Below are 72,089 nucleotides of genomic sequence, written 5' to 3' on the forward strand. Positions count from 1 at the left end.
TGATTCTGATGGACAGCATCACCACAAGACAGTTTTGATTTTAGCCTAAGTCCGGCAGGGAAGAAATATATTCAGGCAGAGAATGTAAATACCATTCTTGCCTGAAATTCTTACTGTGTGTCAAACTGTTACATTTCTGCAGGTTAAGCCAAGCAGTTAGCAGGAATTCTCTGTCTATCAAAACCAAAATAAACAAAGGCCACCACGGAGCCATTCTACTCATTTGCCTTCAACAAAGGAGTGGTTGGACAGATAAATGCAGCTCAGGTGTAAATCTTGGCAATGAGACTCTTCTTTATCCGCATGGAACTCTAGATAAAGAATCACTTAGGGCTTTGCAAACTTTCAGTAGTCACTGACATAGATTCAGTGGCTCAACTCAAGCAGAAAAGGGCAAACTGGTGTCATTTGTGATGAGAACTCAGGATATACAGAAAACGTAACAAATCTCACTGTGGGAAATATTTTCTACATCTGAATTAGTGGAAATTCAAAAGACAGCAGAAAAAAAATAGCACAGGAAAAAAAGTCAAACCAAATCGTTAGCTTCTCTTCTAAAAGCAGAATTTTAAACATACTGGACTTTGTTTCTAACCTAGGATATTATATACATTTCAAGTTGGCTAAACATCCATCAAATGGTAACACCTGGGACTTAGGGAGTCAAAAATCAATTTTCTATTTCTCCCTAGAATTCTTCTCAGTAGTTCTGTCACTCTGTGCCTCTCCCTGACATATGTATCAGTCCCTCTTTCACATATATATATAAAAGCAATGACTTAGACTTTTCTGATGAGCGACTTCAAGAAAACAGTTTTCAAGCTGAACAAAAGGAAAAAATCCTCCCCCCCCCACACCCCCCATTTCTCAAGAGAAGAACCAACCAACCAAACAGGATCTTCTTCCACACCTCAGCTTCATGCTCTCACCATATGCAGTGGCCCATCAGTTTTCAATGACTGTGGATCAGCACAGAATAAAGATTTCATTGTAGGGCCATAAGAAACATTTCTGTTTGTCAGAACTGAAACAGGTAAACTAAAGCCTAGCCAACAAAATGGCTGCTGGATTAGGTGCTTAATGCTTTATCGTATTAGACAGAAATAATAAGCAAAGTTTGGAGGAAAAAAAATATCTGTTATCTATCTCACTTGTATTAATTCAATTTTCAGGGATATATTTTATTGATGGGTAAGTTTACCTCAAAAAATATCAACAGGTTTTCCTACCAGCATCAAAACGAGTATCCTGTATTTTATGAATTCATCAGGATATTGCCGTGCTGCCACTCAGATCACACAGCAGCTGTGCATTACATATGCAGGACTACTGGCACCAGGCAGCTCTTTTTCTAATTAATACAAGTCAGAATTGTTAGGAGGGGGGAAATAGAGTAAAAATGAGAGAAAAGGGGATTTCCGCACAATTGCCCACTGCAACATGAATACTCAGCTCATCTACATAATATTAATGATACCAAATATGCAAACAGATGTTTCTCTCATTAAATGCTGTATGCAAATAACACTAGGAGGAGTGGTAATGTTGTTTCAGGGTTGAGAGATCACAGGGGGTAATTAAAGGTTAATCCAGTTTTCAGTTCACAGACTGTAAGACATGAGGGGTTATAAAGAAAAATTGTCACTTAACCTTCAATTCATTACTCACAGCACATGGATTTTTCTTCTAAAATTACAAAAACATATATGTATTTATCCATGTTGCGTTGTAGTACTGAGGTGCAGTTGCATATCATTAGGGGAGAACAGGATTATTTGTTGGTATGAATGCCATTAAGTGCAGGAATGCATTAATTAGGGAAGGTGGAAGACGATCAGGAGTTCCTAGATACGAACGCTGCAATCTCACTAAGCGTACTTCAAACTCTGAGATGTCATCAGATGTTAATAGACAATCATCTAGATGGCTTGTGGAACAGCCCCCCTAAAATAATTAGAAGCCTGAAGTTCAAACACCATGCAAGTTTTGCTGTGAGCCTCTCTGACTTGGATGGTACCAATGGCAGCAGGCTGCCAACCATCACTTTTACTCAGAGCCTCCTGCTGGGCGGACTGAAAGCAGTAAACATTTTAGCACTTAGATCCGAGTTCAACACACCAGATGAGACATTTCCACTCCTTGCTCATAGGAGAAAATAAAGTGATAAGTGTCTGCGCTGCAGTCTAGCCGTGTTCTTCAGCAGCAAGATTTTGTGCTGAGAGAAAGGCAAGGTCGGTGTGAACCACAGCAGCCACAGGTGGGAAGAAGTAGAAAGAAGTAAGAAATATATTCATCTGGGCAACCTTCTCTATATAATATCTGGGTGAAAATTGATGTGGATCTGGGATAGCCAGAGTAGAAAAAGCAGAGAGCAGATTACAGCCAACTCTGTTTGGCCTTAGATCCTGCAACAAGAGCACTCTCTCCTTCGGAGACTGTACAGCAAGTTTGAATGTTTTGGCATTTCAATTAAAGATCTGCTTCCATATGTCTTGAAGTTTATTTTCTTTAAATATGGTTCCCTAGGAAAAAAAAGGGCTCACTGCCTTCCACATGTATCCCACCCTGTCTCCATTGTCTCTCACTGCTCCCCCAGCAGCGCTCAGTACTGGACCTTCCATCTGAGCCTCATCCATTTTCTTTGGGTCTGTGAAGCGGCTTCCTTCCCTTCTGGGCTCTCAAGCTCCCACTTACACAGCTTTTGAGCTTTTGAGCTTTTGAGAACCATGGCCATATCCCCCATCCCATGGCCATTTCACCTATCCTCACACCTCACCTTGGTTTTCAGGGAAGAGATCTCAGGTCTGGCTCAGCAGCACTGAATATGATACACCCTTAACTCAAGCTGCCATGACTATTTATTCTCTTCATTGCAAATCTTCCTGCTGAAAACAATCCTAATGCTCCATGGCATTAATTATCATTTATTTTAAAATTGCATTGCTTTCCTCCTTGCCTGAACTGCTCTTTTCCTCTTTGTTCTTTCTAGTAATTCTGGAAATTGCTTTATGGAATTCAATTGAAAAACTTCTTACTAATTGTGGGTATGAAAAAAAAGTCACTGAAAGTGTATCATATGAGATAAAAATAATCAAATCCATACATCTTTGTATGCATTCATTCAGCATTCTGTGGCACACACTCTGTTTCATAGAAATTCCCCCTCTCAATGATTTTTACTGCTATTTACAGCTTGGTTCTATTTGAAAAAGGTCTGATATCCAAGAGAAAAAGCATGTGAAAGCATCATTTTTTCTGAAGTTGAGCACAGCGAAGGGATTTTATTACACTATATTTTGTCCTGCCTGAAGTGAAATAGAAGCATTATCTTCCTTACCTTAAGTGTGCAAGAGACCTGTATGTTCCCTTGGAAAGCATATTTTGTTACGTTATCATATTCAGCTAGCCACAAATTCTGGGACCGTGCAACGGTTGGGATGAGTTTTAGACATCAGAGTCTCCAGTTACTCCATATATCTTGTCCTGCAGTGGGTGCATTGCATGAGGCCCATGGCAGGGACAGTGTGTGGGGGAAAACCACCTTCTAACCCCATCCGACCTGAACGTGGCTGCCTGCAGCTGTACACCTTTTATCCACACTGGGCCAGCAGCTGCTGTTCCCTCTGAGCTGCTGGAACAAACAGCTAAGGATTACCCTGCTTTAAGCACACACCCGCTGGTGAGGTCGGCTCGGCATCACCCCAGGGTAAGAGAAGCACACGGCGGGATGTGGCACAGCCATAAAGGAGAATGGAAGGCAGGTGCAGCGGTCCCGTGGGGGTCTGTCATGGGCTGATAGCATTTAAACAGCCGTCAGTGCTCTGCTTTGATCACTTGAGCACAAAGGTGGCTTCCACGCCTTCCCCGTCGCACTCATTCCTAGCCCAGCGCTGGGACCTGGAGAGTAATTCAGGCTGGAAATCTCCCTGTCACTTATCTCAGGATCCCATTGGAAAAGGCATCTGTCAAAATCTCATCTCTGGCTTATCGCCTCAGCATCGCTCATGCTTTCTAGCTAAAGCAAATGGGGGAAGATTTAAAGTTGTGCCCTTGAAGTTGGCATCGTTCTCATAAATGCCACCTGATCCCTATTAAAACAGATTACAAGCATCCCCTTGAAATGTTATGATGCATTTACAAGGAGAACCACATGAAAAAAAACACTGAGCCATAAGATTTTCCCTTATCATCCTCCAAATATCGTTTCAGGGAAGCTGGGCCATGCTAACAAACAAGCAAACCATCGAGGGCTTCATCCAGAGCTCACAAGAACATAAGAGAAAAAAAACAAATGGATGCAGCAGGTCAGGGAGGCACAGAGCTCCAAGGCAGATATCTCACGGTGTGTGACATCCCAGTCAGGTGCCAGCCGAAGTACATTCCTCAGCCTTCGTTAGCTGGGGAAGGTCTGGCTCTGGGAGGAGAGCCCCTGGGCCCAGGGGTACACAAGGAAATAAGGAGCTGTTACATCTGTTTATCACGAGAGGAGTTTTGATCGTTTAACGGCTGCAGTCGGTTTGAGGAACAAACAGATCTTTCCTGGCTTCAGCCACATCCAAAGGGATTAATTTGTCCCTCTTCAAAAACAAGTCATTGGAGGAATACCCTCTTTGATTCTTTATTCTCACACTAATTAGGAGTACACTAGATACACTTGGTATTTAAAAATTAGTAGAAATAAATCTGCCACAGATCTCAAGAGGGCACGAAGATCTGGCTGAGCGGGGTGAGACCCTTCAAAAGACTCCTGCAGTGGGACAGCTCTGCCCTGCAGGGCCGGAGCGCGGCTCCAGGACGGGCACCAGCACAGCTCCGCTCCGCGCAGAGCCCGAGCGGTGCCCGTAGGCAGCGCTGTATTACCCACAGCGCCGCGGGGAGCGCGCCCCCTGCTGGCCGAATGCGGGCATCGCAATCTGAGTGCTGGGGACGGCCGCCCTCTGTTCCATCCCGTCAGAGCACCATCCCACCTCACCTGCACCATCCCACCTCACCTGCACCATCCCACCTCAACTGTACCATCCCACCTCACCTGCACCATCCCACCTCAACTGTACCATCCCACCTCACCTGCACCATCCCACCTCAACTGTACCAACCCACCTCACCTGCACCATCCCACCTCACCTGCACCATCCCACCTCAACTGTACCAACCCAGCTCACCTGCACCATCCCACCTCATCTGCACCATCCCACCTCAACTGTACCATCCCACCTCACCTGCACCATCCCACCTCAACTGTACCAACCCACCTCACCTGCACCATCCCACCTCAACTGTACCAACCCATCTCACCTGCACCAACCCACCTCACCTGCACCATCCCACCTCACCTGCACCATCCCTCCTCACCTGCACCATCCCACCTCAACTGTACCATCCCACCTCACCTGCACCATCCCACCTCACCTGCACCATCCCACCTCAACTGTACCATCCCACCTCACCTGCACCATCCCACCTCACCTGCACCATCCCACCTCAACTGTACCATCCCACCTCACCTGCACCATCCCACCTCACCTGCACCATCCCACCTCACCTGCACCATCCCACCTCAACTGTACCATCCCACCTCACCTGCACCATCCCACCTCAACTGTACCATCCCACCTCACCTGCACCATCCCACCTCAACTGTACCATCCCACCTCACCTGCACCATCCCACCTCACCTGCACCATCCCACCTCAACTGTACCATCCCACCTCAACTGTACCAACCCACCTCACCTGCACCATCCCACCTCACCTGCACCATCCCACCTCAACTGTACCAACCCAGCTCACCTGCACCATCCCACCTCAACTGTACCAACCCACCTCACCTGCACCATCCCACCTCACCTGCACCATCCCATGCGCAGCTTGCCTGCAGCTCCTCAACGCCCTCCGCTGTGAGGCTGGCTGGTTTCCTCGCTCTCTTTCAGCTCATAGAGTGGTGTCCTGCTGGAGACCCACGAGCGCCTCATCCTCTGATCTGTACCTCATTCAGAAAGAAAGAAAGAAAAAAAGATGACTGACCGAGCAGTTCTCCTCCAGACGACAATTCCAACAGCCTTGAACAAAAACCCAGTTTTCCTGCCATGAGTTTTCAAATGAGAAACCTCCTTGATGCTTCTCATGTCCATAAACCCCTCCCATAAGCAATTCCTCTCACTGAGGGCACCTGTTTCACAAAAAAAAAAAAAAAAAAAAAAAAAAAAAAAAAAAAAAAGAGTGTAAAAAGCAGATTTAATTTCAGAGTAGGTGTGGAATTTTTGACTTTCTAAAGAAATTCAGTGTTAGTTAAAATGCATGCTACCCAAAAAGATATATAGGGTGCTGTTTATCAGGGAGGGATGATTAGCAGCATTAAAACATGCCTTTTCGTTCTTTAAAATCAGTGCTTCATACTGATGGGAAATAATTGTGCTACCCAGAGTAATGTGTTCAAATGAGTGTAAAAATTATACATGTAATATATTATATACATATATATAAGCACAACATGCTGTACTAAAAAAATACACATCTATATGTTTTAATGGGAAATTTTCAAAACAAGACTTTTTAAGAAGCAAACCATAAAGGAAAACACACAATATGGAAACTCCATTTAAAATCCACCTAGCAGCCAGCAGTGCGTTGATTTGAAATGCTTTGCCTTTCTAACCGTTCCCCTCCTCCTAATAAGCGCTGCATCCAATTTGTATGTTATTCGGATGAAATGGTTTAAGCAAGAGAAAATGAGTAGTTTGAAAAATAAAGGAAAGGTCTACAGAAGAAATGAAGTGCTATCATTGAAATCTTTATTTATATGAAAAGAAAGGGCTAAAACATTACCTCAGAATTCAAGATTACAACATCAGTGGGATATAAAGTAAATCCATTCTAGTAGTGAAACATCAGAAACCATAATCCTTTTTCAAAGAGCTTTTGTTATTTTAATGTCTGACAAATTATGCTTTTTTAAAAGGAGCAAAACACTTAGATTTAAGAGGTTTCTTTTACTTCAGTAAAAGTAGTTTCACTATTTAAAAGTTTTAATTTTCTGTAACCAACAGTATTTACTATGCTGGCTAAGTATTAACACAAGAGTAAGGTTATTTTAGCCTCAATAGCACCGAGCACAAAGTTGCTGCCAAAGACTTTTGCATCAAGTTGTTATGGCAACTCCGTGTTCCAAATAGTATTAAGTTTAGTTTTTTGTTTTGTTAATTTGGTTACTTTTCCTTCCACTTTGTATGGTGTTACAAAGTTGCACCAGTTGGGCTCGATGCCATGGCAGAATGTCTCAAAATGTGTTTAGAGCTTGTTTATGAAGCAGCCAAAAATTCCAAGGTGATGTCCAAGGATCCTCATCACTGCCTTTGAGAGGAACCTCCTGACCTCAATAGGAGCCCAGCAGTCATACCATGGTGCTCTTGGCACTAAGAAATAAGGGCAGATGAAACAAACTGTAGTTCATGATGTATAATCACCACAGTTTAGTAAAGGAGAGAGAGGATGGATCAAAGGATGGAAAAAGAGACCTTCCAGTTCTGCATTCAGCATCTCTTTTTCATAAGTTCCTATGGAAAAGCAACAAGAATAAGATCCTGATTTGTATTCTGGACTCTTCACATCGCATGAAGTACTGGAAAAGTAAAATGGACACATGACAGCTTGGCAAACATAGGGCAGGTTTGTCAGATTCAGGAAATTCTTACAAGAAGTCCATTTTAGATGCTACGACATGGGTAGGGAAGAGAACTGTGAGTTTAAAAAGAGCTGGACAAGAGCACAGGATCACAGATTGTCACGTGCCATTCACAACAGAAACAGCCCAGTGACATCAGTTCCAGCTCTGAAGGCCCTTGCTTCCTTAACCTAAGCCTATACCAAAGGTATAGGTAAAAGGCAAAGGCAAAGCCTCTGCCATCTCTAGATGCACCCTGAGCTATGGCTCCATCCTGACTCCAGCACCTCTTGTCAGCACAGGCAGGGGAGCACTGGAGCTCAGCCCAGAGGTGGCAGAGGGTTGGCCATGAACAGAGCAGTACATCCTGGGCTGACTGTCACATGCAGCCTCATCACAGTTCTGTTCCCCACTCGATATCTCAGCTCTTTCCTCTCCTAGCTTTCCTGCTAACCTGTTTTTACATAGAAATATAGATGGAAATAAGCTGAAAAGAAAAACAATATGCCAAGAAAACCCAACAACTGGCACATGCACATGGCTGTAACAGATTTAAAGGTGATTTAAAATGATTTAAAAATCATTTCTTTTTACAGCCTGATGTTATTTTGGCATTTTAAAGTGTTCTCTTCAATAGCTAAATGATAGACATCTCCCTACAAGACAAACAGAATACAAACCTTTATTTACCACATTCTGCCAAAGATTTCTTGCATGAGCTTGGGCAAATAACCTAATTTTCCAGTTTCTCATTTCGCTGTTTGGAAAAGGAGAACAATACTACTTCCTTGTTCTCATCCTTTGTCTTGTTCATTGAGATAGACGCCACTCCAGGGAGTACACAATCACTAATTACCAACAACCAGCATAATAGCACCCTGATCTCTGGGACCTACCACGACACAAAGAACTCATAATCATCACAAGTCTTTCGTATGCATGCTAACATATGCTGAAAGTTAATTTAGAGTCTTTAAAAGAAAATAAAAGCCTGTTTTACCATTGCCGTCCTTTATACAGGCTTACACTTTCCAGGAAGCTTTGAGTTTACATTTCTTCTTTTCTCAAAAGAGAAGCAAAAGTGGTAAAAGTCTCACTAAATAAAAGAAAGATTTAGAATGGCCTGTCTTTTCCTTCTTACCAGTTACTGTCACCCAGGAACATGCAGCAAAGGATGTCTACATTATCATTTGGTTTCATAGAGATCTGCAGAGTTCTACCAGCTGCTGGCCATATGCTTCATCCAAAAAGGACTTATCTGTGTCCTGTGTTGTCTGCACATCTCTGATCCCCTATTTATGTCTTTTTCCTTGATTATGCTGTAGTATAAATGCAGCTAGCTTAACTGTTATGATTAGGATCCAAATCCTTCAGTTTATCATTATTATTATTATCATTACTATTATTTTGTTGTTGTCCAAACGAAATTCAACTGCGCTATGGGAAATTCATACAGCAAGAAACAGGATGAAAATGGTAAGACAATGTGCACATCTATGGAATTTCATTTACAATTACATTTCTTATTTAGAGTGTTTTGTTTCTGTTTTAATGAGCTGCTGGTATTTCAGAGCAGACAGAATTTCCTGTTCGATTCCATGGTCCTGTCCAGAATCTCTGTCCACTGAGGGACTCGTGTGGTTTGCACCATGGAACCTCTGGCCATCACAAGGGTGGGATTGTGCTCCTTCACTCCTCTCACCATCCCTCATGAGAGGGAACTGTGGAGCAGAGAACGACGAGTGAATTGCTCACAGTAAGAGGAAATCGCTGACCTGGGAACTGAGTTCCAATTGCTCAACTCTCTGGCAGCAGCCAAACCGCAGGCTATTGTTTGCTATTGAAGCCTGTGGACATCCCCAGATACTTGAAGTCAGATTTTACGAGCAGACTTGCTACGCACATACCCATGTTAAAATGATACAACTGTGTTTGACACCAAGGCGAGCTTTTATATTTCTAGGACGTGGTAAATCTTGACCACAAAAGCATTCTGAAGTGCCTTTTACATGCCAGGTTTATTTTTCAGCACGCAGGAACATCTCTCAGAGGCACAGATTTTTTCCACAGCATTCAACTTAAACGTTCCCGCGTGGTAAAATGAAAGAGGAGGATCCATTGAAAGCAGCTCTCACTCCTCGTTTAATTTACTACCTAATACTCAGCAGCCCAAGATTTATAACTCGGTACAGAACTGTCTACATGTTTCCCCTCATGGGAGATAGCAGATAACTATTAATAGACTTCCTTAGAAAGTTTATTTGAAGGAAGAACTTAACTATTATTTTTCTTGGAGGTGTGAACAATGCTTAAGGAGCTTAACTCTCCGTGTAAAAGTATTATCAGATAGGTTCATGAGGATGCTAACTGCATTAATATGAACCTCCAGAAAGGGCCTTCACTGCTATACATAAATAAGAGCCAGTTAGTAAATCATGCACTCTCTGATATTGCAGAATATGTTGCTGTTTCCAAGTACAGCAACATTAACACATAATATACACCTCTTCTATCCTTCCTGCAACTCCTGTAAAATCAACAACAAAACAAGTCTGGAAGAATCAGACCTCTACATCTGTTATTTTTTGAGAGTTTTTTTGTTTGTTTGTTTTTGGAGGGGGTTGGTTTCTGTTTTGTTTTTTTTGTTTGTTTGTTTGTTTTTTATATATAAGCATCATCTCCTGCTATTTACAACCTCAAGTCCTTCAGCACTGGGTTAGTTAATAGGATCCAGACAATGAAGCTGGGGCAATAGCTTGTTTCAGTTTCACCAGCCAAAGAGAAGAAAAGAGTTGGTTTGATAAATGGTGAGAAGTATATTAGATATTATTAAAAAAAATATAACATTTTTAATAAACCTAGGTGTTACTGACAACCCAGGTAAAAAACAAAGTTCATTTCTTCAAAATATGTTTAATCTGACAGTATCCCATTAATTAAGTAGCAATTAGATTTTCCTCTTCCCCACATACAAAGCTTTAATGAAACATGGAAGACACAAAAGAAATTTGTGTGTGTTTCACGGCAAGACATGAGGAAGGATTCTCTTTAAATTCACAGGCAGTATCTATACAAATAACATTTAATATTTGTCGGATGTATTATCTGCCTTTTTCCCTCACAGCATTACATTACTAAGGTAATAAGTACATGAGAATATATGATTTCCTGGCTACTGTATTGAATATGCACCTTTAAACAAAGTTAGACTTGTGAATTTATCCATATCTTTAAATGCTAATCTAACACTAATTAAAAGGCTAGTGAATATGCTTTGATGAATTCCAGCTCACAGAATATGACAAATGAATTCAAATGGCACGCTCGACTGTAGCAGAATTACAATATCAGAGCTGCAATGAGCTGGGGGAAGCCAGGCAAGGCGCTCTGCACCGGCACTGGGGGCAGCTGGAGCTTCGTGGCTCATGGGGTGCTGCTGTCTTCATACAGTGTGGCCAGCCACAGCAGTTGTTTTTAATTGCATAGCTGCTTTCCAGGCTATGCTGAAAGAAAAAATTTGGCTGTTTCTCCATCCCAGCCTCCCTCTAGCATATACAGCCTCCCTGCTATTTGCTGTGAGGTGTCTCTTTCTACAGAAAACACAACAGCTACCTTGCAGAAGAAAAGCCAAATCGTAGCGTTTCCTTCCTTTCACAACAGCAAGTCATCCCAAAGTCTTCTTCATCTTCTTAAACTGTGTGTATACCTTTTGTTAGAGAAGTATACTGAGATCAGGTGAATACTTCTGAGTGAGACTGTGTCCAACATCTCCTGTAAACAATTATCTTGTTGGTTTTTCACTTAGAATCGGTGCAAACTTCACATGCAGTTCGTAACACCGTTTGGAAGTATTCCCTATGAATATACGCATGCTCCTTTGAACCCATTGCAGAGGTATTCCTTGTACAATGATATGTGAGAGGTTAACAAAATTCATCTTTCTCACATGACGAAAGAAAAAAAATTGGGATAAATTTACAAGTTAAAGAAGCTGGGTTTTGGAAGAAGCCTTCTTAGATTTCATTCAAAAAGAAATCCAAAATAGAGCTTTCCATCTACCTTTAATTACCTGCCCATATAAAACTACTGCGTATCCCCAGTTCTATGTAACTTGTGGCCAATTCCCCATGTATCTTCATCTCTTTTGGCCTTTTGGAATCACAAAATCACTCATGTTAGAAAAGACCTTAAAGATCACTGAGCTCAACCACAACCTAACCAAACTACCCTAAAAGCCCTCTGTTAAATCATATCTCTGAGCAAAAAATCCCTTGTGGCTGTTTTCAGTATACTAAACACAAGTGAGGCTGCTGCCCACCATTTGAGAAACCTGGAAGAAAGAAGATGAAGTCTACTTACTGTCTAGGGAAAAGTAATCAGTAGCAGGCACCAACAAACGATATTTGCCAAAGGAACTGGGCTGCTTGGTTTGGCCAGACTTAAAGAGCCAGGTTCAGAGAGCTAGTCTGGAAAAATAAAACAAAAGAAACAAATCTCTAAGAGGAGAATTGTCCAGTGGGAGGAGGTAGAAGCAGCTACAATTGCTCTCACTGTAGTGAAAGCCTTTATTCTTCTAACAGCTCAGGGCTCTGTCCACAAGTACTTTGAAACAGAAAGAGTTGAGAGCTTAGGTGTTGGTTGAAGCCATATTCAAAGATATATTGCAGCCAGGGGAGGCTCCTGCATTGAACACTCTTTTGGAAAGGAGGACACCTTTCCCACTGCTGGGGAAGAATCCCAGCCACTGAGACACTGAGTATCCTTAGCTTGATTCATCCTCCCTAATTGTGTCATGTCCGTTTGTATAAATAATTACATTTCCACTGGATCAGAAAGAGCATGCCTGTACTTTAGGGTTAATGAACAAATACATTCACAGCCTCCCCGAGAGGCAGTGTCAAAGTTTGAGTGGCTTTATATATATCCTCTGGCAAAAACATAGATTGCAATTGAGCAGCGCCTTTTAAAAGATCAGTAGCATTTCAGCAGTAGGTTCCGGGACGTCTCCCTGTGTTTAAAAATCTGGCTCAAGGCATTTTTTCCAGGGTCTCACAGTGAAATGGTGCCAGTGCTGCATACTGAACTACTATCTTCTGAGGAACGTCCATCCAGACATTTGCAAACAAGGCTTAGGGACTCTCAAGGCTTAATAGAGTGGACTCAGCTCTGCACTAATAGACCTGCACAGATTTGGGATTGGAGCTAGCTGGTTGCTAGCCAGCACAGATTGTGAATAGTGTGATTACTTAGACTGGTCCAAAAAGATCATGTAAAATTATCCAGAGTCCCATCCCACACCTTTAAACCAGCATCAGGCTGCCCTTCTGGGAAGAAGAGAGATTTTCCAGGTTGCTCTTTTCCCTTTGTGAGGGTGGATCTTATAATGAGAGCAGCCAAATTTCTAGATGAAGAAAATTCTCATTCTCACAAGTTCTGCTTGATCTTACTATCACAAACAGTATGTACACCCCTAATATGCTCCTTGACTGCTGCTTCTGTGTTCCCCTGCTCTTCGATCAGAGATAAATAAAGCAAAGACAGCATGATGCCTGTTATCTAAAAAGATTCAGGTACAGTAAGTATCATAGCTCAGTCACAGTGCTTGAAAATTGTATTTTCCTGGAAAGGACTTTTACTAGCCTACTTGGATCATACACAGAGGAAGTCCTAGGTCTAGGGGGAGAAAATAACTCTTAGTAACAGAATGTTTGAACATTCATACAGGATTAATTACTTGTTTTAATTTTTCTTTAATTTTAAATGACTGTACTGCTAGCAAAAGTGAGAAATAAAGACTCTGATCTATGCCAGGCACTTAGTACATGCAAATACCATGCAAGTTTTTCCTATCTTAAAGAATTTCAGTGTAGAAAACAAAGGCAAAGTAGACTGAAGTGATCCCTGGAGAAAACATGTGCAGCTCCACTTATATGAAAAGACCACTTGCTTCAATAGAGCTGTACACACTTATCCTCAGGATAAAATCACTTTTTAAAGTGTGTTATTAGATGGACATCTTTTTTTTTCAGTTGGCACGTATGTGATCTAAGCACTTACACTCCTTCTCTTCTAGTAAAAATCTGTGCTTACATGATGAATTGCACTGCTGAACAGTGCTGTAAAATATCGAGTGAGGTACATTGACATTGGTAGTGTCATTTAGCTAAATCTGAAATACTACTGAAATACTGAAACAAATAAATTAAACAAATGGAAATAAAAAATAAATAAAACAAAGCTTCTGTTCAGATTTGTACAGAAGATCTATAGTCTACGGCACATCACACTAGTAAATCAGCACCCTGAAGAGACAGCCCTTGAAATATCAACAACACGGATAAATTTCACAACAAATAATACAGAAGATGTCAATTATCTAACAATTATTTCTAAAATCCTGCATGGGTACAACTGTCACATCTAAATTTCCAGTTAATATTTACTTGTGACAGTAACTGAGTTGAAAGTACTTAGTCTGGAACAAACTCGAAACATGGAAGGCCTGAAGGTTATGAACAGCAGAAAGCAGTGACTTACAACAGATTACTTGTGAATCACAAAGGTTGCTGCCAGGTTTACTGCATAAAAGTCAAGTGTCAGGTTGCCTGTTCTTGTTACGATTCACGTGAGATCAGATCTCTGTATTTTGTGAGTCATACTCTCCATAGCCTCGGCCAATACTAACTTGCTTATCCTTTTACTGGGGCAGGGGGAAAAGTGTGTTTATGCTCATGCTTGGGCCCTTACAAGTCAGCACTGCTAACTGAGGGCATTGCAAACAGCCGGCGCAATAGGAATGAACATTTGACCAAGTGGCAGTGAAAGTAAAATTGCTGCCCGAGCCATATTTTGTTCACATCTCAGCAAGCAGTACATGTTCAATCTACACCAGAGGGAGCTCAGATATGACAAGAAGAAATTACAGTGTGGCTTTAATTTCCCCATTGCATGACCAGAGAGAGATACTTTGAAAAGCCATTCAGTATTACAGAAATATTCTCCCTAAAATATACTTGCTGATGTCTCTGCTCCTATTGTCCAGGAGCTTCCTCTTCCCTTTTAAGCTAAGAAACTAATGATGAAGGTGCGTGTCCTTCCAAATGGCACTGAAAATTTGTCTTATGTGGTCTTCTTGTTTCTTATGTTGGTTCTTACCAGTCTGCCTACAGTGCTAGTGATGGTGACCTGGTACACATACTCCAGTGCGAGGGTGATGAAAGGGAAACGCCAGCTGCAATTAAACAACATAAAAACATTTCTGGAAAGGTCTTTTTCATTGCTACAAGTAGTAGGCGTGATGAATTTTACAGATCTCATGTGCTGAAGGACAAATAGTATCTAGATAGCCTTGAGTATTCAACATATCCCTGCACCTAGCTTAAGAATGTGTCACTTGGTATGTAAGGCATCTGTATTTGTTTGTTTGTTAATACACAGAAACTATCTCAACATTGACAGCAGTGGATCTGGAAGCATTTCCACCACCCCTGCTGTATCTCTGTTCCTTCAGCCTAATTTGCTCTCTGTTACTTTTGTAATGATTCAGTGTACCCTTTTCCTTGCAAAGAAATCAGGTCTGGACATTAATGGCATTTTCTTATAGCCGTTAGTTAAAAATTCCATCATCTTTTCCACTTCACCTTACTTAAGAGAATATTCCAAACACTCTCAGACCAAGATGCAGAGATTTTATGGAGCCCTTTAATTCCAATGGGAATTACATTCTGAGATTCTGAAAATACCCGATAGAACTCTGGCAACACGCACATGCTAGAATCAATGATGTTAATGCTGGAATGGAGCTCAGATAAATGCAAGGCAGCTAACATGTTGGAGGGCTGTTTCAGTGCTACAGTAGGTTTAGCAGCACCAAATGTTGCAGTGCCTGCTTCATTTCCTCCGCCTAACAGTTTCCCTCAGAGATTAAAGATTTATAAACCCTTCTCCACTCGGCCTAGAAATAGGAGCTAATATCTGTTCCCCTTAACAAATGCAGGCACTCACTCCCAGCCTAGTGTGCTTTCATTCAAATTTTGTCATCTTTATTTGTTCCAGTGTGACAAGTTTTGAAGTAAGGGCACTGCTCTTTTTGACTGAGGGCAGCATAATGCTGGGAATACAATCCCTGGTGATTTTACACAGCCCTGTCCGTGGCTAAGCTGTGCCACTTGCACAATGAAAGATCCTAGAGCATGAATGAACCAGAAAACAAAAAATTAAATATACCAAATCATTCCACCCTCCAGCCCACAATCAGATTTGACAATATCCAGCATTATCAACAGCTATCAAAACCCATGAAGGTTGATTCCATGAGAGCACTGTCAGACTAAGCACGGGGCTCCTGAGTGCAGCACACTTGGAGGTAACATCAGGACAAGACATGTATCCCTCTCTCTTTCCTCTTCTAGAAAGATTACCATTCTAGTCTGACATTCCATTTGTGCTGTCACTCTTTTTTGGAGTCACACTCTGAACAGAAAGGGAAAAAGATTTAAAACCAAGACACCTTTTCCTTTAAAATGAGATTGAAAAGGCAGCAGCAACTGCTAAGCACACCAGAGACAGGGAACATGAAGTCCCAACCCAAATGGCCAGCAGCCTGCTGTAGGCTGTGATCTGACTCAGAAGCAGGTGAGCAAAGCCAGAGTGGCATCAAGGTGTGCGTTGAGGTGGGAAGTGAGAATTTTTAGAAAGACTGCTTAAGGTATGGGATGAAACAGCAGTCCCATGGAGCTCAGAAAAACGTGCTTTTCTGCAGTAGAGTGCACCCAAATCCCTTCCTTGAGTTTTCTTTAAAAATCAAAGCAATCTGAAGCAAAGCTTATTTTAAAATGATGTCTGTTTGAATGAACAAAGAGCAGAGCCAGAGAAGCAAAGGAAATAATTCTTAGCAACAAACCAACCCGTGATGTACATATCTCCACAAGAAAGGCCCTTTGCACTGCTATGGACATTTTCGAAATCTATTTCTACAAAGAGCGAAGTATTCAAATTGGAAATGTCCATTTGGCTGACTCACTTGTTTGCAGCTCGCGTTCTCCATCAGCAGACAACAGAGGACAGCTCTTGCTAGCAGGCTGCTCTCAGTGTTCTCTTCATTAACTCAAGGAAAAATAAAAGCTCCTTCCTCAATTCTTTGCGAGCTGAATCATGCACTGCACCAACATGCCAATGTTCTTTGGATGTTTGGTTTATACTGGCATATCATATGTGGTTTTATTTAGAGCTCTCTTGGAAACCTATAGTATTCTAAGAGAGAGAAGCCTAGGGAGTTGATGACATGCTCAGAATGTAACTGTGGAGTAGGTATTTTAATAAATTATATAGAAGAGGAATATATTTTAAAAAATCTGAATCACTCCAGTTACGCTGATTTATCACAAAATCACCACATTTACCTTAGAAGACACAGGCATCTTTTCCTCATCTAATGGAACAGGTCTCATTAATTCAAAGGACTATTAGTTTGGAGTTAACTGGCCTCCACTGGTAAAAGCTAACTAGTATTTCAGCATTAAGCACGATCCCACATGGTCATCAGTCAACTCTCTAAACAGAAGGACTTAAAATATACATTCCTTCTGGCTAAGTGACTCTACAGACAGCACTATGTTTTAGTCAATATTCCTCAAGCAGCACATCTAGATATATCGGTTATTTTAAGTAGCTCATCAAAAAGGATGAGCAAAACTTCCTTTTAAAGACTGCACATGGTTCTCATTTGAGTAGCAATCCTTATTTTCCTGCCTAACTTTTCTCTTGCATCACGTGAAACTGCAAAAAATTAAGTTGTGAGAGGCCAGTTCATTCTGAAACATAAAAGAGAAATAAAACTGCTCAATTCATTCTGGAGTCACTTAATATTGATCTGAAGTCACTTCATCTGCTGTCAAGAGCAGTGAACACTGTATGTAAGTTAGGCGATTATTCAATAACTGACACATTTCTCTGTGAGTCAGAACTCAACCACCATCATGGCTTGAGGCTCTTTTCAGACAGCTTTCTTCTACTCAAGCAGTGTCCGTATTATCAATTATAATCCAAGAATGAACTTGGTAAGAGCCATCACGTGCAGAACCCATACAGCTCATTTCATAATGACAGTTAGAAGCTGATAAATGCAAACAGCCAATTTCTATGCTTTTTAAGAATAAAGTGTTATATTCCAAATCTGATCGTAAGCAAGGAAATAAACTTTCAACTTTGTTACCCATTTCTAAGGAAGCCAGAAATACAAGATCTGTTGGTGAAATAAACACAGCTGTAGACAGATACAAAGCAATGCAGTCATTTTCAGACAATGATGACAAGTTTCCTTGAAGGAAATTGTTGCTTCCTTTAGTTCTTGGGACATCTGGAACATTCACATCCAGTGTTCCAGTTTCTTGCCCTCTCTGTAGCTCAGATGGCAATGAGGTACCTAATTCCCATCAACTTTCAAAGAGATTTAGGCACCCTCCTCATTTACGGAAGACTTCTTTCACGTTATCTCCAGCTATGACAAACTGGACAAAAGATGGAAGAGTGTCCATTTGCCCCTTTCCTACCAGCTGCAGTTTGTCTTTGAATAAATTAAGATTTTCATTCCTCTTTTTTAGAAATCCCTTTTGTAAAGTAAAAAACCCCACTACAATATTTAATTATTTTTAAAATGTTCTGATCTTGCAGATCAGATTGATCTCTGAATCAATTGATCTCAGAATCAGATTGATTCTCTGACCTTGTGGAGGTACATTAAAAATAGATGCCTATTTCTGAACAACATTCAGAAATAACTGGGAAAAAGAGTCTGTTGGATTAACTTCATATGATCAATACCGAATAAAAACCTGCCCTGGTCTTGCTGAGGGTGTTCAGCTCTGTGCAATTCTCATAAAGTTGTTTTTTTTTTTTTTTAAATGGGAAATGCTCCGAGATTAAGCAATAATTACATTTTTTGACCAAATGCCAGAACCATAGGTGTATAGGAAACAGACATCAGTAATTACAGTTTGTACTTCAGCTATTTCAAAACCCCTTGCTTCAATGAACAAGTATTAACTGGACAGACACTCCTTCACAAATTAGAGGTTGCAAAGGCTTATTACACACGATATTTATCTTTGAAACTTGTCCAGCAGAATTAAACTGAAAAATAATGATACAGATTATGGTTGCAGGCAAAAAAACTATTAAAACTAACAACTATATATATGTTTTTATCTGTCAAACTGTCCCTGCAGCCACTCTTTGGTTTAGGAGCTTAGGAATGTGGTATTTAGAGATATTAATTATTTTATTAACATGCTGTTGTCAAATTTTAGGCTGTATTTTCTCATAGGAGTTGATAAAGAATTTCTTAATTGTTCAGGCCTTTGAACACAATAGAGTTGTAAGAACATGACTGTGGACGAGTGAGAAACTTACAGTGAAGAACATCTGACACTGCTGAGAGAAAGTGTGGGGAGTCATTAAGTTGGCATTGACCAAATGTACTGTAAAACTCAAACTACCTCACAGTATTATGGCATCTGCAATAGTAAGTTAGTTAAGAAGCCTTGCTGGTAAAGTTGGACAGCTAATACAGCTCTGATCAGGTCAGGTAGCTCACAATAAAATTGCACTTGTGAAGCTACAAGCTTTTCCCTTTAAAGGATGCAAGCCACTAGAGGATATCAAGACTGTAGTTTGAAGAAAGACAAAATTAGTGGGTAAGGAATTGGTGCATAGATTTAGGTTTCCCTGAGGCTTCTGATATAGGAAGAAGTATAGACAAGTCTCCTTATCTACTGCCCATCCCAAGATATCATCAACTGATGTAAGCAATATTTGGCTTTGTCAACACAACATGCTTGCACAGAAATTAATAATTTAAGTACATACCTATGCATATATAATTTCAGTCAGGCTGGGAGATAGCGCCAAAGCTTTTCATTTACTGAAAGAATCTCCAATTTCGTTCAGTAGATTATATAGTTAAGCTGATTAGAAGGGTTTCAGTTAACTGAAACAAGCATTTGGACTGCTTTAACAGCTCAAAACCAGGAAAAGTTAGATCTCAGATGGAAGTTTTACTTGGTCAAAATTCACAGCACAGAGCAAGAGTACTCTGCAAAAAGAAGTCAGGAATGTAAAACGTCTTAGATGAGTAATTTAGAGCATTTATAAAAGGTATAATTATGTGTTCATTTATTATGCATTTAGATTATCTCTATACAGCTGCATTAGGCTTTTATGTTTTCCCTAGTAATCAGCTTTCTTTTGAACACAGTATATATCTGGGAATTAAGTAACATTCTAAGAGAGCAGTTTAGGTATACCAAAACGCTTGGAATGCAATCATTCTCAATTAATCACCTAAGTAATTCAAAGCAAATGTTTTGCATACTTCCTAATAATTACATTATTAATAGTCTAACATAAAACTAATTAGTTAACTGAAAGTGAAAACCATTACATAGGGGTTTGCAATGCTGTGACAAATACGAAGTGTTGAATTCCCAGACAGTGGGAGTTTCCTGTGGATTTGGATTTCTTTCATGTTTTCAAATGAAACAGTGCTGATCCTTATGATTAGATAAGCATCTTTATTTGAACAATAAATATTAAATGTCACTATTCAAGTTCTTATTATGAGCAGATGCATAGTGTACTTAATCTACACTACTTTTATGTGTATAAATAACGGATGTTCAAACGCTGATAATTTCATTGAAAAAGTATTAGCATCATTCTGCTTCTCAGTATACAAACAGCAGAAAGGTCCACTGTACCTAACACTCATCTATAGGTGCTTAAAAATAGTATCAAACTGTGGAAACTTGCATCCTGTGAGTCTGGGACAAGAACATTTTGCACAAACCTACACCATGACTGAAAAATTCCAGATGAACGTTCAAGGTGTCATCTACTTTGGTTATAACAGTAACCATGTGCAACCTACCTTTGCAAACGCCAGGATACCATTTGCTTCTATCCACAGAAGAGTTTCTACAGCTGATACATTTGGAAACCATAGTGTGAGATTTATGATGTTATATTGCAGAAACCTGGTTAGTCTCTGATTTACATTCCTGGCGATTGCATGCAACTCCATCATCGCAACAAATTACAACTAACTGCAGATTACCATATTGCAAACATCTTCCTGAAAGAAATATGATGTCCTGCCTAAAAAAAAAAAAGTTAAACCTAGAAAGCCCACCAAACATCCTGAAGGCTAATGAACAAAAATGCACTATTCCGTGTCAGACTGCGAATCTAAACTCTTCAAATCAGTGCCATAAAACTTCAGATTACTATTTATTGGCAAGTTGTTTTAGCCTCAAGTACTTACACAGTAAATCACCATTACACTAATACCATACCTTTGGCCTGAAACATATTAATCTTGGTTAAAAATAACTGACGTTTATTTTACCAATTCAATTCAGGCATTGCAGTGAACGCACACACATGCAAAAGCTTCAGGGAGAGAACTTGCTTGTTTCAAATGGGTCCTTTTCACTGAGAACAGTTTTGAGAAAACACAGTCATCCATTCTTGTTATAATTCTTTTAAGCATTCAAATCCTAATTTATCTGTGAAAACATTTGACTTGAAGTAAACTCCTTGTTTATTGGGTGCTGCTTACTGTAAAACATAACAGATCCAGACATTTTTCAAGATAAATATTTATATTCTTGATCTCCTCAAAGACTCAATGACTTTAAAAACTTGAGTTCTTCAGAAGGAAAAAAAAAAAAAAGTCAAAGGAATTTTGAAGCATTCAGAAGAATGTGGCACCTGGACATGATGAATAGCATCAGACTCTCCTAGTAGAGGGAAAATGGACTTTTTGGGCCAACTTCTCTTTACATTTACTAAGCCCAAGAATGCATAAATAATAATAGCTTTAAACAAGTAGAGTATTTTTGGTTCTGTTTCTTCTTTGTCCCCTCTTATTCAGCCCACACACCACGCAAAACTCTTGAGCTGACAAAAAATACTTACTTAAATACAGGACAGTAGGAAAAAAAAAAAAAAGGTAAAACTTATCTCTTTCCTTGTACCCACAAAAGGACATATAACAATATAGCACAGAGAACACATCTGGAACAAGTATTTTATTCCATCTTTAGTCAACCCTCTACCAGACTTCAAATGCATTCTGCAATGCGTTACACTAATATTTACATTTTGGAGAAACACACTGTCTTTAACACAGTACTGATTTTTAGAAAGCATTTTTGCTACACTGGAAGAACAACAAACCAACCTAGTGTAATCTCACAGGATTAGAGGCAACAAGGATTTGCTGTGTTGCTTTTTTTCGTTTGTTTTAGCTGATTTTCTTCACATTTCAAGCTTTCTTTGAATGATTTTATGTGTGTTTATGTGTGTTTTTAGTCACCCACAAAACTTCAAGTAACAGTGGGCATTTGACTCCCCAGGAAAACAGGACGGACTACATGTATCCCATGTTGCTTTTTGTTTCCCATCTTTTCTTAGCTTCAAACCTGAAAAAGAGTACAATATCACATGAGGACTCACGAACATACATACTTTAGATATTTAACTCTATTATTTCTTAGCAGTAACAATAAAAATCAAAACTTATTTTTACTACTGCAATGAAGATGAAGGCAATTTTTACTGTATGACAAACATATTAATCCTGGTAACGTGTCCTTAGTCTCATAGACAAAAACAGAAGGTTAAACTAAATTGAACTAAACAAATAAGATCAACACAAGCTTATTTCAGCCAAGGAAACTAAAAGGAAAATACTGAACTGATATTCTGTTGCATATACTGAGTGCCATTGAAATGACAAACGTTTAATTCCATTCTCAAATGACTTACCCCCAAGCAAGCTTCTTTTTCTTTCGAGCTTCTTGGACAGCCTCTGCTTCTTGTTTGGCTTTTACAAAGTTGCGGCAAGCAGCAGCTTTGGCAATTTTCACACCAAGCTAAGACATAAAAGGGAACAAAGAAAAACTGAATAGAAGCAAATGGCTCATGTGAAACGTAAGCCTCACAAATTACGTGGTGTGGTATTGTTTCCCAAAAGTCAATAAATATTAAAATATCTTTCCAATATTAAGCTGATGCTATACTGTAAGATTGGATGGGAAAGAACGTCTCTTGAGAAACACACAAAGTAGTGGGATCCCGTAGCAAGCAACACTTCCACTCAACTCCTTCACTTTGAAGGATAAAAGCAAAGGGCAATAGTTGTGCCTCTCCCACTATACCACTATACCCTTTTTTACGGTTTCTGGTGGTTTTTTTTTTTTTTTTTTTTTTTTTTTTTGTTTTGTTTTGTTTTGTTTTTTGTTTTTTTAAATAAATACAAATAGACATACACTCCCTCCCTCTCTCTTTCAATTATTACAGCCACCCTATAACCTCAAGTATACTGAAACGCTGACAGGTCCCACTGATAGCAAGAACTTCCTGCATGAAACTCTTTGTTTGGATGAACTGCTACTACAACTGCTTCTCCAGTAGTACCTGTAGTCATGTTTTAATCAGTCTGTTCGGAACGTAAATGAAGCAGTGTCCTTAGAATGCACCTGGCATTCAGTGGTGCTACCATATGCATGCCTTTCAAGTAAGGTCTTACTGGCTGTGGGTGAATACTACTTTACCTTCACAATTCTCAATAAGTGAATAAGTTCAAGTTCACATTGGTGCATATCAAGAGGGCAGAAAAAGAACAGAGAAAAGGAGAAAAGGTTGAAAAAGGTACCATGAACTATGACCGTTACTGTGCTTATAAGCATTCAGAATTCGTTCACTGTTGTTGTATTTTGTGACTGTGCTGTCATGACTTGACATTATTTGTAACTGAACTATGAAAGAATTTGGTGTCAGAAGCTGTCACTTTTCCCCAATAAAAACAAGCAGTTTAGCCTGAACTGCTACAAGCTGTGATGCAGACAAATAGGCTTTTTTCTATCCAAAAACCTACCAATAAGATGACATGACATTCTGCATTTGCCCAAATAGTCACAGGACCACATTAAAAAAAAAAAAAAAGAGGAATAGGAGATCCACCCAAAAGAATACTCCCAACACTTTGGTTAGGGTTCCATTATTGAAGTGTACTACCATGAACAACCTGCTGCATCTATACAGGCAATTGTTTACTCTGAAAAACACTTTATCCAAATAAGATGAGAGGATGTATCTTCTACCTTTCTCCTGTTTAACATCTTCCCTGAAGGCAGGCTGATACCCAGATTTCCAAAAGAAAAAGAAAATCCTTCTCACTCATCACTACAAGTTATTTAACTTAAGATTCTTTCACTATTCATGAATTAAAAAAAATAATCTTTCTGCAGATGAGAATCTGCATACGTATCAGGCTAAACTAAACATCAGCTTGTACACCATAACAAACTCTAAGCACTGCCAATATATATACCTACTAATAGGTAAGCATATGATTCTTTTCCCCCCAAATGAAACTGTGCAAAATTACAAACACTAAATAATTTTTGAACCTAGCTTTTGCACAGGATTATTACAGGGTCATAAATACACACCTGTGCAATCATCTCGATACACAAGACGTGACATTTCCAAACTCTCCTGTTAGGTGCATAATTTCTGTAATGAGCATGAATAATATTTCATATAAATCATAATACATTGTCAGTGTCTCAACAGCCGAATCTCATGTGGAAGGCTACCAAAGGATAACATTCTTACCACACTGTCACTTTATTTAAGTTATTCATATACTTGTATTATAAATACGTTTATGAAAATTCACGAAATACTAAAATGAATAAGAAAGGATCAAAAACTGCTCTATATTTAGAGCTAACCTGAAGCTTTAAATCCACCAGAATCACACCACCATCATTAGTCTGAATCGCATCTTCCATCCTAACATGCTAAAAAAAGACCAGCTGGTAATAGGTGATGAATAACGGTTTCTCCCTACAAACACATTCTAGGAATCTAGTGAACACTTACACACATGCAGACATTCACTACTGAGGTCTATACAAGTGCAAGAGGAAAAAAACCACTGATCTGTGTTTCTTGGAAGACAGAACGAGTTCTCCCATCTTTGCAAAATACAGAAAAATGGGATAATAAGATCCTCCATAGCGTATGTGGAAGTAAAAGCAGAAATGTTTTGCAGTGTTATCATTTCTAGGCTACATAGAGACAAATTTGCAAGACATGAAAACAAATGTGCCGCATATAAATACACACAAACACTGCAGTCAGATTAAATGCCTTTTGCTCCTACCCACACCCACACATACATCCACACCGCCCCTCCCAAATGAAATCCATGAAAGCTTGGTCAATGGGTTTTACATAAAAAAAATTTCAGGTCATCAGATAACTCAATAAAATACATTGTTAAAAGAAGTAAGAAAGCATGAATAAAAATATATACAACAATTTCTTGTGTAGTCAAAGTATCAGCATTTTCCATATAGAACATCCAATATTTTGCTGCATTTTAATTAAGGTGTCTAAACATTATCACAAAGAACTGCAAATTGGTCAGAGCACGCAGTAAGGAAAATTAAGCTCTAAAGGCTTTTTATCACCATATTTCAGGAACCAAGGGTGTAAAATGTTCTAATTTGGGATATATTAAAAGCCATAAAAGGTCTTTCAAAAAGATTAATGGTACTTTGCTTGGATTTAAGATAAGGGCTTTAGCTGGTTGGAAAAGCAGGGCCCTGGCTAGACCCTTGAGGCATTCATCTTTACAGCCACTTGGAAGATTTGTAAAAGCGTCTGCATAACCTCCAGCAAACGCACTGCGACATTTTTTTTTATTTATTTTTTATTTTTTTTAATTCCTTTCAATTTTACAGGTTTAAAGTCTGGAAACCGCATCGGATAGTAAAGTCGATATGGCGGGTCACCCCACAACAAAATATCTATTATTTAAGACTCACTAAACATAACAACTTGGCTTCTAGCAGGTCAGACACCTTTCCATTTGGAAGTTTACCAATAATGATGGCAAGTATCTTCCTGTAGATGCTGAACGTAGCATAAGTGAAAAATTCCTTATCGTGAAAAACAATAGATGTTTCTACTCATCTCAAAGTGTTACCTTGCAACAAATTGCTGAAGCTTCACTTCTTCCGAAACAAACACCTTCAAAAATAGCAATTACCAAACTTTCACTTTTTATGGAATAACAGGTCTCTATGAAAAAATATTTATGCCATTCTCTTTTGTTCTTTAATTAAATGAAAACAGATGTTTTCTGAAGTAAAGCAGAACCATTACTGGAGTACTTAAAGTGTTAAGGTCTTTAATTTTTATATCAGTTTGGTCTACAATTCCTGATTGTCTTTACTCAAGCTCAACATTAATGTCAAGCAAGTTACCTAGGAGACGAAAGAGATCAAAGAGACAAAAAACCCTCAAATGTCTGATTAATCAAGCCTGCAAACAGCTTATTTCTTTTAGCCTGCATGCAAGTATGAAAATGAGATTCTGGGAGCCGTACATTGTGCAGATTTGTTCATTCTTATCAGAACAAAGCCAGCGGCAGCTTATTTCATGGATCATTGGCACTGTCATCAGTGCTACACAGAACGGGTGACAGCTCCTCATTTTGAGGCTTGAACAAAATTAGCAAAAAGTCGGCACAAATTAGCCTCTCATCTTTTTAGTAATATGACATTATTCATTTACTTTTTATCCAATTTTTAATTTTTTCCTTGTCAGCTATCCCTTTCTAGTGTTTCTTGCACAGCATCATAAAACACTTTTAAAACAAGCAAAGAAATGGATGAAGTTGAAATAGTTCAGGCAGAAGAGTAAACATTTGTATTAAGTTGCACCAGCATCTGCTGCAACTTCCAGAAAACTTCCCTGCAAAAAAAAACAGGACATTTAACACTTGGGTTCCATACAGGAAGCACGTTTCATTAAATAAGACTGCACGATGTAAATGCTGAATGGCACAGGCACGAGACAACAGCTTCAAGAATTGCTCCAGAAATATTTAGGTATGATACACAAAGCGCTGAACCCGCAGAGGCTCTAACAAAACATCTATATTCAAACAGGTCCTGAAATATCCTATGATCATAGGAGTGAAGCCAAACAGCCTTTTAATACAGTGTTACAGTTTCTCATCAAATATGAATCTAGTTATTTCAGGCTTGCCTTTAGCAATGATTTTCTCCTTTTATGTTATGGAATGTTATCCATTGCTGACGTATATAAAATATATAAAGCAAACAAGAATACCGAGTGGATTTTGCAGTGAAAATTGTCCCCTTTCAATGATGTGCTCAGCTTCCACTGTAAAATACTTTGTAATACCTTTGTTGTATTTTTATGCTGTGTATTACAACATCAAATTATATTTGGATGGCACAGTAATGGAGCAAGGACAGAAAACTGTCGTAACATTAAGCTCTTCTCTCGATTTAAACACTGAAATGCCAGTAACTTCTTCCATTCATGAGGAAATACAGCATTAAAAAATTAACTGTAAGCTGTTAGATGCTTTACACAGCCCCCTCATAAGAAAGGCAGTTTTAAAAAAAGAACTGTAGTACTGTTTTCAGCAATTTCTTTATCTCTGTTCTTCTAAGTAAGAAAGCTTATTAACAAGCTTTGAACTTAAAATCACATTTACAATAATGTGCCATCAACAGTTTTATAAGCTAATTAGAAAAAAAGATTAATTAATGACTGGCTGCTAATAAAATGGCAATCATGAAGAAAGAAACCAAGGGTGCTAAGCTTCAACTACCACCAATTAAGAGCTAATTACAAACAAATTATATATGTGTTTTGCTGTGGGCTTTAATTTACTAAAATGGTTTTAATTAAAAGAGAAAACATGCTGATTAATTGAACTGCAGAAAAAATCTACAGTATAAACTGTGCTTTGTCTGTCTCTTTAATTAGACTTGTAACATCTGAAATCTTTTTTTAAGGTTTGTTAAGGAAAAGATATACATAATTAAGGGAGCAGAAGAATGTAATTCTAGGTGATAACCCTGCCATGTTCCAAAGGTTAAAAGAAAACAACCTCAATGAAGAGTGATATTTGGAAGCATCTCTGCTAAGTGTTAGAAAGAACCTTCACAGATTAAAAAAATAAATTCTTCTTTTCCCCCACCCCCAGAGTCCTTGAGCAGGCAAGACTTCCAAGTTAATTGGTGCCTAAGTTACATTCTGTATTAGACTGCATCAATCTCCTCAGGTAGCTAAAAGCACTACAGTAAAATTATGAGTTTTGCACAGAATTTAGAAATGAAGCTCTATTATATCTACGGAAGAGCAAGCAATTCAAGACACTACAGCCTATCTGAAATTGTGATGTATGACCTACCCAGCTTCACAAGACAAAAAAAAAAAAAAACACTAAGAGAAAGGTTCTCAATTTGTGAAAACATACAACCTTGCTCATATCCTTCCCCATGATATAGCTAGAAGTTACTTACAATGAACACTAACTTGAACACAGTAAAATGGTCAAAAACGATGCAACACAAAATGTGATGACGAGGACAAAACCAATAATTCTGTGAAATGAAAAGGATATCCCAGTGAGCAGATAATTAATTTGGTCCATTACGATGCAGATCTTCCATTTAAGCTTGATCACAATACCATCATTTTCGTGTAAATTGCAGCTTCAAAACAAGAAAATCTCACCAAAATGCCAGAAGCCACGAAGCACACAGAAACAGCGCTGTCAAAAAGTCTGCGCTACTCAGAGATTGACAACTATTTCAGTAATTTGGTGTACTAAATCACAAAGTATTTCTGAACTTCCATTCTGACAGGTAAATCTAACATGGTTTTACTGTGTTCAAGTTTCAGTCCCCAGGCTAACGTGCTCTTAGACAACGTGGCACCTACTTACCAGGCAGTAGCAGGAAAACAACAAGGCAAATGCAAAGTTTGAGGTTTAGACAGATCAGTTCTCAGAATGTTAGAGCCAAAAAGTCTGGATTCAAACAGATTTCAGGAAGAAAAAGTACTACGAAAAATTCTTGCTGTGAAAGGAAAAAAGAAGCCCAGAAAATATTTTCAGGCTGACAATTTGAAGGTGTAGGGAGGGGAAAATGTTTTGGAATTATTTCATTGAACCTTTTAAAGTATCGCTCCAAACTGAAATCAGTTCTTAGCAAAGTGAAGTTCCCAGACAATTCCACACACTATCCCTACTCAAATGGATACTCACCTCCAACAACACACAGACACAGCGCTCTAACTACTCAACATTCCAGACAGAGCCCCACAAACAGTAACAGCTGAAGTACACTTCAAGGTATTACACTAAAAAGGTTTCTTTGAAACTGCTAGAAAAGGTGACACAATTCTAAGCGTCAGTCCTCTGCTATATACAGACCCAAGTATTGCTTCCATTTCCTCTCAGTCACCTCAGAGCATCCCCAAGAAAATCACCATTGTAATTCAGTTAAACATCCTCAAACTTCATTCTCACTAAGAAATTCATCCTAAAAGATTCAGGACTCCCACACTAATACTAGCATTTATCTTGACATCTACCAAATTAAACAATCAAATGCAGTGTTCAAACCATAGCTTCAGGTACGCCATTCCACATTTTGAATGCAGAACTTTAAAACATGAGGAGCTGCCAGTGCTGAAAACTGAAGATACACCATACAACAAAGACAGCAACTGGATTACAATAGTGAACCTTGACTGCTTACATGGTACCACCACATTCTGATTTAGTAGTTGTTCTTGTAAAGCCTGTATCAGGTTACTCTTAGTATTGAAGAACTTCTACTCTTGCACTACGTTGAAAATCCACAGTGAAGTACAACAATTAAGCAATATGAGACACTGCACTATGCAAACATTCAACAAAAGTCCATCAAGCAAAAGCAGTGCTGATCTTTCATGCCATGACTGCACTGCAGCATAGAGATGCCCAAGCTAGACTGGGTTCTAAAAACAGTATAGCTGAAGAAGCACAGTTACTGATGGACCACGTCATTCTGACAGCACAATCCAGACATGGCCATATTGTTTCAGGAAGAATTTCACATAAATTATTTCACATAATAATTATTTTGGGATAACCGTAACTCCCTGGATGAGCAGAAACCCCCATAAGACATGCTGCAGGGACAACAGGAGACAAGGGGTAACACTTACTAGTGAGGTGAGCCAGGAGATTACACCTATGATGATGATAACCTACAATCCATTCTTATTTGAAATATATTTTTATACATTTTTAGCCACAGTCCCAAAAGCTACATGCAAATCCACCTGTACAATCACCAGCAATTGTAGAGCTTCTTCCACAAGGTATCCAAGTTGTAACCACCACAGTTAAAAAACCTTGAGAACTCTATTTGATTATCTCAGTTTATTTCAAAATCCGCACGTGTTTGCCAAACAGAAAGCAACAGCTAACATACAGCCCAAAGCTAACATACAGCCCAAAGCCTCGTTTAGAGCAGTACAGCAACATTTTCCTTAAAGAGCCTGCAACAAGTACCATATGGAAACCAAAACATCCAAAACCTTGAAGCATTATCATTTAGGTGTTAAGGATATGCATTTCAGTGATTCTCTCACAGCTGCTAGATTATGCATATTGGCCAAATCACTGATTTTAAGGAAATGTGATTTTAAAAAACCTCACTGTGTCACAACGATAGCATATTGACAGCATCACTTCAGCATTCCTTTGCTTTTTAGGACATATTTCTACTGCCCATTCTCAGTCATCTGTTTATTTTTGGCTTCATTTTTCTAAATACTGAAGCTGCCCTATCAGTTTCACAGGCTTATAAATGTTATACATCAAAAATTAGTTTCACTTATTAAGGCAGAAAACGGCTTTAAGAACTCTGGGATCTGTGCCTCAAAGCAAAAGCTTTATCAGCAGGTTCCAGTCACTGCTTCTTGCAAAAGAAAATGGTGCCGATTAAAAACCCATACACCTGATTTCAAAAAGAACACCTACCCATTGAACATTTTTCACATGGCTACAAGGGGGCTGCACCCCCTGCACCCCAAATGGAAGGCAGCTGCTTTTCACATGCACAGCCCTGCGACATTGCTCAAGAAAAATAAAAGCTATACATAAAAAGATGAGGTTGAGATAACAGAATAATTCATCCACTTATTTCTCTAGACTTCAGAAGTGTTGCACTTCAATACATGCCTGACTTGCTCACGATGTTGCGTTGAATTTGGAAGCTAAGACAAAAAACAACCCCATACTCTAAAAATTAAGTCAGCCCTCACAATTATTACGTAAAAACGAGCTTCATACTGCAAAGACAGGAGGAAAGTTGTGACTGAATCACTACTACACAACATGAAAGCAGTATTTACTGTACTTCGCACAATGCAACGTTGTTTTCAGCCAGCCTCTCCCATAACTAAATCCTTTGCTATAGCCCTTCACTGAATCAGAATTAGTCACTGCTAGAAGGGCATTCTCGGAATAAGAAATACTTTAAATGATAGAGAGAAAAAAATAAATAAATGTAAGCTGTTCATATTACAAAGAAAAACAATTTTGCAGTAGGTTATACAGCAAATCTTTGAACCACTGCAGAACCCAAGTGAATTCACTGCAGTTCTGCCTTCACAGAACTCCTCGTGAGATCAAGACAGTCATTTGAGTCTTCCTTCTTTCAGCATGCTATTTATTCAGATAAACTCACTTAACCAAAATCAACTCAAGGCTGTGAATACTAATAATACTTCAAGCATTTTGTTCTCAGAATTACAACACGCTAATATTTGAAAGTCAACAATTTGGAGCTAATGTTCCACAGATATTATATTGCTGTAACACCTGCGATATGCTAGATGTTGCACAATCCCATGGTTACCAAAATCAGATAATAGTTTATCATAAATATTACAAAACCTTAAAACTTCTTACACTAATTTGTTTTTATAGTCAAACAACTTGCAGTAGAACCTTAGTATGTTTTATTGATTATGATACTCTAACCACTTTAGAGTAGATGGAATTTGTGAAGGAGAAGCTTTAGAGTGTTTTGAATTCCGAACATAAAAGGTGATATAACAGTATCACAGTGAGAAGTTGACTGGGAATATCAGGCTACATTTCTGTCACTGTCAGAAGCTGTTATCCTTGTGCAGGGAGGTTCTGTGGTCCTAAGTGGAAAAAGGCTGTTTAGTAACTAGAAAGTGCCCGAGTGACTACGTGTAGGAGTTTCTACTGAATGCGTAAGAACACGCACTGAAGAAGTTAGCTTCACCTCACCATATTCATGAAAGAACTGTATTTCCTGTCCCAAAAATCATCTAGATTTTTCAGTCTTTGCAATCCCACATTATATGCCATTAAAACAAACAAAGACCTGCGTTAAAGCTTTGCTGTACTTAGGAAACGCTAAATATTTGTAAGAGAATGAGAAGCAACAGAATGTTCTGGATTCTTTTTTATTGAAGATATAGAAGGCATTTAAAACACCTTTGAATTTTACTAGTAGATGCAGTGAACAGAAAATTCCCATTACATTTGAAGATAGGTGAGCACACAAGACAGATAAAAAAAGCAAAGCCCTTCCTGAAATTATATAAATTAGATGAGTTTTTGAAAGGCTAGCTCCTAGAATCACCTAAAACAGAATTGTATTTAGGTTTTGCTTCTTCACTTCAAAATTATTCTATTTTTACCTTAATCTTTCTTCTTTTGCACTTTCTCCCCATGCCCACACTCCAATAGGCACAACAGCCTACGTGGGTTTCAGTGAAGTACTGTTGTTGGTGCATATGTGGTAGGTGGTGGCAACTGAGCCATTACTCACAATGAATTGCTGTTTCATATGAGATAAAGGTATGTGAGAGATCCCCTACCAGATCCTCAGCACTTAATACAAGTCTGAAAGACCAGATTATTGAAGCAAAAAAAAAAAGCCATCCTAAACACCAGGCAAAAATATAAAAAAGAATCACTTCAGTTACTAATGACTGACCTGTGGAGCCAGTATCAGGGTTTCAAGGTAAGGTTACTTGGGAACATTCATGGCTGTATTTTCAATTCTTACACATGGCTACACTTGTCCAAACATTATTGGATCAGCAGCTAAATCCTTCAATCATTGACAAATCTAATTAGGAAACAGAAAGGATGTCCCAAGCAATCTTCAATGCTACTTTATTTAGAACTTTTTTTAAATAAAAAGAACACATAGATGTCCAAAACTTTTTTTTTTTCCCCTAAAAGCTTTTAATAGACCACTTACCTCACGAGTTGCTAATCTGTCACTCAGCTCCTCAGCTTTATCAATGTCACCTTCAGCCACAGACTTCTCTATGCTAAGTTCCAGGCCAGACTAGAAAGAAAAAAGCAAATACCTTTAGAGCAAATAAACAGAAAAGCAATACATCTAAAGGAAGCATCTCCTTTTAAAAAATAATTTCAACAGAAGTCTTAAAATGAAGACACTGCATGAACCTGTAATTTCTTTGTAACACAAATCACTTTGTCTATGTATTGTAATGGACAGTATAATTAAGAATTCACTGAAAGACTGCCTGAGCACAAATCATTGCATTAGTTCCACCTTATGTGCAGGATAATACTGTAGGTTAAAAAAATTACACGGACTAGTTTATGCCTGTCACAATAAAAATCATCTGAAGATCTGGCTTATCTCTTCCATCCCTGGAGCTTTCTAAACAAAATGTGAAGTGTATGTGTCAGGTAACACAAAGAATGGCAATTACCACTGTATCGTTACAGTTCTAAGATCTTATCTTTATCCAAAAATTGAGTTCTGGCATGATGCCACTCCACTACACCAATAAATTCAGAATTCTAGTTATCCCGTGGAAAACAATGAAAACAGTTCAAAACTCAACCTTTACGATCAACATAACTCACTTCATGACATTTACAATTAACAGAACAATAAAACATTTAATGGAAATCATAGTTGGAATTTTAGTTGGAAGTTTCTGAAAGGATCCAGAAGGATAGCATAGCAGTTGGCACTGACTTTGGAACTTCACAAAAAACTCATTCATCAATCACAAGAGACATTTTACAGACTCACTGGTTTTAAGCGTTAGCGATGCTAAAGTAAACAATTCTGTTGGTTTCATAATAAATGCTTTAACAAATAGAAAAGCAAACAATTATTGAGAAACAGAACACTTAATTATTCAGATGAAAGTTAACAGAGTGCACAAATGAAAAGCCAACTCTTAAATGCCTTCTCTGAAATTAATGAGACGTGTTCCTCTAGAAATTAAATCACAACTTAAATGGAGAACAGCTGTAACACTTTGGGCCTCAGTCCAGATCTATACTGAGCAGTTTAATGACAAGTAAATGCCCACCAAAAGTCAGAACTCAGACAGAACTCATTAATATCATCACTGTCAATGCAGAAGTTTACTTTAAACAAATGAAAAACAGAAAGTTTGTGATAAAGGATGCCAACTGAATATTTGATGTCTTAAAAGTAACAAGGTTACTGTAGTACTGTAGTAACCTTGTTAACTGTAGTTACCATTACAGTAAAACTACAGAACAAGCTCATCATATTTAAAGCTCCTGACACATCTATCATGTTCTATCAGTAACATCAAATATGGCTTGTTATACAGCAACAGTTATCAACTAAATGTGTTGTAAATTCAGTAAAACTTCATGGTAGTTTCAGTCCCCTGATTCAAAGAGCTACTGGTTTCAACTAATGGACTGACCTGGAACACTAGAGTTAAAACACAATGAAACGTCACTGTAATCAAACAGCACACATCAAATCTTTTGTTCCTCAACACAATAGAATACAAAACCAAGAAAGGAAAGAGGCACGGATACCACTTGGAAATCTTTCAATTCAAGTAATACTTACATGACACCAAAAAGGAAATTTCATTTAAAAATATGCACAAAATTATTCTTCCTCAGAGTGACTTGGCCATACGCTTACTTCTGATTAGACTCAGTTTTACTGCTCTCTCAGTTAACACTGCCTTTTTTTACTATCAAAAAAAAGATGACATGGCTTTTGTAATGACAATCACCTTTTGTGGAGCTCTGCTATCCACAGGTGATTCAAATCTATCATTGATTCCAAAGTACTGTGTAAGTTCTTTCCAGTGGTCTTCATTGGCCAACTGCTGACTACTAAAAACCAAAAAATAAAACTCATTAATATAACCAATTTGTTTCCCACAGCTTGCAATGTTCTTTTCAGAACTAAAATAAACTCTTCTATTTGGCAGATGCACTCTTTTCACCTGACATTTTCTGATGCAAGTTACTCCTTTTCCTCTGTAACCACAATGCCATTATCTTGAAAGCGAGCTTGTATGCAATTACATGACAAACACCATTAAGAATAACAATAAATTAATTTTAAGTTGCATTAAATAATACTATTCTATTATTTTAAATCAAGCAATAAGCTATCACTAATTCAATTCAGTCTGCATGACAGACACCAAACAACTTCAGTACATATTTACCCTGACAACGTTCAAAGCCAGTGTTTGGCTACACTTCTTACAAGTTTTGCTTGATATTAAAAACAGACCTGATATAATCACATTGACATATATATTGGTTATACCTCTTAGTCACTTCTTTTTTGTCCTTTTCAAGTTTTTCTAAAAAAGAAAAAAAAAAGTCCAGAGTTACACAGCAATGCCCTATTGCATCCAAGAAAGTTAACAGATCACTAATAGAGCATGTTCCCATTGAAAGACTGTCACAGGAGGACCTGTACTGAATGCTCATGGGGGATTTAAACTACTCTGCTGTGAGGCTTTTCATTTGAAGAACCTCCTACAATATTTATCAAAAAGCATTGATCAGAACAGACAAAGTCATGTATGAAATAATGTACTGAAAACATGCCCAGCCTTTCAAAGTCAGTACAGACTGAATAAATTCTGCCCCCTCTTTAAAAAGAACTTATATTTTAAGTAGCAATTTACAGTCTAGGTCTAGAATGGATGTGTAACAACTAGAAAGAGAAAATCCTAGATATCAGATGACACCTATTCAGGCATTCAATTATTGGTGAAAGCTAAAAATATACTTCCAATGTACTTAATACTAATTTCATTTACACAAAATAAGGTCAGGAATTATGCAAAACACCTTTTCTGCGCCGCTTTCTTTTTCGGCCTCTGCTTCCCTGATTTGCTTCCATTTTCATTTCATGGTTTTTCTTCTGAAGCTCCAAAAACTTCTACAAGATTAAGAAAAAGCAAGGGTAGGTATTTTCTAATTTTCTTTACAAAAAAAAGTTACATAGAATGCTGATAAACTTTGTCCCAATATCTCACTTATCCACTGTAGCTTCCTGTATTTATTACATTCAAACTTATGCAGAGAGCATCCAACCCTGATGGTGTTAAACTGGCATCAGCTCTATCACTTTATCACCCATATCATTGACTTTCTGCCCTCTCTAAGCCCCAGAAGTATTCAAAATAGTTTTCTCAAGGAGCACAATGCTGAATACGCTTATGTGCACTCCTAGGCTATGTAACAGCTTGTAATTGCACAAACAGCAGTTTAGAATCCAAAATTACTGATAGCATATTCCTTGCACATCAGGCAAGTTTTTACATGCAACAAGAAAAATAAAGAGAGGCTATAAGCAGTTATGTGTATGGATACCTACACCTAAACCCTGTACAAAGCAGAAAGGTATAGCTCTACTTCACGGGTATAAATCAGCAGTACAGTGACTAACATGCTTAGCTATAAACATACAAAAACCAATTATGAGGAAGCTCAGAACTCACATACTACCACAAGCACAAGTATTTGTGCAATTAAGTAGCTACCCAAACATTTTCTTGCTGTGCTTTTAATCACTGCTGCACGAAAAGAAAAAAAAAAAAAGAAAAAAAAAAAGCAAGCTTTTCCTGTCTTCCCTCCCATTTAAATTCACTCTACCTGACGTAATCTAATGTATATTATTGTGACAGCACTTTGACTGCATTTCATTTTGCATTGGTATACCTAAAATACCCAAATTTGAGTTGCTTAAATTTAAAAAATAGCTCTGAGTATTTAAAGCCATGCTACGATACCCACATTCCATATAGTTAAAGGAATTCCAGCAGGGCATGTTTCAGATGTGTTTTCTCCATCTGTCACGGATATCAAAACTGATTTAGTGATGGCATTACTCTCAGGTCCACCCTCCTGCAATTCAGGAAGCTGAACTCTTTCTGCATCTTCCTTTATATCTTCTTCCTTCAAACAGGAAATACATGACTCCTCTTCATTCTCAGAGCTCAAGTCAACATCACTTTCATTCAGTCCTGGAGGTAACAGACCACTCCACATCTTCCTCTTCACACAAGGCCAAGGCACTGGGAGTCATGTGAGCACACCTGTTCTGAGACAAAACCACCGTCAGCCAACAGAGTCAGAAACACCAGAATGTAATAACAGAAACACTTCTCCCGAGGCGCTTTACACAAGCTCTTTATAAAGCTGTTAGTACTTACAACTTCAGTGCGGAGTTCAGAAGAGGACTGACGTACACAGATTAAAGATAGTACGCCTTTCTTTTTTTCTTTTTCGCTTTTCTTATTCCTTAAAGTTTTCTCACTTCAAGTTTGTTTACAGAAGCTTCCCAGCTTTAAGCAGAACACAGCAGCAACGTCTCTCCGGGACAGCAGACGAGCACCTGCAAACCTCCCACGGCACCACCGAGCAGGAAGGGCCGAATCTCGAAAGCGGGAGGACGGGGAGAAAAGCCCGCTCAAGAAAGGAGCCAGGAGGGGCGCAGCGTTGCTCCAGAGCAGAGAGACAAAAGAACTGGAAGAAAAACAGACGCCTCGCAGCACAGCCCTCACCGCTACCCCAACGCCAGCTGCGGAAGCAGCCCGTGTTTACCTGGCCGCCATCTTGGCACCCCGGAACACTCCGCCCGTTGATTGGGCGCTGCCCCGCAGCCAATCAGCGGGCGCTTTGCTGCCCTGCTCCCGGCCGCCATGTGCTCCATTGCGACGGGGCAGGGCGCGCGGCAGTGTAGCGACGTGCAACGCGGTGCAACGCTGAGGTGGTGGGGTGACATCGCTGCAGCCGGGACAGATGCAGATTGGTCTCGTATCCCTACATATGCAATTTAAGTATACTTCTCAGAATAACAGCCGTGCACTCGAAAGAAAAACAAGTCACTTTCCGGTGTTCCAAGTTGTGATAGAGGAGTATGGAAGGTATTCAAAGCTAAACCTTCTCATTTGTACAATACCCAAATGTTTGGAGTGGGACAGTGACTAAGGTTGCAAACCTTTTCTTCATGGATGAGAAATCTTTTTAAAATTCCCTGACTTGTCTCATATTTACATGGTAAATGGAAAGTCTCAAACCACCTCGTTCCAGCAAAGTTTGAATTTCCCTTAAACAGCACCAAGAATGTGAAAAAAATGCCTCTGTGCCTGGAAACCAGTCACTGAACCGCTTAACAGCATGTGAGATGTCTCAGAGGCGAACACCGACTGTTTGGAGAGCACTCAGTAAAGCACATAGCTCATATGGAAGTTTCTATTCTTTGTCCTTTCAGTGTATGTAGGTGAGACATGAAACAAATGCTTAGCAGCAGCTTGTGCGTGGTTTGGCATGAAGCCTCATGGGCAGGGAGTGTCAGGAAAGGTGGCATAAAGAAATAACAAGAAAAAGATACAACGAAGATGAAGAGATCACTGGCACTGAAATGTGTCTGAAAGAGAGGAGGGCTTGCAGCTGACCAGTTATCTCAGCCGTGAGGCCTCTGAGAAAGAAATTACTGGCACCAAGACACAGCTTACTTGTGGACAAACATTCAGATGTGAGGGGGGTGAGAAAGGGGCATGAATTCCAGTGTTAGGAGGGATAAAGGCAGACAGCAGGAACTTTGAGTAGGATCACCTCGGATCACCAAGGTGAGAAGGATGCTGTGTGGTCACCTTCTGGGACTGGCTGTGCATGGAAGGAAAGACAAACACTTTTCTCATAGATGTAAAACAGATCTCCCAATTCATTTCCTTTCTATGCTATGATATTACATCCTCAGTTTCATTTCTGAAATCAATTAATTCCGTAAGTAATCACTTTTTCATGAACTACATGTAAATTTCACACTCAGCTTGCTAACTAGTTTTTCCTCTCATCTGGGAAATCAATTTTTAAGAGATTTATTTTATTTACATTTAATACTTGGTTGCATTTGGTATACAGATAAGTGGTAACTGATAAATATATTGCTATTGTATATTGATTTTAAGGGATACATTTTGAAAGAGCAAGTTTCATCTCATGTCACAGTTTGTATCCAAAGGCTGTGATCTTGATTTAGCATCCACAGTCCGTTTCTGGTACACGTTGGCAGAGGTAGATCACACAAATGGAGTACTAAGATCATAGAATCATAGAATCCTTGGAGTTGGAAGTGACCTTTAAAGACCTGTTCACCTGCAATTCTTATAATTTAAAAAGCTGAACAGATTCTGACTTCTCACAGAAGAAACAGATAAAAAAAGCATTGATAGAATTCTTCCTTTGCTTTCTGTGCCCCAGAAGCCCTTGCCTTCAAAGGGTCGGTCGGTGACTGCTGAAGCTACAGTTCACAAGGTTGGTTATTTGCAAGAATTTGCAACTTACCCAATTTTGATTTTGTTACTGTTGTTGCTGCTGCTGTTGAAACAATGTGTGCAGAATCCTTTTATGAGGAAAAACAAGCAGGGAAGGCAGCCTTGTAACCAACACTGATACTTCCCTAGGGCTGATTGTATCCAAAACTTGCTTCAATGTTGAATTCTTCTCAAGCCAGTTTTCTATTCCTCCTTTAACAAATTTTCAAATTATATGATTTATTTCCTTTTGATTAACTGATCCAGCTTCCTTTTTCACTTGAATTCCTGCTCTGGGGACCTGCCAGTAATGACTATTATGAATGAATGAATTAATTATGAATTATTATGAATTAAGTCATGCCTCTGAAAATCCTATGGAACATCAAACTAGTCTGACTCCTAGGTTTAGTATTTTTGGTGCTATAATTAAAAATTACTTGAAGGAAGACCTATTGCAAGTAAGTGTAACATCAAGTGTAATTTGACTGTTTGAAATGCAGAAGGAACCTCATATTCCTGTTGTCTCAAGGTAATACATCTGACCATACTGGAAAGTATTCCTTGGGTTCTTTTTGAAACACTCATAATTACTAACTTTAACAGGAGTGATCAAATTTGTCCAATATCAGAACAGATGATGCCCATGTGCATTCTAGCCCCAGGGCCAAGTTCTCAGGTTGAATTCTCTCCAAAACACTGGTTGAAGCTCAGATCTTTGGACTTCAGAACATAGTGGAAGCAACTAAACTATTTTCTCAGCTGCATGCTTGAAGCCATGATTAGCTAATCACAAGTAATCATATACATGCTTATTTCCACAAAATATATGCAAATGGCTTCCTAATACAGAAATAGAATCTGCTACAAGATAAATTATGCACCATTAGCTGTTTCTTGTTTTTAGCAAGAAATGAGGACATCAGGACCTTTTCCTTAAGCATGAAAATATGCTGCATTTTATCCTTTTGAGACAGTGTTTTGGAAATATGTCAAAATGATCAAGAACTGAATTCTTGTTTAATCATAATAGGAAGGCCTTATTGTATTAGCAGATTACAGTCATTGTGTTAGTATACTATCTACCTTGTATTCATTTTTGCTAACATAATGAGAATTTTTTCCAGCATGATTATATTTTAATACAGTAAAATAGTATTGGAAAGGAAAATTAATATGATTTTAAAGTGAGATGCAAAGACAATAAAATAACCTCTGTTTTTTTCCTAAACTTTTAATTCATTGCTAACTTAAAAATACTTTTTATTAATCCTTTAAAATAATTATATTCAAATGAGCATTTAAAGTCAGTTAAAAGGATTATAGAGTCTTTTTTTTTTTTCCACATACTGTGCCATATAAGAACCAAATTAATTCTTGCTAAACAAACATTACAAGAACCATCGTAGAGAAAATTAATGGAAATCTCCAAAGAACATTATCTAAGACAGTACATTAAAGTATATTAGTAAATATTCTACAGTATATATTGTAAGTAGTAATGATGTTTTGTAATATGAGCTCTCTTTACCTCCTTGAAAGTATGACAGTAATCCAGGCAGGCCCTTTCCTGAGCCCTGATCCAAAGCCCTTTAAAGTCAGTGGAAAGATCTCCACTGGCTTCATTTGGTTTTGGATGAGACCAGGTATTTCTGAATTTCAGACATTTCTAAATTTGCTTGTTTGAGAGCAGCGTATAACCAGACAATGGATGACCAGCTGCATGCTATCTTGAGTATAGCATAAGTTTATATAAAATCTGCATCATATATTTCATCACAATGAAGATATCAGCCTTGCTGTAAGGTCTTCTATTCATTACTCAGATGTATCAGTTCAGGTTTTGTTGTTGTGGACGCAAACTCCATATGCTGTACTGGGGTCCTGGTGAAATTTGCTCTGCTGCAGCAAAAGAAGAGAAATACCTTTCTGCACTAAATGCTAAATATTATCGACCCAAGGGAAGTCACAGAGCAGTTTTCCAAACATTTTGCAGAGTTTTTCTTTGCGTATTGGTTTAGATGGCATTAAGAAGCACAACGGTGAGAATTACAGCAAGGAGTTCCTTTCTGTGACCCACAGATATAGCATTAGAACAAGTCACTTCACCCTTTCTTATTTTAGTTTGTGAAGCAAACAACACTATTTTAACTACTTTTCAGGGCTATCGATTACAAATCAATTAGTTTACTATTTGTACTTCAATAAAGATCTATATAATTAGAAATCTTTTTGAGAATCTTTATTATGTTATTCTGTGTGGAATTTACATGGAGAGGTTAGTTTTGCTGCTGTGTACACTATCTGAAACGTGCTATTGTTTCCTTTATATAAACAGCATCTGACTTTTCAAGCTATTGAAATGAATCTGTATAGGCTCTATGTGTACCAATGCCCTCTACTGGTTTGAAACACAATTGCTCAGTAGAGGGTATTGCTGTTTTCTTTATTGGGGAAACTGTCGTATTGAAATTGTTTTCTTTTCAGAGCAGCAGAATTGCAGCTGTGTATCCAGGCTCTCTGAAGGTCAGGTAGCTGTACTGTGGGCAAGCTTCACAGGTAAGCTTTTTGTTGCCTTCTGCATGCTTCATTTTCATTGATTTTGAATACTTACCTTGAATGACAGGCTTCAAGGTAGCAGTCTTGTGAGGGAAAACACTTTCTTGAAACTTGTTGAGTACCAGGCTTCCAGTCAGATGCTCTGTTAGCATGGCAGCCACCTCGCTAAGGAGCATCTTTGCTCTTCGAGCTGGCTGAGGGCCTACCTGGGAAGACAGTGGGCAGTTGTGTTGCCAGGATATGGCACAAATAACCCTTGAGGCACGGGAGCCATCAAGCTAATGAAGTGCGTTAAGGAAAAAGTCTTAACTATCAAGGGGTGGATCCACTCCCCCGTGCCACAAACCAGAGGTCATGTGCCTGAGGAATGTGTATCCAAAGATAATACTACCTTCAGAGAACTCTACTTACAGGTAAGTAACTCTTCTTTAAAGGAGGTATCTTTGTGTGGCAGACTGTTTATGGGAGCAATTTGAATTGAACTTTAAATGAAAAAGGCATATCTCTGTAAGTGGTAATAATTTTAGTCATCTCGCTGTGGCTAGGGGTTGTGGAATTCATTAGCACAGATTAACATATAAAGTGGGTGAGATATCTAATAGCAAACGTAGAGGTTTAGGGACCTTAATTCATCACTGAATGAACAGCGTGTACAGTATTAGGGACTATGAAATTTTTAATTTACACAAAGTGTCCAAGAATATAGGGAATAAATTTAAACCCAAAACAGATAATGGAGCTGTGCCCTGCCTAGCTGGCAAGTTGAATTGTTTTTACACTGAGTGAAGAAAGCTAATTATCCCAAGCACAAGGAGACTGCTAAAAATAATAAGATTATAAAGAATAATTTGCTGATATAATTACAACAAAATTGGGTACACACAATCGTCAGATACATGTATTGCTTGACCTGGGCGAGAAAGTGAAATAAATCCTTCCTCTATAGCCTTCGTAAATTTGTTTTTATCATCTCCAAGTGGTGTTTGCACAGGCAGCACAATTTGCATGTGTAATGTGGCTGTACAAATTGACAACAAGTAAATTATTCAAGGAAATAGGCTGGTCGTGGGTCTGAACTATCTCGCAAAGCCTATTCATTTTGAAGAATCACTGAGACGTGAAGCTCATACATCAACCATTTTCTGACAATCCTCAGACTTATTGTCTCCTAAAATGTCATTATGGCTATTATTTATGAAGCTAATTCATTTATTAATATATATTTAACTCTGACTTGTCATGCACCTTAGCAGGCATTCTGTGCACTGCATATTTTTGAATAGATGAAAGAGTTTTGCATGCTTTAATGATTACTGTAAGCTGCTATAGATTTATAGAATGCAGCTTTATTATCTACTTGCATTAATACCTTTTTGTAACTTTTTTTTTCCTTAAGGCCATCAAATATAAATGGCAAATGACATATCCAAGAGATTGTATAAAAAGAGATTTTCTCAGAGTTTGTTGAATTTTAGAACAAAATAGGTAGCTAACTGTTAAGTCCTAATTCCTTTTTAAGAGTATATAACAATTGTGTTCAGTTTTTGTGTGTTTTGCTAAAAGTATTGAATGAAATACGTGAAGGCAGATGTTTATTATACTTTGGTGGACAAGTGGCCACCTTTTGATTATACCAACAGGGGGAGTACCATTTAGAGGTGGGGGAAACATAGCGGATGGAAAATAGACATATTTTTCTATGGTATACATAGAATATAGATAATTTGACTCATATGGAACAGTCTTTAGGAATTGAGCGGCACAGAGTATGGGTAATGAGGTAGCCTATGGGTCAAGGATTTTTTCATCTTGATTCAGTTATCTTTAGGGCATATTAAAAGACGTGGGGATCACAGTAACGCTCTTCTGATATTTGCACAGTGTCAGGAAATTAAAAATTGCATTCTGCTCTGAAAAACATATTTGGGGTAGGCCTAAATTTTATTACACACAGAATTCAGATTAAGATTGTAATTAGCATAACAAATTGACTAATTAAAATACATAGTATGGACTGTATGGTCAATTTGACTATTTACAAGTAGCTGAGGTCACAATTTGAGATGACTGGCCAGGTAGTGTAAGAACTTTTAGAAGTTATGAAATCTTGCTTGCATTATTGATACCACCTACAGATCTTGTAGGTTGTATAGTCTTGGTTCCTCAGTCTTTCCTTCTGTAGGGTGGGGATAAAAAATTTGACATCCCTCCTTGTTTTGTAAAGGAATAATCCACTGAGTAAAGGAGCTCCAGTCAGAGCTTTCTTTAGTATTAAAATTAGGAATTGTGTTATTTTTCAGCTACTCAAAGGACATGCTAGATAGTAGTATAGTAATAATTGTATACCCCGGAATGGACATTCAGTGAATAATGAGGCATTTACTGCACCTCTACCTTAAAATCTCACACAGCTATGCTCTTCATTGTTGTCTAGAAAACTATTTCACTTTAAGCTGAAGGAGAACACAAGGAAGTCCTCAATGCTCTTTTACAAAAACAAGAACCACCACCTCCTTAGGTAGCATGGAGGTCTTTTGATAATGGTAAATAATGTAGATTTTCATATTGGAAAATTCTTTATTTTGAATTCACCTTTTTTGGAATGGTTGTAACAACACAAAAGGAGCAGACTCAAGTGATAGAAATAAAGAAATGGTGAGAAACTAATCTAAACAAGAGCAAAGAAACAATACATGTGGTTCTGAGTATATGTGGTGAATAACTAAGGCTTTTTTGTGTCTGAAATCAGCAGGAATAACATCCTGTGCTTTGGAAATAGAAGCTTATGTTTTCAAAAGTATGCCATCACTTTTGGTCCTCGTGATTTCATTTGCCTGCCTTGAGACATCACAGAAGGCAAACTGAGATGTTCAGCATTTTTTTTTTTTTTAAACTGAGCCTACTAAAGGGATGTCACTTTGCCCTATACTTACCCAGAGCATTTTTAAATTGACAACATACATTAGTGAGTATGTGCAACTTAAACATCTTCTGCCACTTTGAAATCTTAAGGTACAAATGTTAGTTGACGTTTCATATTTCTGAAGACAAATAGTCTTTGCAGTCAGACTATCAGTCATTCGGTAATCAGAGCCTTCATAACTTTTAGATTTGCTCCCCAGTTTCCACTGAGAGAGGCGGATACATGAACTCCCTGCAGTTTTGCTGAATACAGCCATTTAAACGCAGAGACAGAAATGAATATGACCACAGAATTTATGGTTGAAGACTAATTTCTAGCACATTTCATGTTAGTTTACAATTAATGATGCTATTTAGGTAATCACTAGATTACGTGTTAAAAGAGAAAATTAATTGAGTGTTTCCCATTTGTATCTGAATACATTAGAGACTTTCCAGCTACAGTTTTCCCAATTACAGCAGAATTTGAAGAAAAGATTGACAGGACTGTTTAAGAGGAGTTTTTATTTTCCTTTCCCAACAAGAGATTAGACTTCTACAGAGATACTCTATGGAATATCAAACTGTAGTTCATGCCATTGCTGCATACAGTAGTAGAACTACATTTTTATTTTATGAAGATCAAAATTATACCAACTATGTAAGATATTCATTCATCTTTATTCAGTAACCTGTATAAATTCAGAGTGTAGAGGGTGCAAATCTGTTTGATGATTCTGGACAAAATTTTTCAGCTGTGGTATTCTGAGTGGCTCAGCTGTTCAGCTGCAGTATGATGTGCTAGGAAAGTGCCCCCATCAGACTGCCTGTGCAGCTCTTGCTGCTGCTCCTGATGACACTAATCCATATTCCACTTCTAAGTTGGCTGCTTCTCAGGGAAATGCTGCTGCTTCAACATCTTTTACTGCTGATCCAGCTTTACATTTTTGGAGCAACTCAGGAATTCTCTCTTCCCCCTTTATAACTAGGGAAAGTAAACACAATTCACTGTTTCATTAAAAAAAAAAAAAAAAAAAGCTTAAACCATAGCATCATTACGAATTCTATCTGTAATGCCTCGTGCTGTGTTTAAGATGCCTTAATGTACTCCGCAATAGTCTTTGTTGTAACAGGCTGTACAGGTAATACAGGTAAGCTGAGTGACCAGCTTGAGATTCTTCCAATATCCTGGGACTCTGCAGCTGCAACTGTCAACTCATTTTACCCTGGGCAATATGTTAGGAATACACCAGGTTATACTCAGAGGACTGCCTATAGCTAGGCATCTGATGAGATGATCCCTTAAAAGCTAAAAATCAGTAAAATAATAACGTGATGCTAGAACTGGGTACCTACCCTTATTTCTTTGTGTTTAACTACATCAAATGAATATTTTAGAGTATTTAAACTCTTGAAGACACCACACAATTGTTTTGTAGCTCCTTTCATTTTGGTGCCTAATAAAACATTATCATGCATTCAAGCTAACATGGGAATGCAATAATAAGAGCTGGACAGTAAACCTAGTTATCAATCTTGGCCAAATTCCATGTTAGGCAATTTTGTTTGCCCGTAGGCATACAACCAAACCTTCACTTCTGTTTTAAACACTTGCACCATATTGGCATGTACAGATGGTTTCAAAAACGAAGGTTACAGTGTAAGCTGACATGCCCTGTTTTCAATTAAATTTCCAAAGAACACTGAGATTCTTTGGAATAGATAAGGTGATCAGAGCATGTATTGGGAGATGAAGAGGCTACTGAATATTGTTAACAATGTGCATTTAAGAAAAAAAAAGATCCTAGCTGGTCTTTTATTAGAAATAAACAATTCATTGAGAAAAACACTACTTTAAATAAAACAGGAATTAATGGATGCAAATCAAGAAGCATTTTGGGAGTTTTCCTCTTGTTTGTACACGGTGTCAGGCAGATAATCATAATTTATCAGATTTTAGCATAGTTTTATTGTATCTCCTTATTTTTCAACAGTAACTTTTTCCAACAGCTCTGGCTTCGGAATGTTGCTAGAAAAAAATAGATGTGCTGCAACATGCAGAATCACGTTCCCTTCTCATTAAAAGTTACTTGCCTCTTTGCAGTTTACCCGAGTCAGTTTTTAAGAGAAGGATATGGTTCAAGAGTTGGAGACATCAACTATATTTTCCCTTATCTCTTAACAGTGAATATAGTTGAAGAGCTCAGTATATTTTCATCTCCTTTTTCTTTAAAGCTGTGCAACATGGGTCTGTTTCTTTTTTGCTGAGGAAATGAATGTTTTGATAAGGGCCTATTTGAATCAGTGCTGAGCACTCTAAATTCTAAATTCAGTGTTCCCACTGTAAATTCTTACTATATCTAGTTACATATGTTTCAAAGTGTACAAAATCTCTAATCACATGCTTTCTTTATATTGAACACTAAGCGCAGCACAGCTTTATATCTGATGTGGATTTCTCAGTGTTTGTTTTCAAGATTTACACCTTCCTTGATGCCCACTCTTTCATTATGAAAGCAGGGTTGATTCTCCCAGAGTTGACTGTTTTGGTGTATGAATAAAACAGTCTGGTTTGCATCAGGTCCTTGATGAACCTCAGAAAAACCAAAAATGTTTGGCCTGTCCATTTAGGGTCCCAAATTGAATCCAGTGCTGCCAGTCAAGACCAAAGGATCAATGCTTCTTTTGAGTTGCAGGCAGTACTTGGCAAAGTATTGTTTCCTGAGCATGCAAAGGTTTTGTTCAGCTGGCTTCTGCATTCTGCAGATGATGGGATCAGAAGGGAGATCTGTGCAGCTGTGCTTAGTTAGCAAACAGGTGTCTTTTGCAAGTTAATCATCAGCAATGGGAAAAGAAGGGTTCATCTACAACACTAAATTTGCTGCTGCTACTTCTTCTGCAAATGCTATATCAAGTTCTATTCCATATTGTAAAGCTTGATTTCCACTCCTACACTTATTTCACACACGATTTCTTGCATTTCTCACACATTTCTTAAAATATTTTGTGTTTATGAGGAGAGTAATGGGTCACATGAAGCAAGAGCAGCAGGATGAAAGTAGTGCTGAGAGTGAGCTCTCATGTAAACTCCTAACTGTATTATAATGAGTAATGTCATGTTTCTCTTTAAATGAGAAACAATCCATCTACATTCAAAGCTCTAAAACTCCTGTGAAATTTTCTGGGGTTGTACAACGAATTTTGCTTCTTCATTTCCTTTTTTTTTTTTTTTTAAATTATCTTTGAATTCTTCATACTTTCCTAGATCTGAACTGATGAGGAAAGGCAAAAAGAACGAACTGACAGGGTCTGGACTTTTACCACTTTCTTATACAACAAAATGAGATGTGATAAAAAAAATTCTGGGTATAGAGCAGCTCTCTGAGCAGGTTTGCAGATAAAATCATATCTCTTGTGGTGCTCCACAAGACCTATAATTCTCCATTTACAGCAGTGTCATAACGCACTGACTTCGGTTGTGCCTTAAAAAGACAGAATTCAAAAGGCAAAGTAATTTTGTAAAATAAATAGAATGCCTAAAGATTAATTACAAAAGTCTCCTGCAAACTTCAGTTTCCAAGAATGTTCTATCAAATAAATGTGACACTTCATAAGGCCTGCAGAATAGAAGCTGAGATTTAGCCCACAATAAGCCATAGAAGTTCATCTGTTGTAGGAACTCCTCTTAGTATGGAGAAGTGTCTGGTCTTATAAACCATTGGTATTCGCATGGAAACTTTAGTTACAAATATCCTTTCTTGTGATACTGAAATAAATATACATGCCAGGAGCAAGATGGATTAGGGAGAAGTGATCTATTTAACAGTCTTCCCTAAATAATCCATTCCCCTTTACCATACACTTGGCTTTGAGTAATTCACATAGGAGGTTTTTGGAGATGGTTGCTACACTCAATCCTGCTCCATACATTATTATTGCAGGACTGTGGTATTGGGCCTACTAATCTCAATAATATGTATGTATATATTTTCTTAAACTTCCAGAATCTGGTTTCTAAGCATTTGAAGCATAGATCCCATAGGATTATCTAAATCTGACATTTATCTGGGTAAAAGCTAACACGTAAGATGTCATTGCTAATCACAAGTTTTTTATACTTTCACTTGGAGAAGAAAGAATACTGGAAGTGACACACTAACAAATAATACATAATCTGTACACGTGAAGTAATCTTTACTGCTTTGTTACTTTTTAAATGTGCTACACACACCACTCACAGATACAATTACCTTTGTAGTTTAGAATCATGATATTTATTGTAAGTAATACAATAAGTAATTGATCCCTGAAATTTTGACTGGGGAGAAATTACCTGTTTAAAATTCTAAGGCAAGCTGTTAGATTTTTAGTCATATGATTGGACAAATCCCTGACAAAACTCTTGTTAGTCACAGAATATGGAAGTTAGAAGAGTTATTCTGCTATGCACAATGTACTAAAATGAGCGTTTGCTTTTAACTTCTTTTATTACCTTCAGGAATATACATGATCATGGGATTACAAGAGAAGTCAGACACTGCAATTCTGATTTCACATAAAATCTGAGGTCCAGAGGGAACTCAGGAGTTTATCTTGTTGATCTTGTCTGACCCACAAGAAGCTTTAGCTGTGTCACCTTCACCTTCTGCACTGCTTTTAAAGATCTTCAAGTTTTCACAGCAGTCAGACAACCTATTCCCCTACCTCACTGTCAATATTCAGAAGCTTTCCCTAACTACTTCACTAAAATCCTTTCAACTAACAATTTAATCTGTTTTCTCTTCTACCCAAACTTGAATCATAAAATGTTCTAGCTCTCCTTTTGCCAAAACGAAACACAAATGTGTTTGTGGATATTTGTGTTTTCTACTTACTATAGAAATCAGATTCTGACATGAAACACCCCATTCAAACTTTACTGGGAAAAAAATATATACAACCATAATAACAGATAACAGCAAGTCCTGTCTATTTCTTCTGCTACAGCTGTGCAACGTATTTGAGACTTTAAAATAATCAATGTTGTTTCAGACACATTTCAGTACATATTCTCATCATATTTTCTTCAAGTGTTGCAGATTATCTAGCTTCCTAAATGGGTGTTAAAATAGCCCTTACCTTGCTTGCACACAAAGAAGTCCAACTGCATGTGCTATTAGTGTATAGTTATCATAAAAATAAATTAGCCAGTCTGTATTTTCAGGTTAATCTTCAATTCATAATTGAATCAGTAATTACTGTAAGTTAATATAATTAGGTGCTAACACTTAATTGAGAATTATTTATTCAGGAATCTTCACTATTGTAACACTTCTTATAGCTCCAAATCATTTTGAGTAATATACTGCATTAAATAAGCTTAACCAAAAAAAAATGGATGGACAGTATGTAGGATACTACAGCTTAATGATAAGAGTTAGCCTTAAAATCCTAAAGTTCTTTCTGAAACAAGAGGAGGAAGAGCTTTTTTTGACAGTCCTTTGGATTCTGCAAATAGAAGAAGTCCTACCTGAATATTTTCAAAGGACAGCACTGAATTATATTGGAAAAAATTCTGTTGTCTCCAATGGCTGTTGATGTGGGTTCCAAGAGAAGGCTTTACTTCTAAATCTCCCTTAGAAGAATTGATTTAGAGGAGCAAATGGCAGTTCCCAATCAGTATCTGGCAACTGCATGTACATGCCTCATAACATTAATTCATAATCCCATTGTTTCAGAAAGAGTCTTGGAGTTATATTACTGTATATCAGTGCTTTGCTAAACTGCATAGGTGCTGTGGTTAGTGTACTTGAAAAGGCTGCAGTGCAGTTTGAAGATTGTCTCAAAGATCAGATTTGCTTTAATTTCTGTACTAATTCACTGAAAATGCACAAGTTAGGCTTCTGGCTTTGACTCTCTTAGCTGTGCTTGAGTATGTAGGCTCATCTTTTCTGTGCAGTTTGAACAAGTTGGGTTTCTTCTATACCCAGGATAAAGTACGGAGCTTGCATCAATCCATCTCTTTGCCTGCTCACTTCAAAATTAACTAAAGTGTAAGGCAACACATGGGCTGTGAGTCATTTTTGGAGGTTGGATTTGGGACTGATCACAAGTAGAAAGCTAACGTGACCATAAATACCACCATGAAAAGCATAACAAAGACAGCAGAGCAGCAGAATCCCAGGCCTCAGCAAATGAGAATTCGCTCAAATACAACAACAGTGGGCACAAAAAAAAAAAAAAAAAAAAAAAAAAAAAAAAAAAAAAAAAAGAGAAAAAAAGCTGCTTACCTTCAGGAGGCCTCAGGTACGCAGAGATCTCCAGCAAAATATCCTTACCTCCCCCTGCCAACCCTTAAATGAGGTCTGGGAAGGGGTGGATCCTGGCTTCACCCCTTCCAGTCACTCAGCTGCATTGCATGCACCTGAGCTTCCCTGGTGGCCCTGCCTTCCACCAGGTTCTCAATCACTGTTTTAGGCTGTGACAGCATTTCCACTATACCATATTTCAAGACAATGTGTCTGTTCTTTTCAAACTCAATATACAAACTCAATATACAAAATATACAAATATACAAAGCTAAAAGAGATACAGAATAATTGGAAAAGTCTTCTGACCTTTTGACTTTGGTCAGATCAGAAGAAGAAAGTGTGGTAAAACATATAAAGCAACGTATGTGATGCATCCAAATTTTTCATTTCTGATTCAATGTAAATTCAACATCTGATCAAGGTGTATCACGTTGATCAGTCACAGTAGTTTCATTTGTTGATTTGGAAGAGAAAACAAGCATTTTTCAAAGTGATGTGTTAAACTCTCTGACTTCCCGGAAAGTCGACATTAATTGTGGTGTTTGATCTTATTCTTGTTTTATAGAGTAACAATGAAGTGCAGTAAGTTCAACAGAACTTCAGAATTACTTTGATAAATCTGTCAGAGGAAAAAATATTACAATCAGTGTACTGAATATTTGCTTCTTTTCTTGAAATATAAATTAATTATGACTATATAAAAACCTTTTACCATGGCTAATTAATCAGAATCTCCTCATAAACTATGTGTCGACAGCACTGTATGTCTAATTATCTTTTCACTTCAGGATTGTGTGGTTGAATAATGAAGAAAACATTACCTGATGAATTCTTTTATTTTATGATGATATCTCTAGAGACAGAAAAGACAGAGCAGCTTAAATGCCATCTTAAATTACATCTTGGCCTTGGCAAGCTTTCAGCTGGTTTTGATTTGCATGGAAACCATTTTTGTAAGACTCATATTCTCTGAAAAACAGAACTTAAAGCTATAACTAGAATAAATTATCTATAGCTATTTAGGGCTCTATTAAATGTAGATGCTAGGCACCCTTTTCACATGCAGAATGCAATGGAACAGCTTTTAATACCCTGTCAACCTGTTCTGTGAAAAGTCGATTGGGCAGGGAAGGTTTGATTTGGCTGTTTTTATTAAAATATCTTTCCCCTCCTTATACCATCATGAACCACTCAGCCTAATTTAAACCAGGTAAATTCACCAATCTGTCTTGCAAGTCTACAGAAACAGCTTTTATTTTTGAAGTGATGACATCTACCCATAACTATTGGCATGCAAGCTCAAGGCAGTTATTCATACACTGCTGATAGGGAATTTATCTCTATATGATATACCAATATAAGAAGCACATTCGTGGATTATATGCATCCATGCCTTTCTCTTTTGATTGCATCCTCCTCACTGAAAATAGGGAACAATTTTGCCCAGGACATGATGGGAGGGCCAAATCAAGTAGCGTTAGACTATGTATCTCATTAATCAAGCTTTTAAATTTGTTATGCTTTTATAATTTAGAATATGTCCACCTGCAGCACCTCTGCGGAATGTAAATAGCATCACATCGCACAGAGATTCATAAGAATGCCTGCTAGTACAGTAAAATTATGATTTGATCTAGTCTTATTAATTATTTAGTTTAGAGCTTAATTTAATCTAACGCCTGGCTTCAATGCTTGTTTACTGTTCTGCAGACCAGCAGAAAGTAAGGGAGCTTCAGCTGAGTGCAGGTGAGAAAAAGGAAGACAGTAATTAACATCTTGAAAGCAAATACTCACACAATCAGAACGAAAGACTTCAAAAAAATTAAGAAGAATTTTACTCTCTATTTCACCTCCTGTACTTCCTGGAAACATTAATCTAGATCATGCTTTAAAAATAGTAATGTTGAGCATTGCACTTCCATCTGCCAAGTGTCTACTCTGCAAGTTATTGGAAAAATCTTCAATAATAGAAAGCACTTTTTTCTTGAAGCACCTAGAGGGAAAATAGCCTTAAGTCAAGACTAATTCTAGTTCCAAAATACTGACACTGGCTCCTATCTCTGTGAAAAGACTAAAGAAACCTATGAGAATCATATAACTTGTATACATCCAAATAAGCAATCTGAAAATGCGTTCCTTAAGTTCAGATATAGAGCATGTTAGAGAGTCAGCTATTCTGACCTCCATGGTTAATGAATTCCATAAGGAGAGAGCAAACACTAAAAATGCCCTGTAGCTCAATGTCTTCAGCCAAAAAGAACTAATCCAATTGACTGAGACCAAAGAAAACGACTGAGGATGTATGGTTCCAGAATGTCTCTGAGGTATTCAAAATCAAGTCAATTTAAGGACTTGTAAGTTAATAACTAGGACTTTACACATAATCCTGTACTTTACAGGTAGCCAGAGAAGGTTTTTTACAACCAGGGTAATGTGATTTTCATGCATAGTGTCAGTCAAAATTTCAGCTGCTGAGTTCCAGACTAACTGAAGTTTCTTCATCAGTGCAATAGCAAGACCTCAAAATGCCAATGTGAAATTGCCTTTCCTGGTTCTGGAGTGGATACAGTGGATACTAGCAAGAGCAGATACCATGCTTTTAATCTATGTTTCAAAATAAGTGGAAATAAGATACTTAATAGCTAACATTTTAAAAGGTGGATAAAACAATTTAAGGTAGAAAACCTTAATTATTGTATGCCATTTTATCATAACTCACCAATAGAGTACATGGCAAAACAGAATATTATGGAGCTTTAAACTAGATAAGTTGGGAGTCCATATTAGGACAAATGCATGACAATTATTAGTACGTTTGTTAGCTGTAGAGGACATGTATTGATGGAAAGGGTGGGAAAAGATTTTCTGACAGAAAAAAAAAAAAGTCTGTGATAAAAGATTGGTTTTTCCTTTTTATGTTCAACAAAGTTTAACCGGTATTTCCAGACACTGGATCCCTGTTTAGAATTGACAGAGTGAAGGATACTGTTTTCGTCTTCAGTGGTTCTTGTAATGATGAGCTGTTTGTACCTTAGCAGATGATAAATAGATACACAGACATTTAAGCACAGGGCCACCTGAGTTCATCTTTATACCTGCTTTGGCAGATGAAACTTGCTTTTCAATAGCTATCCTCAGATATATTGCTGAAAGTTAAGATATGAGAATCAATCATTAGGGATGAAAGCGCCGGGTATTTATAGGAGAAAGAGTTATTAAAAGAAGATCAGCAATGGTTTTACCAAGAATAAATCCTGTCAGACAGAATACGACTGATTTCTTTGAAGGAATGACAAAAGAAATAAATGATGGGAACGTGGTGGACATAATTTATGTAGACTTCAGTCAGGGGTGTAGCCAGCAATTTGAAGTTTGTACACATCCTGGCTGATCCCGTGCCCCCTGCCTGCAATATCCCCATAATCTCCCACAGCAGACAGGCCATTGCGTATGATCACTAATGCAGCAGGCACACATAGATGTAGATTTGTATCAGAGCAATGCTTTCAGAGTCCAGAAAAAAAAGCTGGCCCCGGGAAAAAAAAGATTGTATTTTGCATGTGCTGCTTAAACGGACAGTTTTAGAAAACATTTTTGGTAAGACAAAATCAGAAATACAGGTATCAGCATTATAATGGTGGAACAGCCTCAGTCAATTAGAAATGTATTTCTGTCGGAGGTTGAGTAACATTTCTTTGAACATCTTTTCTCTGTTATTTGAAGACTAAAAACCAAACATTAATCTTGGGAATTTATCTTTTTTTTTTTATCCTAAGACTTCAGAACTGTCAGAATTCTTCTTCTTTCTTTTCCCATTGATGGTGATGGTTGATTCCCATCACCAAGATTCTCTTTCCAAAGGCCTCTTCCTCTCTGACTACACTGCTGTACTCCAAATGAAGAGGCTTTCAGTATTTTTTTGCAAGTATTGCAAATCCAATGAGTCTGAAAATTGGTCAACCTTTGTTCTGTCTCCTCTGAAAAACAGAGTAATAATTATACAAGACTTCAACCACCATCCCTATACTATTTCCTAAGGTAAGGCCAGTTTTCATATCACTTCCATAGGTGGTAGATGTACAGTGGTTACTTGCAACCTTTCCTGACTGCATCTGTAAAAAGTCTATTCTCTCTTCAACTTATCTCATATAATCTGTAATATATTACTGAGTGATACTGCCTTCAATAATAACAAGTCCCTGGCCCATATTACTTCCATTCTCCATTACATTTAATTAATTAGATGTCATTCTTCCACATTTACCTATATTCCAAAATTCTCTTTTTCTTACAACTCTTCCCAGTTCCTCTGGCAAGCTTAGTCTTTTAATTATTATTTCTTCTTTTTAATAATGTTTCAGCTAAGCTTGAATTAAATCTGTGGATTTGAAGAGTCATACACTTACAATTTGAGTTTAGTTTCAAATCTGAACTCCTACTCAAATCTGTAGGAAAGCCTTCTACACTGAGATACTGAGTCCTGAAACTTTACATCTGGTTTTATATAGCTCATCATTTCTGAATGATATTGTATTAGGCACATATTGTTTCTTTACAAAATTATCTGTAACTGAGTCAAAGAAGAGAATAGGTTCCTTTGAAGCTGTATATAGGTTTATAAAATCTGAGCTGTATACTTTTCCTAGATTTTTACCAGTCATCTCGTGCTACTAAGATCTGCCACCTGGGATATGACTGAATGTAAACATAGAGCACATTGAGTTGCTTTGGTAACACATAGCATGCAGAAGATCTAGTAATTTTGCCCTCAGGTAACCAAACACATGTGCTTTTGATGCAAAAGGAGTTCTACTCCTGTTGTTTGTAACTTGTTTTGAATCTAACATAAGAAGTAATTTACCTGCAAGAACTTGATCTGCCCTTTACCACTAGCTCTGCTTTTTCATCTAGAGCTTTAGTATTTGCAAAAATTTGAACAGCTTAAGTTTTTTCCTAAAGCATTTTTAGGTATGAAAGATTAGAACAACATGGGGAAAAGACTGTCAAAATCTCATTGTTTTTCTTTTTCAGACATCATATTTGTTTGTCTTGTTCCATTTGTGCTAATGCTCACTGCTAGACAGCCAGGGAGATTTGTTCAAGTAAGCATGTAATCACGTCCTCTAAGAAGTGGTGAACCAGATTATCACAAGGCATGCAAATGTTTGACAGATTATTACTTGCTGCGTGCTTGCATACAAGAGTCAGACCAATCTGTTCTTTTTTCTGTGCTATGTAGGTTCAAATACTAGCTGCATTGTTCTTTGTGTCTTATTATGTAGGCTACCCTGAATAGCAATGTAATGATATATGGTGGTCTCTCCACCTAAATTCAAGCATTGACATGTACTGAATGTTCACAGTGAACAGCAGCAGCTGGGATTTTGTTGCGAGTTCATCTTTCTACCAGTTCTATCCTTCAGGGTGTCATTATCAAAGTAGAACATACTTCTCAACCTCGAACAGTGTGAGTCTTGTGGAAAAAAAAATATTCAAGCAGAAAGATATGTGAAATTCTCATTGAATTAATGGGTCTCTTTGATTTTTGCCCAGGAGAATACAAAAATCAAAAATTTTTTAAGCCAAAAAAATCTGGCGTCTCCTGGGTAAAATGTGAGAGTTGAAGAGTATGACATAAGCATTAGTAGCCTTTGTGCCTCTTGATAGCTCTGCTGAATCTCCCAAGACTCTAGAAGTTGATTTGTCAGCTTAACATTAGCTTCAGCCTTAGCTGCAGCAGTAGCTGTTGTTTCACCTTTATCAGCATAAATGGTACAGCTACTGGAGGGACTGATGTGGTAAATCTTTTTGTGACACCATTTTGTTTTTGCCACTATCTCTAATTGGCTTGCTTGTGCACTCTGCATCCCAAGCTAGATAGACTGAAAGCTTCATCACACTTTAATTAGAAAAGAGCTATTTTAAAGTTACAGAGTTGACTAATTTTATTTGCCATGTCTCTAAGGGTCACATTTTTAAACTGGACCACTTAAAAATGTGATTGTTAATATTTTGCACAGGCTGAAATCACAAAATTGCATTGTAAGCATCATAATTTGACGCAATGAAAGAAATAAATGTAAGTCTGCTGATACCAACAAAACAATGTGGTTTTTGTAAGAAGTTAGAGATGCTAGTTAAGATTTACTCTTTAGCTCTTCCACAACTGCCTACAATTTCCTTATACCCCATCAGGTGTGGATGTCCAGAGTTGAGTGGTCAGACATATTCTCACTTGTTGGTATGACTCCTTCTTTCTTCTTTTTTCTATTTTCTTCTTCTTTTCTCATTACTGCAATAAAAAATACTGGTTTAAAGCCAGTGATTAAGTGACTTAAAGCCAGGCAATATCTTAACACACTATAGAGATGCGTGAAAATTTCCAGGGAATGGCAGTGCCATGACAAAAGTAAAGCTGATGATACTGGATTTTCTGGGCACATGGTTCCCTTTTCGTGTGTCAGTGCGTGGGAGGGAAAGGTCAAGGGGATCAACGGAGGTGAACTGCTCAACTTGGTCCTTGCAATATTGCAATAACTTTGTCCCATCTTGTGAGACTCCCGAACAGACACCTGTATCTCTCAAATGCAAATCACTTTCTAGATACGTTACAGTAAGAAACATCTCTTGCTGCAGGATTCAGTTGTTCGTGGACTTTCTCAAGTGAGCAGTATCATAACTTACACTTTCCTTAGAACAGTTTCTATGTTTCTGTGAGAAGTGATTTTTAGTTCATTCAAACATACTGGAATTCTGTATCCTGACTTAGGGGTCTCTGATGCAGACCGTTCTGTATTTAGATTATTTTTTCTTCCAAAAATAATATATTTCCTTTATACATTCTGGTACCAGTACAACTTCAGGGACAACTCTGGCTCAGTATTCCAGGTTGGTAGTAGTGCACAAAGAACAACATCACCAATGAAAAACCTAACTTATTCAGATATGTTAAATGCCATTTTTCCAAAATCATGGCCTTGAACTTTTCTCTCCTCAGGTGAAATAATAAATGTAGCACTGAAACTCTATAATCCAGTTTTTTGAAAATGAAGCTCTCTGGCCACATATCCCCACTATTGATGTAAGATGGTGATAGTAGGAAGCCACTGTTGACATGTTCAAAAAAGTGAGAGTTCTGTGATCTACCTGCAACAAGGGAGGCAGCTCTTCATTAGTCCCTTTGTGTTTGTGTAGAGCTGCAACATTAAATTGCCCTTTGGTTTTTAAAGCCTTTGATTTGTTTGTTTCTTTGGCACAAAGAAACTTCTTAAGCAATAGTTAATATAATCTCTTTTCCTTGTTATGGTTTTAAATGCTATTGATCACAGTATCATTCTTCTTGTATAAGCATAGAGAGAGGAGCAGGAAATCTATCCTCACTCGACAATCAGCAGAGAGGGATTCACCTTGATTAAAGGCAAACTTATATTTCCTACATCATTTTTCCCATCTCTCTTTGTAAGGCTTAGTGATAACTGAATCTGGGGCATCATGAGTTATTCAAGCAATTTGTACAACAGTTGAGGCTTTTAAAAATCTTGTTTTGCTGTAAGTCTGCACCTTCTTTACAACCTCTAATTTGTCTGTATTTTTTTCTCCATTATTTCCTCCCCCTTCTCTTTCAAAATATGCAGCACCGTAGAAAATACTTTGCAATGTACTGTTGAAGCAGCATCTTAACTAAGTCCTGTGATGCTAAAATGTATGCACAAAAAATCTTCAGTTTAAAGTAAGAGACAGTTTTGGCGCTCCAGGCACATGTGTAACCTCAAAGGATGGACTACCAGGAAAGATAGATTGGAGGGTACCAAAATGGCACGCAGTTAGCTGGATTAATAAGGATGTAGTTATTTCAGATCTGGAAAATGAGGAAAGTGATTCTGTTGGATGAACTTTTGTTAAACTACACAGATCTATTTGAGAGGAGCAAACTGGTCAGCAACAGAATAATTCTATCTGCCAGAAAAAACAACTCTATTGAAAACTTGGATGCTCAAAGGTCAATTAAACACAAAAAACCGCCATATGTGTCCTCCCAGCCTCTGAAACTCATCTGATCAATCACAAAATGTAGCCTTCTGTGTTTCTTCTGTGAACCTGTGGACACATCTTTGTGACAGCTTCCTTAGTGATTATGGAATCTAAGTGACGTTGGGTAATGGCAACATCATATTGAATTTACCTCAGGTGGGGGGAAGAGGGAATTTGTTTTATGGTCAGAATTGATTAATAAACAGAAACACTCAAAATAATTCACTATTTAATCTGGATATATGCTACTTTAATTTGACTCTCTGAAATCTAGTTACAGCAGGGAATTACAGTGCCTAAGATTCAGCAAACTCCCTCCTATTGATGGCTGACTAGATTGAAATGAAGCACAAATTATTTAGGTTGTTTTGGACTGTAATGACAGCTTCTAAAGTAGCTTACTTATTTGATGAGCCTCTTAGAGTCAAGAGATTCCTGTAGAGGAGCAGAAGGCAGCAACCCAAGTTTCCATTTAGACAGTGGCAATGGGTATAGTTCAGTAACGAAGGCTCTAACTTGTGTTTTGGATGTCTTGGCTTCTATCTACAATATGTCTCCCACATAGCCTAGATAGTCAGTAGTAGTCAAACAAAGTTCAAACGTATTTGAAAATCCAGACCTTGGAAGTGTTAGGTGAGTACATTTTTTATATGTAAATGTTAATTATTATCTGAAGTGTAAAGAACAAATTGTTCTTTGAGATACACGTGCTTTCAGGAGCATAATCACCGTGTTCAGCATAGCAATAGTGGTTAGCCTGGAGCTCCTGGCTTTTGCCATTACAAAACACATCCAGGACTCATGAAACTTCGTTAGATGAGTAATGATTGGTGTATGGACAGACATGCGGTAGTACACTGATGGGGAACTCTCACAAGGTACATTTACAGTTTTTCCATTGAGAAAAAAAGAGTAAGTATATACAATTTGGCTGTAAGAAGAATAAAAATTCATTTTGAATATTTTATTATGCTAGGCATTAATGTTTTTCATAGATATTTGTTACAATATTACGTGAGTGTAGATATGTGTACATGAATAAACAAATATTTATCTTGTACATATTTAATACTTGTGAGGTTCTTGGATATGCATGCATGAAATGGAAATAGTGGTAATATATATATTAAACAAACACTGATATTTCTGAAGAGGAAAACTAATAGATTATAGTAAAAGTGTTTGAAAAACAACAAGTGCCCTGTCTTGTGTGTCTTTCAGACACCAGTGCTGCCCTGGTTATAGAAATGGAGGGAGGAGCTGAACCCTTGCATTTCTAAGCAAAACTTTATATATATCCTTCCAAGTGCAGCTTTCTCATACACTCTGGAGAAATAATGTACATGATCTAAATTAAAAATTGGAAAACAATGCTGTCTATATTAAAAAATATTCTTGCTAATTAAATTTAGTCTTTTATATCTAAGCAAAAACCTGAGCCAGACCAAGAACCTTTAGAGCATCAACAACACATCTTGAACTGGTTCTAATTTCCATTGAAACTATCATCTGGATATATAGAAATACTCTGACTGAATCTGGCCAAGTACTGTTGCTGTGGTTTCCATATTAGAACATTCCATTCTTACTCTCCTTTCTGCTGTAGAATGTAATGCCTTCTGTTTGGATGGAAGCTACATGATCAGAAAGCAATCCATATTGTGTGTGACATGTGAAACGCAGCTCTACATAATGCATTTGGATAACCATTGATTTCTGAGTTTTGGAGATAATTCTTTACTAAAATTCAGAAACCTTAAAAAAGATTCTTCTTCAATATCATTAAAAAAAAAAAAAAAAAGAAGAAGAAGAAGAAAAAGAAGAAAGCAAAAAATAAAAAAAAGCAGAAAGAGTTTTTATTAAAATCAGATTTTTGTATTTTGGAAATACAACTGCATCTGCTTAGGAAAGAAATATTAGCAATTTTTATCCATCATCAAAATGCTAAAAAATATTTTTACTCATCCTGTCTTTTAGCTTTCTTTGAAGTCACAATATTAAACCTCCTTAAAAATATTTATGTGTATTTAGTTAACAAAAGCTCCTGTAAGTTGAATCCATGCTGGCAAAAGGTTCAGGTAAGCTCTCTATATAAGCTTACAGACAATTGTGTAAATCTTCAGCCATTAAAGAGAAAGGAGAAAAAAGCCATCCTCATTACACTGCTGTCATTTACTCTTCATCTCCTGTCCTCTTTAGCAGCATTAAGATGGGATGTAAATTTGCCAGTTAATGCTGTTAGAAAATGGATGGTTCAAGAAGGGCAGGAATTAGAGATCAGTATTAGGTGCAGATAAGCTCCTTTTCCTCCGCAGTGGCGGCTGTTTAACATTCATGGGAAAATCATCATCAAACAGCGTTATCACAGCTCTGTTGATGGCTGAGGAACTTCATCACTATGATAATTTTTTTTTATAGCTGTGAGCCAAAAAGCTGCCTTTTATTTCTGCTGTCTATAACTGCGATAGAAGCTTGTTTGTATGGGTAGGGTATTGCAAACTCATAGCTCTTCAGCCAGGTTTGATTTCTTTCCACCATCACTTCCCCCCTCAGCCCCTTGTGTGTGTTGCACTAAACAGCGATGCTGATAAAAAATAATAAAAAAAAAAGAGTGCTCAAACAACCCTTCAAAGAATAACTGATATTTTTATGATCAGTAATTCAAAGTTTGACAAGTGATGCCATTCTGTAATGACACTGTCATCCATTTTGCTGTAAGAAAAGAGCAGGGGCTGTAAAGGAGGCAAGCAGGGAAGAAGTGAATATCTAATGTCATGTTAACTTGATCGGGAAATGGCTTAAGGATCATAACATAACATTTTTTCCAGTAAGAGACAGGTTTTTTTGCTTCTTTCATCATCAGGTGAAGATGCTCACAGCCTGTTACATCTTTTTATCACCTCCGACTTAAGAAGAAAACTATACTTTTCTGTATTTTCTCAAATCTCTTTCAACTTAAAGACATTTTAGTTCATTTGTGGTTATTTTGCAACGACTTACAATGTCTGATTTTAAACTCATCAAATTTTGGTAAGCACTCATCTTGAAATGATATTTCTACAACACACTCAGCCATCTTCAAATGTATCTGAGATGCAGATTGAGGCCATTCTTTGCCTCGTACTTGGGAGAGGGGAAGATACACAGTTCCAGACTGCATGCATTTTTCCAAGGGAGATAAGGTGCTATTCAAGGAAATTTTTTAATTTATTAAGGTTCTCAGCTTATGCTTCTTTGCAGCTTTGCCTTCATTTTTTTGTAGTTTATCTGCTCTAAATGACATTTCTCATTTTGAATATAGCTGGAAAACATTGTGCTAAACAGCAATTTTATAGCCTCCGCAGCACCACCTGATAATTTTGATATTTCCACTTTGAATTCAGTATTGATTTGATTACGTAGGTAATTTACTTTTGACACAAGCTCATTCCTTGTCTTTTCCTGAGCAGGGACTTCCAATCACGCCATGTTGTGCTGAATTATGTTTGGAGTTTGCAGATAAGGACTTTTGTCTACTCGAGACTGAGCTTAGGCCACCAAACTCATTTCCCATAGGAGGAGAGTTTGAATCCAGTCAGGAACCTAAAGGTGAAAGGCTAGAGCTTTGTAATTTAAATATTACCATATAAACATAAGTTTAGGACAGATACTGTGTGGTTGGGGGAATAGAGAGTTATTTTGACTGGAATTTCAAGAAGTTCTTCCCTAAACAAAAAAAGAAACCCCAAAATCTGCTGTCTTTCAAAGATCGTGGTTGTCCCCAAGGTCTCCTTGCTTCTGAGCCAGGCTGCCAGGCCCTTTGTCAGGCTGTCACCTGTGGGAACGGTGCCAGCAGATCCCTCTGGGATGCTGTCCCAGCCCATCTCTGTGTTACCTCTGGCTCTGCCAGAGCAGGGGATTTCAGAGAGCACTGGACAAAACCAGCTTTCCTTTGCTGAGCTGCAAGGCAAGGGGACCCTCAGTCAATGTGGGGTGGTGGTCCAAAGCATTATTATACTCTTGCCTGACGTTATTGTACTTGTTCATGATCACACAAAGACATAAGAAAAACAAAAAGGCATTCTATCACTAGACAAGAAGATATAGCCACTCTGTAAATCCAGCTAACACAACAGTGCTTTCTGTTAATGGATTTTTACTCTTCTTCAGAGAGAACATCTTCTGAATTTCTAAAAAGAATGATCATAATATTATTAAAAGCATTTCTCAGGAACCATGACAAGCTTTTGAGACAATAAAAGAATTGTGAAGTGTTGTTTAATTTCTCGTTTCTTTAACAGTGTAGAAAGGATTGTTACGGAGACGTTATCAATATCAAGCAAGGTCTTTTTGGAGCTGTTCTGCCATCATTACATGCTTCTCCTACTTACATTTTGTTTTTATAAGTAGGTAACCCCTTCTAGTTTCATCAGCAAGGAGTGTAAAAAATGAATTTTGCTAGTTTTGTACTACTGAGCTGGATTGGGTTTATTTTGCAGTATCCATATAATTTTTTTTCATAGGAAGCTTGTGTTACTGTAAAAAAATTAAGATTAAGATACTGTGGTATTTTTTAAAAGACACCTCTCTAGCCTTTTCCAGGTTGTGGAAGCCTATGAAGCAGGCAAATATATTGGGGTGTTTCAGTAACAGTTCAAGAGTTCTTCATGACCCATTTATATGTCCTATGTTATATTCAGTTTTTGCAGGACATCATAGTTTCTTGTATGGTTCATTTTAAAATAACTAGACTTTAAAAAAAAAGGAAAGAAATAAGAAAGAAAAAGCCTTGGGTTCATAAGAACAAAAGGCAATGATTGTAATTTGCCTCTGCCCTTCAGCAAAGCAATCAGCAATTTTCTAGTATTTTACAGTCATCCATCTAGCTATCTATTCATCTTGTAATACCCTTAGTTTTTCTTGGAAATATTCAAATATATTAACCTTTTATTAACTGGTAACCATTAAAATTCTTTCCTGTATTTGTAATTAGAAAATTTGTCTCTTTACATCTTTGTATGTTAATTCTCCTTCCTTTTTCTTGTAACAAAAATATTGTTGTTTTTGCCATCTGAACTACTTTGACTACCACATTTGAAGGATGATACACATTACCTAGTATTAGAGTAGCTAATACTGAGGGAACTGTAGACCTATTAATCTCCAGCAAAGCTCTTTGTTTGAATAGTCACATCAGTCTCATTAAGAAGTGCTTTGAGGGGGTTTGGAACTGAAAAGTGAGATTGTTTCGCTTCCCTGTCCTGAGTTATATACTGTATAGATCCCTGGCATGCAAGGTATTTTTTAAAACCACCGTTCATCATCCTATATTTTCTGAAGTTTTGTGCAAAGATATCTGATCAAATTCTGCGTGGTCTATTTTGGATTCTGATAGCAACACATCTACAACAACAGAATCCTTTGCTGACTAATTAGCCCTGTTCTACCTTGATACTGCAGTGTTGGGCAGGCATAATCAATAGTCTTAAATCTGATAATTTCAAAAATCTAACACTTCTGTTTTGAAAAGAGACATGTTATATGTCAGTTATTGCTATTTGTCCCATACGTACTACAAACATTGACTGCTCTTGATTGGATCTTGAAAAACTGAGGTGCAGATTCAAACGTTGGCCAGACTGTATCAGAAAGAGCGATTTCAGTAAAGCTGGGCTCCTTGTTGTGTAAACTGTAAAGCCAGGCACTGATCAGAGTTGTGTAGAGAGAACCTCAAGGAGTTAGGGATTGATGGTTGATGTGAGTATGAACCATGCAGCATGGACAATGTAGATCTCTGTCAAATTAACAGCTAAGTTCTCACCAGAACTGTCAATAACTCATCTCATCTGAATTTCAGGAAGGTGGCCTTATTTGAATCGCATCCAACTTTGATCTTAAATCATTAGCTGATTTTTTTATTTCCACTGAAAGTTGCTGACTCCATCAAAACAGTTTCTCCCAGTGCATAGGCTCTCCCAGGATGACATTGCCCACTGATTGTCGCAAAGCCCTGAGGCTCTTCTCACACCAGTCCTTTTTCAGGCATAAACTTCCTTTTTACCAGATGTGATTCCTCTTTGGATGTGTTTATATTTACTAATCTTTGTGGCTTGAATTGATGCTGCAGCCTGTGGACTAGTATGGGTTTGATTGCACTTCATTTATGCAATATGGCTAAAAAATGCAGACAGATAATGCACAGCTCTGCTGAGCTTTTCAGGGTAATACCTCTAGCAGTCCTCAGCCACTGTATTCTGCAGTGCAGGGACTATGTGATATCTTGTGTCAGTGGTTTCTGTATATATGAGGATAACCAGAAACTAAGCAAATTTTGGACATTTATCTGTAACCTTTAATAATTTGCTATGCGTATCCACTCATTCTTTTGTTATATTATCAATATTCTGCAGTGCTACTGGTTTTAATAAGAAGCCTTTTCACTGGTTTTCTTTGTTCTAGTCATCTAATCTCCTAATGGAAGTTTCTAATTAAATTCCTACAGCCATTTTCAAACTGTGTTTTGAATAACAAAGTCTTGCAAATGCTCAATGTCTCTCCCCCTGGCTGGGATGCCCTACCTTCCAAATAGCTGTGGGGAAGTGATGCAGGTCACTGTGCAGGAGTATTGCTGAGAACTTACCTCAGCTGAACAACAGGTATATAAATGGCACATTCTCCATACAGGGAATAATACAGCAAATTTGAACAAAGTTTTCTAGGGCCTTCCTTACTCGTAGTTTGAATGAATACTGGATGGATGAGTAAAGAATACATTGTTTTCATGGAGCAAGGAGCACTTTCCTGATAGACCTTGTGCTCCAGAAATGTCGAGAGACCAGAGTCAGTGGTGAAATGTACTGTTTCTCCATTCAAAACTCTTCGATCTCAATTTGAAATTTACCCACCAGGAGCAGCAAAGGATTGAATTACTGTAATTAATATCTCATCTGCATTTTTCACCCACTAATGAAGCAGGAAAAAAAAAAAAGAAAAGAAAAATTGAAAAGAAAAAGAGATGTCACAGAATCAGCTCAAAATAGAATGCGTTAAAGACTTTGTTTGCCTAATTGATCCTTTTATTAATCCCGAGAAGTACTGCAACTGGCTTGAGCCATCATTCCCAGACGGAACAGCAGCAGCATACAGAGATCTAACTAGCAGGCTGTGCTTCTCAATATGCACACCTGCAAGTCGTTCCCAGAAATTTCTGCACACAGATCTGTTCATCCTTTGGCACACAGCTGAATGTTCTTTGACTGCAGACTTGGTGTGAAGGCCTCAGTCAAAGCAACCACTTTCTCCCTTTACTCTAAAGCACTGTTGCATACTCTAAAGCAAACACCTGCAGAGGATGTTGTTTTGGCCAGAATAAGATTAGCACAGGTGGTAACATAATGCACGTGGCATCTAGATTTAGCACCTGCTTCACTTAGGGCTGAGGAGATATAATTTGTTTTATTCACGTTTTTGGCACTTTGTTTTTTGTTTTTTCTTTTTAAAGCAGTTTAATTAGTGGACAAAGAGCAGCAGAAAGTGTGTAGTGGTGATTCAGGTTTGTAGTCAGGGGTGCTGTGCTCCAGAAGTGATGGCTCTTATTGCAAAAGTATAAATGCACAAATGAAAAGGTTCACACGTTTTACAGATATTTATAAATCCAGGTTTTCATGTTGGAGATAATACTCAAGTCGCCTGTGGCTATCCTTATCCGAAAATCACAAGGCCAGCTTGGTTTCCACACACAGGATTGATTTTAGGGGTAAAGCATTTAAACACATGAGCCTTTCTCCAGCCTTTGGGATGACCTCTAAATGGAGATAGGTAGAAATACCTGATACCCACAGGGTAGGCAGCATGGGTTTATATCTTTGCATCTCATGTAGTGACTGGCTCCAGATTTGCTACACTTGACACTTTGTTGCAAGCATATAACATCACTCTTGTCCAAACTGAATCCCAAGTAAAATCACGAAAAGTGAGATTCGCTTTCATAACTCAGAAAGCATGCCAGCATCTCTGCTCCCTCAAAATTCACCACTGAGGCTTCTGTCCAGCAAAACACCCAAGCAGCTCCACTTCTGTTTGTTCAACAGTTCAGCAGGCTCTTTAAAAGTGAATTTTATAACCTACTAGGAAAAAAAATAAGCCTTCTTGGAGAGCTAGTTGGAAAACATTGTGTCTATGGGTCTTCTTAATTCTATTTAACTTTTGTGGCCATTAGTCTAGAATATTTTTTCTGAACTTGAAACTTGAATTTTCAGACAATTTTAAGAGGAAAACTTAGAAAATGCCATATTTTTTTAAAAGGAAGGTAAGACAGAAAAGCTTACCATTCTCCAGCATGTGTGTGAATAAATTTTCTTACCAATTTTCTAAATAAAAGGACCAGTTATCTCAGTGGAGGAGACACTGCTACAGAAAACTGACTGCCTCATAGGCTGTGTAGATTTCAGGTCAGACAGTACTTTGCCTGTAAACTTGAAGCTCAGATGACAGATGGAAACCAGATAAGGTGAGTGTGCTGATCACTACAGAGAGAAGGGTCTCTGTAATTTGCATCTTGTCTTCCAGTAACATTTGCTCCATTACTGCCTTCCCATTTACCTGAGCTTTAAGCATAGTTAAGTGAGGCCTGAACTTACATAATCTTTATTTTGTCAAGTGCAACACTTCTATTTTGCTGCATTTTAATTCTATGCTTCACCAAATATCAACACTTCACGAAAGACGCGTATACAGTTTTTCTCTCTTAAATTTCCCCACTGAGTCTTCTGCCCAGCACAGCACTTTATCATCTGTACTTTTACTTTTTAGTACTGTAAAACCTCAAGTTCTTCATATGTCTCTTGGATGACCCCACTCTAAACCAAGCTTTTAGAAATAGCTCCTCTTTCCTGAAGTCCTGGGCAACTTTCTAGGTACTTAGTCTGTTCTCCTTGAGAAGAAGCCTGCGGGGGCTCAGAGTCTTTCTGAAGCACCACATGCCCTAGGCACTGCAGGGCTAGGTTGACATTAGCTAGCCTGATCAAATATTTACTTGCATCTTTGCTATTTTTAAATTGTCTGTCTTGTTTACTCTCCTTTGTCCCTGCATATCACGTTTCTGTCCTCCCGGTTCTATTAATGTGCAATCTTTCTATTCTGTGTCATGAAGCCCATTTGTGATTAATTATAAGAAAGACACTTTGATAATAAACATAAATAACATTGCTAGTGCTTAGGTGTGTAAGTATTGTTTGTATGAGGTGCCCACCACACAATATAAAACATTCTCTACAGCCAAAGGCTCTTGCAACTGGGCATTGAGAGCCAATGTAAAGCTGACCTCAGGTTGTAGAGTTAGATCATTTCCTTATGTAAAGATTTACAGAAATAAAAGACAAGGAGCCAAAGGAGGGGCAGCTAGAAATGTCTAATTTTGCCACCTTACATATTATCTTCAATGGGTTGCTGTGAAATTCAGCTGGGCAGGAGATGCTTTTGACTTTTATACAGTGTAAGTGGTACTGGATACTTGTGTTGCACATGGCAGCAAAATATTGATTGAATTTCAATCAAAATATTGATTGAAAATATTGATTGCTTCATAACAAACCAATTTCGGTAAGGTAAAAGAATGTTTATTTACATGTGGTCTTTAAATAGTTTTCTTTCAATTAGAATAAGTTCCAATCGAGGACCTTGTGCATTTTCCCTTTCTTCTTGAACAGAAAACGTTTCATATTAAAAAATGCTTCACTTGATTGCAAGCGAAAGACATTCATCACCTGTGGACTTGAGATCTTATGCCTCTGAGGAGGAGAACAGAGAAAACTGGTTTCAGCTAATAGGTCTATGATCTTATGGTGTATCATACAATCTCTATATGTATATTTAACAGAAGTGCAAAAAATTCCAGCCTTTCTGTGAGGAAGTGAAACCTCTTGGTTTCGGGATCTTTACAATCTAGTACACTAATCAGCTAGTACACTTTCCCATATACCAAGGAAAAAACATGTTTTGGTACTTATACAAACTACCTAGCACTAAATTCAGCTCAAAACTGAAGCCTTTTTTCAGTGGAAACTAATGAAAATCATTATCTAGAAATTAAAATGCTAACGATCCTTTCACATGACAGTAAACTAAGAAAATTTATAGAAAAGAGCTCAGAAAGGCAGCAAAAAGCATTTGTGGGTCTCCAAGCCACATCACCCACCTAATAGATAACCAGGTATTAGCCTAGGAAGGAATGAGCCACATTGATTCATTTGATTTGGTACAAATGTGCTAAAGCACCAAAGCACTCATGTTTCCATGAATCTCATAATCTTGTGTTCTTATCAGTGGCTTTGTTAATTTGTCATCAATAAATCAGTATATTCATTTTGTCTTTGTTTGCACATGCTTATTACTTTTTCAAGAAGTACTTTTTACCAGTACAGCAATGACTTAAGAACCCAAAGAATAGCCAGCGTAGTTTAAATCTGTAGAAAACAATGTATTTTTTATGCATCCTGAGTCATACTTGTAGCAATGTAGGTGAGATTCAACATAATTTCTCCAAATTACAAACTATGTGCAAAGTATATTTGTTTTCATCTTCCGCTGTCTCAGTGAGTGCTAACAATAGTGATACCATTTAAAGAGAGAATTGAACTCATTTTTCTGCTTGGTATTTTTAATGATTGCGTGACTCTTTACGAATCTTACAAATACCCAAGTGTAGCAATAAAGCTTCTCTGTGTCAAAGACACCTAAGAACATGCAAGAGTTTGGTAGGCTTTTAAACTTGGTCTGATAAGCAATTCATGAATTCTACTCATCTAGAGTATGCTCCTCACTGTTAGCTGAGTTGATTTGTTGAACAGATGTCCAGTTTTATGCATCTGAATTGAAAGTAAACTTCATTTGTTTGGGAAAGAGGGAAGAAAGCATCATTCAGAAGAAGAGACTTTGTTTTTGAAATCATTCTCTTTCTTTTAACGTATACAGAACATTCATTTATTTGAAGTCTGGTTCCAGAATATAACAGGTTTTATCTCAGAGGCGAGAAAAAAAACATGGTAATTTAAAAATAAATAAATAAATAAATAAAACACATAAAAACTGAACAACCAAAACAAAATACATTTTAAACTCTTTCCAAGTGTTTTGAGCTGTTTGGGCATAGGCGGTACCTACATTTGGGGTCAAATGGAGAGTCAAGTACATTAAAACTGTATCTTTTCTTTTTCTCTGGTTTTGTTTTATGAGCGTAATTTGTATCTACCTCACAAAACAAACATATTCTCACAAACATGTTCCCTTTGCATTTCATGGTTGTAGCTTATCACTCTTCTTATTCACTGGCTCACTAATTCATCGACTTCTTAAAAAGTTGGAAAAGTTTGAATAAAAAATAATGTCTTGCTCAGCTCTCATCAAACAACTTTGAGAAACTCAGTGGGAATTTTCAAAAGTGTTGGTACAAGAAAATTGCCCAATTTGCATTATATGTCTAAGGGTTTTGTGAGATTAACTTTCTTATTCAGCTTTCAAAATCCTGCCTTGCAGACTCAATCTTCCAGTCCAGTATGACAAAGAGGAAGAAAGTCAAAGATTCCCATGTCCAAGATTTGGATGGGAGCTGTATCATCCCTGGTTGGGTACCTGGTTGGGATGGCTTTTGGAACAGATCTCACAGAATTGAAATGTTGGAACATTCTCAAAGAATTTGAACATTGGAGCAGATCTCACAGAATTGCTGTGAGAAGGCACTCAGAGTAATGCACTAACAGCACAGCAGGGCAGTTTGTTCCTAAACCTTTTACCGAAGCTGATCTCTTGCCAAATGTGAGGCTTTATGAATAGCAAATTTTTGAGTTTATCAGACATGGATGGCTCTCTTTTTCACCTATACTTGCAGCTCTCTGCAAATTTTGGCATATTCTGATCTGACCCGTGGTTAAAAGAAAGAAGGCCTGCAATCCTACCTATGAGAAGCTACTTGTGAGAATAAGGTTTTCAGGCAGGGAAGGGGGGAGGCAAAGACAAACTCTTCCAAGCAGGTTTACAAAAGAGATACAGTGCACCATATTATCTAACAACTCTCTGCCTTTTCACTCAAGTAGACAGACATTAAGGTGCATTAGTCCTATCATTTGTATGTCTGTAAATATCAATAAAGTATGTTATTTGGCATTCACTTTTACACAATGAGTATGAGGACTATCCTTTTCAGGAAATTTCACTGAGCCATTCACAAACAAAAGCTCTGTAATTTAATCTTTCAAAAGCTCAATAATGCTAAGTTCAAAATTGCAGGTTTTCAACTAATGTACCCGATAAGTAATGATGACAGAATTTAAAAGGTCCATTATTTGGTAATCTAATATTCCCAATCCCAGTTATCTGTCAAAGAGAATACTCTCCCTTAAACAGCGCTAATGTGTTCACATCTACATTAATCTCTTAGGGAGAAAAGAAGCATTCTTTACAGGCTTTATCTGTTTCCAAATGTCTGACTCCACGAGGAGCCATTTCGCACTGCTGATGAGGCTATGTAAATGACTCAAATGTCTTTGTACCATAGGTGCTATTTCTTACGGATACATGCGATACCAAGAGGCCCTCCCCAGCCAGCCAACCTTCTGTGCTCGTTTGTGTGCTGTGCCAGGTGCCTTTGAATCTTCTGCTGCTTCTCCATCCCAAAACAAACATTGCTACTATGCTCCTCACCTGCTTTTCATGCACAATATGCTGTTTTTCCATGCAGCACAACTCTCTTCTTTTGTTGTATCATCTCTCAGCGTGCTGCAAAGATCCCTCAGGCTGTGGAATGAGTGTGAGTAGTTCACAAGGGGAAAGCATATAGGAAACACACCTTTCTTTCTGGGAAATTACTGTGGCAGTGTATGAAATAGTTGGGGTGCCCAGGGGCCCAGGGTGGCATCGAGAAATGGGGTCATTGCGTGTTTTCCTTGTTCTTCTAGGCAAGGTTCCTTCCTCTCCAAAAATCTTCTCTAGAAAATTCTCAGCTTGCAACTCAGATCTTTAAACTTCATTTCTAGAGTAAGCTTTGGCCTCAGTAAGCCTGATTCTTGCCTCCATTCTAGATTCTACTTCATTCTAATTCAAGACTTTCTGAAATGTGTGTGCCATACAATA

The 72,089-nt window shown here is 37.8% G+C and overlaps 1 protein-coding gene across 1 annotated transcript; it reads right to left on the minus strand.

Moving 5' to 3' along the window:
* Positions 1-22,087: 22,087 nt before the first annotated feature.
* On the minus strand, positions 22,088-36,934 carry FAM204A (family with sequence similarity 204 member A; the record flags this gene model as incomplete). Its single annotated transcript, XM_079535268.1, has 7 exons — positions 22,088-22,139; positions 22,486-22,592; positions 32,859-32,948; positions 34,651-34,750; positions 35,199-35,235; positions 35,732-35,822; positions 36,680-36,934. 7 exons carry the CDS (start codon positions 36,932-36,934, stop codon positions 22,088-22,090), a joined length of 732 nt encoding a protein of 243 aa, XP_079391394.1.
* Positions 36,935-72,089: the final 35,155 nt, after the last annotated feature.

This window comes from Tetrao urogallus, assembly GCF_951394365.1.
Source record: "Tetrao urogallus genome assembly, chromosome: 5".
NCBI classification, from domain to species: Eukaryota; Metazoa; Chordata; class Aves; order Galliformes; family Phasianidae; genus Tetrao; species Tetrao urogallus.